The sequence below is a fragment of the Rosa rugosa genome, chromosome 5 (genome assembly GCF_958449725.1).
Source record: "Rosa rugosa chromosome 5, drRosRugo1.1, whole genome shotgun sequence".
Lineage (NCBI taxonomy): Eukaryota > Viridiplantae > Streptophyta > Magnoliopsida > Rosales > Rosaceae > Rosa > Rosa rugosa.
This window is the reverse complement of record NC_084824.1, coordinates 30,220,094-30,291,965: the sequence shown is the minus strand read 5'-3', so window position 1 is coordinate 30,291,965 and position 71,872 is coordinate 30,220,094. Positions and strand designations below refer to the sequence as shown.

Genomic DNA, 71,872 nt, shown 5'->3' with positions numbered 1-71,872 from the left:
CGTGAGGATCTGACCTTTGGATCATCATTAAATTAGAATCCGACCGTTGGATCATCATTAATTAAGAATCCGACTGTTGGATTTCCGTATATGTGTGGTTTATGAATGATTGCTAAGTTAAGATCGTGTTTGACTAGGTGACTGATGGATTGATTGGTGAACGATTTCGGATCATTGTTTTTGGGATATTAAGAAGACGCAGCTGGATTAGAGGTGAGTAAACCTCACGTGGTTCATATTACGAACCGAATAATTTTAATTACTTTATTTTGTCGTAATTGTGTGAAAATATTTATGGAATAAATATTTGTTTAAAATCATATGGACTTGATCGACTACGGTCCATAGGTAAGTAAAACGATTTTAATTATACAAAATGAATTTCACGTTTTTCTTGTGTGAACTATAGTTGGTATTAGTGGTCATTCCTGAGTGGGTGATTACGTATATATATATTTACGTGATTATACGTGGAATGGTGTGACATTGAAGAGGGTGGAATTGTGATGATTTAATTATTATGGATTGAGATATGTTTTACCATATTTATATGTGATGATGATGATTGATGAGTTCATGTTGATATTCATGGTTGACATTGTGGGATGTATAGACGTGGAGAATGTAGTGCTCTGAGGACAAGGGAAAAGTCCGAAGAACGCCGGTTAAATAATAACCGAGATGTAGTGCTCTGAGGACATGGGAAAAGTCCGAAGAACGCCGGTTAAATAATAACCGAGATGTAGTGCTCTGAGGACAGGGGAAAAGTCCGAAGAACGCCGGTTAAATAATAACCGAGATGTAGTGCTCTGAGGACATGGGAAAAGTCCGAAGAACGCCGGTTAAATAATAACCGAGATGTAGTGCTCTGAGGACAGGGGAAAAGTCCGAAGAACGCCGGTTAAATAATAACCGAGATGTATACCGTTTACTTGAACCTTGGCCGAGGTGACAGGTAACGACGTAGTTAGAGCTCTAACGTGTTGTTGGGATGAACCAAAGTGGAGATTTAGGGGGTTGAGTGATTGTAGGACCAAAGTGGTGATAATGTGGGTAGAGGTGTGTGGAAATGTGTTCCTTGTAGATTTCTATGAGTTCTTGATGCTTCTTGCATATGTGGTAATTGTTGGTTGTTTCTTTGAGTTAAAAAGAAGTGAAATTTAATAAAATCAACCCTCCTTTCTTGTTTACTCATACGAGCTTTAAAGATTGCTTTAAAGCTTACCGGGTTTTGTGTTGTTGCCAATTCCCGGTGCACTATTAAATTCAAATGGTGTAGCGGGAAATCCTACAGGACAGGAGAACCAGGAAGGTGATCGAACTGCGTAGAGTAGCTGCTTTGTGATACTCTGATTTTCTGTAGCGAAGTATGTTATGCTCATTTAGGGCTTTACAATTTTACTTTGTAAGAGTGAATTGTAATAATGAACTCGAGGTTTTCGAGATTTTATATTTGAGTGGCGAGTGGTGTGTTTGTTTTGAAAAAAAAAAAATTCAGAACGTTTATTCTATTAAATTGTATAATTCATGCTTCGGATTTGAATTTGTTATTCAAAACCCGGGGCGTGACATGTAATATCTCTGTCTAGTTGTAAATGCATGCTTGCCCATAATGCTTCAGTTCATTTATATTCTGTTGAGATGAACTGCACACTTTCACAACATGGTAACATTTTGTGGTTCCAATTAGTCATAATAGTTCATTTTTTGTTCAATTTATATTCATTGGTTTCCTCGTTGATCGTTACCTGGCTTCTGGTTGCTGTACTATTTTGAGATCTCATGCTAGTTCTAGTAACATCACTTGGAAACTAGAGTAAAATAAAAAGATCTTTATTTGCTTAACTGTGGCCTTGAAATTTCCAACTTTTGTGTTTTCACTTTCTTACTCATGAGCATTTATTGAGGATCTCAGACTTTACTATTGCTTGTGATCTTTATCTTTTTCTGGATGGCTTAAAATGTTCAATCTGCCAAACTCTCTCTATTTTTACAGGAAACTAGATTTATTTCTTTCTACGTTTATTGTATGTTTCAGGCTGTGGTTGTAAGCATTGATCCTCGCAGAGTGTATGTTAAAAATCAAAATGATGTAAAGTTCAAGACTTTAAGAGTAACAAATCCAGGTAAGGAGACAATTTCAATTTTTGTTGCTTGGATTGGCCATTGTTCTTTTTATGCATGTAAAACCTTCTTTCTGGCTTCTGTCTTTCATGGAAAGTTTCAAATTTTGTGTGTATTATTAATTTCAGGTCCAAATGGTGAAGAATATGCTTGGTATCAGTGTACAGTAAGTATTCTTCGCTTTCTTTACCAGTGCTTACAGTTCAAAGTAAAACATCATATATATTGTTTATTTTCTGGACCTAAAACAAAAAAAAGAATACATCTGTATAGAATCACATATATTTGAATTTTGGAGCATGCTCATGACATGGATTTGCTTTTTGCAACTTGTGTGGCTCATGCCCATAAGGAAAACATGCATTCTCCATGTCTAGGGAGTTTGCTTGGCATTAAATATTTCAGGTCTAAAGACATGATTTAATGTAACTAGTTGAATCACCAGAACATGTCCACGTGGATACAGAGTTTCGATTCCTTAGAAGGAAGAAATGAGCTTAGAGAAACTTATGTCATCCACATACACGCACGACACATTCGCATCACGCCCTGCTTCTCTTATTTCTCAAATTTAACCTATATTATGTGAGCAGTTATTTCTGTGCTTTCAACGTATGCATTAAATAATAATTTGTTGAATGAGCCGATCAGCTTCTGCTTCTTCTTCTTCTTCTTTTATTTTATTTGTTTATTTATTTAATGCAACTGAACTTGAGATGTTTGCTTTGACATGTTTCCATTTCAAGGTTTTTCTTATGGTATACTAACATCTTGATGTTTGTTCTTAAGGTTAGCGGTGGGCGGGAAGGCAGACCAATTGGAGTGTATGAGCTTGAAAAAGCAGTTGAGGAGCTAGGAGCTGGAGAAATTCTGCTAAACTGCATTGATTGCGATGGTAAAGTCACTTTTTGCACTCCTTATGCTTGCTTATGCAAAGCATTTATATGAGAAGTGCAAAGAGAAAGTGGTCATTACATTTAATGAATGGCATGTTATTTCAATGGTCATTACATTTTGAAGTAGAACGTTGTACAGTTGCAGGTGAACTAAACTGCATATAGTTATTTCAATGGTCTATTTTGGGCTAGCCTTGATGTAGGTTGGGGTGTTTTTGCCTATTTTTGGAACTATTAACAATTCTGCTGTTGTATAGAATTTAATGCAATGCCTCATATTCAATTAATTCAGAATGTCATGTTGTCGAATGTGGATTACAAGCATTTTAGCAGCTATAATTAATTTCTTGGATACCATCTCATATAAAGGATATGATGTATATACACCTGTTTCAAATCAGTGTTAAACTACAAAAATGATGTCAATAAAGAGATAATACATCAGTTTCGAAACTAAAATCGATGTCTCGTTTTTCATGGATACGACGTATTGAGTGAGAAGCGATGTTTAAAAAACTAATCGACGTCGATGTAAACTACAGGAAACGATGTCTGGAATCAATGTGAACATCGATTTACAATTTGGGAAACGATGTCTGGAATCAATGTGGACATCGATTTACAATTTGGAAAACGATGTTTGGAATCAATGCGGACATCGATTTACAATTTGGAAAACGATGTCTGGAATCAATGTGGACATCGATTTACAATTTGGGAAACGATGTCTAATATTAATATGGACATCGCTGTTAACCTAAAACTTGATGTAATATAGTAAGATGGACATCGCTCCATAAAAGGAAAAGATGTTTATTATAATAATGCACATCGTTTATTATATACTAAGGAATGTAGATTGAATCTTAAATAGTAGGATATATGGAAAATATGCATGAACCTCACAAACGGCAGGCAAAATGAAAAGAAGCCGATGTCTGATACCATATAAAACATCGTTTCTAATATGACTAACGATGTTAAAATGAATACTTATGCTATTGGATCTATACTTCATTAAGCATTAAATGCCAAAATATGAAGGTTTAACAATATCTAAACACACTAATATGTTATCATAATAACTGTTTTACATCGGTTCCATAAGCTTATTCGATGTCTATTATTGAACTGGGCATCGGTTTTTGACCGATGTCTTTTTGTTCATGATCTTTAACATCACCCACTAAGACATCGGAACGTTTTTTTTTTAACATCGGTTTTTGGCCGATGTAAAAGGAAAAAATCCTAGTAGTGGTGGATGGGACCGCTGAAGATTATGATCAATAGTGGGAGGAAGTCTCTGTTAACTGCTGGAGGCAAAGAGATGACGAACTCTTCACGGCCATCTTCGAAGAACTGAGATATCCTTATGATGCTGATACTGAAGAACTTGCTCGCTTCCATGAAAATGAAGAAAGACCTCCACCACCTGAACCGGCTTCGCGACTCGCGCGAGCCCCACGCTTGGTTCAGGCTGGAATTGTAATTCGCGAGCATCCTCCAGAGGTAATTTTTTAGCATATTCGTTATTTCCTTGATCATTTTCACCTTCAAACTCTTAACTTAAAGTTCATAGCAGGGGCGCGCACCGCCTTCAAGCAATCGCGCCGCGGGTGTTCCTCCGGCCACTGGCCCGGCCGCTAAACAGAAAGCAAAGCTGAGCAAGCCTGAAGTAGAGGACTCTTCCTCTGATGATGATGATCCTCAAACCGTAAGGATTCTCTTCTTAGCACGTATATTTTGGCAGCCTTCTCAAATTCAAATTTGGCTTTGTTTGATAGATTGCTGCTGCTTTAGCACGCAAACATAGTCGCGCTGAATTCCGGACCGGTCCTTGGGCAACAGATGAACCAGTCGCTGATCGACTGGTAATATTCCTCTTTAAAGTGAGCATTGACACTTTGGTTTGCCATGTATGATAACGTTTCTCTGCTTCAGGTTCGTCGTAGGTTTTCGAGGCAAGTTGGGGAAAGCTCATCTACTGCCGGCGAGGGTGCATCTGGCACGCCCGCCCAAGAAACCAATGGTGACTCTCCCTCCGCAATCAATGCTGCAAGCAACATGCAGTTGGTTGTAGTTACGGCGCAAGTCATAGATGACAGCTCGCCTGCGTTTGAAGAAAGGCTGCCGCTTCTCCCTACTCCCTGCGAGCAACCAATTCTCCTTCTGGAATCAGCAATGCCCGACTCGGTCCAACTTCTGGTGAGACTGCCCCAATACCAACAGCCGATTCCCGCGAGCTACCAGCTGAAGAGGTACTTCTCTTAACAAAAAGTTTTATCTTTACCCTTGACTTGGTCATTCTGAAGATGTTTCTTTCTAGCGTCCAAATGTAGAAGCGGTAGTCAGAGAAATAGCGAATGAGGTTCCTGCTGAACATGTTCCCAATGTGGTTGGTGAAGAACCTGCTCCTCATGCCCCCCAAGTCATCGAAGTCGAAGAAATAGGAGCACTTCCTGAACCAGTGCTAGAAGCAATACCTGTCGCGGAGCCTCTTGAGGCCCCTATCGCTGAGCAACCTACTCCGTCCACCTTAGAACGGTTAGCTCGCGTACTTGAAGTGACCCCACCTGGGGTCGTAGATGATGCCAGAGAAGGTCTTCGTCGCCTCTTGGGCCCTGATATTCTAACCCCTGGCGCGCCCACGAGAGTTTTGGAGTATCTGAGAGTGCTTCTCAGCGAGGGCGCTGTCTCTAAAGATCAATTTCAAGAGGTTGACCAGCTGCTGCAGCAACTCCCGCAAGGGCTCAATGAGAGGGCGGTCGCGAGTGCTCAAGCCAGGCAGACCGAAACACACTACCAGACCCTTACTCGTCAAACGGACACTGCGCGTGATTTCTTGGGTGACCAAGCTGACCTCATCAGGAATCTGACGCTCAAGAGGAACCATCTGAGGTCCCAGATTCAGGCCCTTCAGGCCCGGTTGACTGATGTCACTGTTAGGCTCACCCATGCGGAACCTCAATTAGAACAACCCCTTGTGCTGCTTTCGAGATGCTGTCCCAAGAACTGGCCCAAGCTTGAGTAGCTGCCCAACAAGCCGCACAAGCCGCCGCGGATGCTAGTTTTCGCCTGGACGAGCTTTTTCTTCGCTTGACCCATGCAGGCCGAAGACTTTTAGGCCTCTAGTATTTCAATATCAGGCCCATATTTGTACGAACAATATAATTATTAATAATTTGAATATTTAGCCCACATTGCTTGGCCCAAATGTATGTTCAAATTTTTCAGGCAATTTGGCATTTAACTTGCCTTTATTGCTTTTGAAACTGTTTTGAAAAGATAATCTCGAAACAAAGCGGTTACGTCCTTGAAAACTGCCCCGCTTCCCACGCGTTTTCAATTATCTTCATTTCTGAGATCTTTGCATTCAATTCCAACGATACTCATATTGATGGTGTTGAACATACTCCAACTGCCTATCGCGCAGTTAAGGCCACTGAAGCTGGTCCTACAAATATCTGTACTTTGGAGAATAAACACTCAAGCAAATATGGCTTCCCCAGTAATAGCCTCACAAACCCTACTTCTCATCCTTTTGTTTTTGAAATCTTCTCCTCACGATCTTAGCCTCAACCCCAAATCCTTAGGTTTTATGGCTTAATCTCAATGCCTGGGTAGGTCTTATGGCCTAATCTCAGGTCCATCCGCATGTCTTTGGTCTCTGGAAATCCGGATGGGATTCCCCGGCTTCCATTAGGCTGAAGAACACGCGGCGCTCCTAATGCGGCGGAACCAGATTCTGAGGGATCCCTCTCCTCAGATTTCTTGCGTGGAGCAGGCAGAAGAAGGGCGGAAGGCCACTCGAGGCCGATTGTTCTTCTTCCGCAGCCTACCTCCGGGGACAGACTGTCAGACTTCTGTCATTCCCCTGGAGGTAGATGTGGTTGTGAGTCGCTTTCTCTCGGAAGACCCCCTCCATCCCTGACGGTAAGCCACTAGAAGGTTTGGGATGGATTATTTCCTTCCCTCTGCCTCCAGTACAAATGAGAGCAGCTGCGACTCACATGAGAGGAGGGATGTGGGTGAAGAGAGGAAGAGTACCCATGACCACAGCTCAGCCACCCCCTTTGTCACCACAAGATCACAAGATCCAGAAATTTTCAGCAGATCTGCAACTCTTATGATTATTAAGCCACTTTTGGCCTTGAAAGCCGCAAATGTAATTATCTCGATTTGTAATGCTTCTGGCCGCAAAGCCACTTTATGAATGAAAGAGTTTCTGAGTATTGTTTCATTTCAAAAAAAACTGTTATAAAATAAGGCCTCATGCTTAGGCCATTACATATAATTCTCAACACATGTTGTCAAGGAATTTGAAATAAATGTATAGAGTGTTGCCCCCCTAGTGTTCGTAGGCAAAGCAAATCCATGAAACAATGGCCACAGGAAAGGCCTGAATATGAAGGGATGATGGGAGCCGAGGAAGACTATGGTTGCCCCCCAGTCTGGGAAGAAGGAGGATCTGGAGGGTCCTCATATTCCCAAACGCTAGGGTAATATTTTTTCAGGAAACGCCCATTGATGGGATTGCGATGGATGTCGCCGTCCAAATCTTTGAGGTGGAAAGCCTCGCGCTCTAGAATGCGGTGAACAATGAAGGGTCCTTCCCATCGTTGAGTCCACTTACCGCGACCGGTCAATTTCTCGCCAAAGGGCAGCACTGCTTTCCAAACAAGGTCACCTTCCTTGTAACTTCGGCCACGCGTCCTCTTATCATAGGCTTGGGCGATACGCTGTTTTTCCATCACTAAATTATCTAAAGCCGCTAAGCGCTGCTCGCTCAAGTCTTCGTGCTCTTGCCACATCGCTTGGACATAATCTTCGCCGATCAAGTGATGCTGGTCCTGGACGTGCAAGGATTGAACGTTGAGTTCTAAGGGTAAAACGACGTCATGACCAAACATTAGTGCATAGGGTGTTGTAGCAGTAGGGTTCCTCTTGGAGGTGCGATACGCCCAAAGAGTCTCATACAACGTATTATGCCACAAGCGAGGGTTTTCAGCAAGCATCTTCTTTATAATGGTGATAATAATCTTGTTACTGGCCTCTGCTTGACCGTTGGACTGAGCATAATATGGTGTACAGTGGACAAACTGGATGCCCAAGTCGGTGACAAGCTTCTCTACCTCACCGCCCATGAACGCTGCCCCCCTGTTTGAGACAAGCACTTCAGGGATACCAAACCTGCAGATGATGTTCTGAAAAATAAATTGTCGAATAGTGGCACCGGAATCCTCTTTCAAAGGCTCATCTTCGACCCATTTGGTGAAGAAATCAGTGGCGACAATGATGAACTTGTGTTGGAGAGAAGAATGAGGGTGAATCATCCCAATCAAGTCCAATGCCCAGCCTCGTGCAGGCCAAGGCTTGATAATAGGCTGCATGGGGGTGTTGGGAACGTGTTGCACTGGACCATGTGCCTGGCACTCTTGGCATCCTTTCGCGAACGTGATACAGTCCTTCAAAATGCTGGCCCAATAATACCCATGTCTGCGGATAAGCCAACGCATCTTAGGGCCCGCTTGATGGGCGCCACACACTCCTGCATGTGTTTCTCGCATTAATCACTTTGCTTCGCGGCCATAGACACATCGGAAGTCTATGCCGTCTTCCCCTCGTCGTCGCAACTCGCCACCCCTGAGGAAATAGTTTAAGGCAAGAAAACGTATCTTCCTGTCTGTTGTAAGATCTGGTTGCTTGAGGTAGTCGATCAACAGAATTCACCAATCGACGTCAATAGGCTCCAGGACAGCGACAACCGGATCGTCCGGCGGGTCGAGCCGCGCAAGCCACGAAGGCAACATGCGGCGTTCGACCTTCAGAATGCGCTCGCGAACCCCATATTTCAATGTGATGCCTGTAGCTAATTGAGCAAGCTCATTGGCCGCAAAATTGCGCTCGTGAGGTATGTATTCCAAATCCGCATCGTCAAACTGATCCAGAAGCTCAATGGCGCGATTCAAATATGGAATGAGCAAACAGCTTGCACACCTGTACTTCTCTTGGAGCTGATTTATCACGAGTAGAGAGTCGCCGCGTACCTGAACGTCCCTCACTCCCAATTCCAATAATACTTCTAATCCAGTGATAAGGGCTTCGTACTCGGCTTGGTTATTTGTGCACTTAAACTTCAATTGGAAAGAATAAGAGAAACGATCACCTGCTGGATTTTCCAGTACAATCCCTGCCCCTGCTAACGTTTCGGTTCTGGAACCATCAAAAAATATTACCCAGGGTTGCAAGGAGATTGTAGCTTGATGCCATATGGCGTACTCTGGAATGCGCGCCAAATCTGGTCGAATTGCGGTAGCGGTAGCTATCTCTAATTCCTTCACTGGGGGAATTTCCAACATAGGGTGATGGGCCAGAAAGTCTGCAATAGCATGTCCCTTCACTGCCTTCTGTGGAACGTATTGTAGCGAGAATTCGGATAGAGCCAGTACCCACTTGCCAATAAGTCCTCTCAGAATAGGTCGCAACAACATGTACTTGACCATGTCAGTTTGAGCGATGATGCATGTAGTAAAGGATAACATGTAATGTCGCAACTTGCACGCGGAGAAGTACAACGTGAGACACAGCTTTTCCATAGGAGTGTACCTTGTCTCGCAATCCGTAAGTGTCCGACTAAGGTAGAAGATGGCATGCTCGACACCTCCTTCATCATCTTGGGCAAGCAGGCTACCAATGGAAGCCTCAGCTGCTGAAATATATAACTTCAATGGAAATCCAGCTCGAGGGGGAACAAGCACTGGTGAACTCGCTAAATAGGCCTTGATTTTGTCGAAAGCCTCTTGATGTTGAGAGTCCCAGACAAACTCTTTCTGTCCTTGCAACTTCAGCAGTGGAGTAAAGGGCTGGATCTTACCTACAGAGTTAGAAATAAAACGTCGCATGAAGTTGATTTTACCCAGCAAGCGTTGTAGCTCCTTCTTCGTTCGCGGAGGGGAAGCGTTGATGACTGCGTTCGCTTTATCTTCAGGGACCTCAATTCCCATTTGATGGACAATGAATCCCAGGAAATCTCCTGCTTGAACTCCAAACACGCATTTGGCAGGATTCATCTTTAGTTTATGTTGTCGCATGCGCTCGAAGACTTTCCTGAGATCTGTGATGTGGTCCCCTTTCTTCTTGGACTTTACCACTACATCATCGATGTAAACCTCTAAAATCTTTCCCAGGATATCGTGGAAGATCAGGTTCATGGCTCTCTGATAAGTGGCCCCAGCATTCTTCAGCCCAAAAGGCATAACCACATACTCGAAAACGCCCGCGAACCCAGGGCACCTGAACGCGGTTTTATGTCTGTCCTCCTCGGCGACTGGAATTTGGTGATACCCCGCGGTGCCATCCATAAAGGACAATAATTCATGTCCTGCTACAGCGTCTACCAACATATCCGCCACCGGCATGGGGTAAACATCTTTAGGTGTCGCGAGATTGAGGTCTTTGTAATCCACGCAGACCCTCATCTTGCCGTTCTTCTTGCGAACATGCACTATATTGGAGAGCCACTGATTGTATTTGGCCACCCTGATAATGCCTGATTTATGCATTTTCTCGACTTCCTCCTTGACGAGGACTTGGGTTTTTGAATTCATTCTTCGCGGCTCTTGCTTCACAGGCCTCTTGTCAGGGAGTGTTGGCAGCTGATGGCAAACCAAGTTCGGTGACAGGCCGGGCATATCTTCATATTTCTCTGCAAAGCAGTCTTTGAACTCCAGTAATAGCTCAATAAGCCTCTGCTTTTCGCTAGGCTCTAAGTAAGCGTTGATAGCCACTTCCATAGGCTCATCTGTTGTTCCAAGATTAACCTTCTCGGTAGGGTCTCTGACCTTAGGAGGTGTATCATCCAGCGCTGCCGGAGCTAGCTGAATTTCGACCTCGTCTTCGTGGTCCTGATCAGAGAGTTCTTCATTGACGGTTTCTAAGGTCGCGATTCGATCATAGGCCTCTCTTTCCACTAAGTATGACGATAGCCGTTCATACAACGAGTGGAGGGCCTCTATCCCTTCCTCCGGAAGGTCGTAATCCATTAATCGTTCAAGGGTTTGGGCACAGCGTGGCCAGGCTTCTCCAGGCCTTCTTTTGCGAGCGTGAGCCCCCACTGTGCCAAATCAGAGGCCGTCACCCCAGTGGGGCGGCCCTTGTTATCGATGCCACTCACCTGCAATGGAGTAATAGGCTCCAAGTAATACCTGGCATCTACATAATTCGCAGAAACTGGGAATGGACGAGGGTCCGCTTTGATCATCTCAACCTTGTATGTTTCCCTGTTCCACATAACGAGTTCCTGATGGAGAGTTGACGGAACACAATAGCTCCGGTGGATCCAATCTCTACCCAGAATAGCGCTATAGGCTGCATAACAATCTGTCACAAAGAAAGCATAAACTCCCTCTGCAGGGCCAACCTTGATGCGCAAGAAAAGTAACCCCAAAGTCTTTGTTACAGTCCCCGCGAAGTTCTTAAGTGTAAGGGACGTAGACTGGATTTTCTCTTTCTTGATCCCGAGTAAGTGCATGGTCCTGGTAGGGATGACGTTCACGGCGGCTCCGGTATCGACCATGATCTTACTAACCTTGGTACCGCCAACTTCTGCTGTGATGTATAAAGGTCGCATGTGTTGGACCATAGCGGGTGTTGGCCTGGTGAAACTCATGAAGAATTCTCTGCTGTTGGCATCCTCTGTTTCAAGAAAGACTGCCTCTTCCACAGGTGTTGTGACTGCTGATGTAATCTGCAGGGGCTGTGCATTACTTTCCTCAGCTTCGACACAATCCTGCGTGGCGACTGGTAGTGCATACCTCGCGGGCAGTACGTAGACCATGTTACAGGACGTATCAGTCATAACTGTCTCATCCATGTCCTCATCCAGGTTCAACTTGGGTTCATTGACAGGGGTGTCAGTGTTGAATTGCTTAGCTAGCCGGTCCACCAATGATTCTTCAGTGAGACCTTTTACCTCAAATTTCTCATGTTCCTGTATTCTGGTAGCCCGCGTAGGAGAGCTTGATTTTGGTTCCCTGGCTACGTTCGCCTCAAAAGGGACGACTACTACACTCTGAACCTGTTTAGGTTTCCACTGTAAAGTATCGGTAGTCCTGTCCTTGCCCCCCAGTCTCTCAAAAATTGAGGATTTGGCCTCTGGGTCTTCACGAAACAACTTGCGTCTGACATGTGGTCGCCTAGTTAGCGAACTCCCCTTTCGAGCTGGCGGGGGTCTCCTTTCGTCGGTGATCCTGCAGAAAACACTGGGCTTAGATGCCCCTGTTGCTGAACTCGCTTGCTTCTGGAAGCTGCGGGGAGTCATTAATGGTTTAGCAGCTAGTGCCTCCATCTCTTTCTGATACTGCTCAGGTGATTTGACCAACTGCGAAGGTTTGATCAGGCCCTGGTCTAGAACCTCTAGCGCGCGCTTGGCTTCGCCAAACTTGCGCTGCAGTTTCCTCTTCCTGGACGGACTTATTTCTACTGCCTTCCCTTCTCCCTTGTGTACCACTTACCTTCCTTGATGGTGGCGGTTGAAGCAGGTGGAATATAAGGCTTAGTCAGAATGTCTTTGTGCTTGATCGTAGCCTTCTCTTCTTGTTTCCGATCAACCGCGGCCGCTCTCAGCTTCTGGAACAGATTGGAATCTTTTGGAGATGGCGGTGACTCCACTTTCTCCTTTTTTCTTGGGCTGGCAGGTTGATAGTTTCGCGATGGCGAAGCCCACTTGATGGGCGGGAGAGAGCAAAAACGAAATGTCTGCTCAACCTCTTCGTGTGACACTTCGATGCCACATTCTTCTTTGCATCGCGAGCATAGGACCACGGATGAAGCTTGGCCTGCTGGTTCAATCTTCTTCTTTGTAGGGGATTTATCTTTGTCAGATTGGTCTCCTTTCCCCTTTGTATTCAAATCCAGGGTTGGTTTCCTGTGGTGCTGCTTGGCCCAGTTCACGTCGACCATGTTGATCCCAGTGTCGGGAAAAGGGTTCAGGTCAACCAGCGCTGCGGCTGTTACTGGAGCTTCTACCTGCAAACTGCCATTATTAAGCCATACCTCAATCTGGTCTTTGAGTTTCACACAGTCAGCTGTATTATGATTCCACAGGTTGTGAAATTTGCAGTATTTCTTCCCTTTCAGCTGATCTGGTCGCGGAAAAGGTCCAAAGTCGGTCTTCACCATCTTCGCGGCTATCATCTCATCTAGAATCTCATGTGCTTTATTGGCATCGTATGTATATGTCGCGAATTCAGGTTTAGTGAAGGTCATTGATTTGAGCATGACAGGTTCCTTGGAGATTTTCAATTGTTTCAAGGCTGGATTCTTCCTCCCTGCCAGCTCATAAGCAGCGATGTCATTATCCTCTTCTTCATCTTCTTCCTGCACCAGCTCTTCTTCGTGATGATGGTAATAGGGGTCATAAGTAGCTGGCTAGTAGTGCAGGGCAGCAACTGTGCGATGCTTTCCTGGCACATATGTCCCTTTGGACGCATTCTTTCTTGCATCAGTTTCTCTAAGAAGATGTTCAAAGCTGCCCACTTCTATGATAAGCTCTCCCATTGACTGGATCATGCTGCCATGTTGCTTCTTTCGCTGGCGAGGCTCCAGTCCCTTGATTGCCAACTTGATCAACTCTTTCTCAGGCAGGATCACGTTCAGTTTGGCCTTCTGAATCTGGAAGCGTTGAAGGTATGCGACGGCGGACTCAGTAGGTTGCTGGGCCATCTGAGTGAGAGAAGCCAAATCCACCTCAGGCTTAATGGCTCCAAAAGTTTCTCGAAAGAGCTTTTCGATTGCGAGCCAATCACTGTTCCTGGTCGGAGTTTGGAAAACCACCTAAAGGCAGCTCCCGAAAGAGAAGTGCCAAAGATCCTGCACTTGAGGATGTCATTATTCTGGTACTGGCCGCATTGCACCTTGAACCTGGACAAGTGAGTTATTGCATTCTCAGTGTCTTCCCCTGAAAAAGTAGAAAATATGATATTTTTATAACCTCTAGGGAAAGGCGCGAGCATTATATGAGGCGGGACAGGTCCCTCATAGACCCCATCCATCTGGGCCCTAGGGTTAGCCAGTCTGATCATCTCCTCTACCTCATCTCGTCTCACATATTCTTTACCAGGAGGAGGAGGAGGAGGTGTCTCCACCGTATGGCGAACAGCCTGCACAGGTATTGCTTGGTTTACAGCCGCTGCCCCTTCTCCTATCTGTACAACGCGGGTTGTAGCTGGTTGTTGAAGAGTCACTGTTGGCATAGGCATCTCTTTTGCCAGAGCTGTTATCTTGACTGGGTTACCAGCCTGGTCGATCTCGTAATAGCTTCCTGGCAGCTCTTGATATACGTTCTCCGCCCCATCGCTGTCGTATTAAATGAACACGGCGGAGTTGGATGAAGTTTCAACACCTTTCGATGCCTGCTGCTTCTGTCTGGCGGTCTGTCCACCTGACAGCGTGGCCTTTTCCTTGCTGCTTCCAATAACCAGGGCTTGTTCTTTACCTCTCAATTGCGTGGCAGCAACGGTTGCGGAAGGCATAGCGGTATTGCTGCTAACCTTCTCTCGCTGATTTGGCGGCACATACTTGCCTGAATCAGATGGTTGGCCAAGGGAACCAAGGATAGCGTTAGGATCTCCTAATGTCTTATTCAACACTTCTCTGCCTTGGTTCAACTCAGCTCTTTGCATGGCCACCTCGGTTGCGAGAGTCGCTCCATCTTTGCGAAGACCTGCCATGTCTGACGCTGTCTGCTTGGTATGGTTCGCAAGAGCCTCAATGATTCCTTTCTGCTGCTGACTCTGGGCATCTGCGATGCTTGTAGCATGAGCCCTTAATGCACTCTCAGTTTGTGACATTAGGTGCTTAGTTTCCTCAGCTTGTCGGGAAATACGCTGGTTGATTTCGCGTATGATCTTATCTGTTTTCGCGTTTTCCCTTTCCAGATCAGCAGCCATCTTCTTGCGATGATTTTCAATATTTTCCAGGATGATCGCGCACGCTACCTCGGTGGTCGCTCCCTCTGGAATAGGCTTCGCAACGAAAGCCTCTCTTTCTTCACTCTCCACTGTATTGGAGACAGCGGTAGTGACAGGCTCACTGGCCTGATTGGTATTGACAGTTTGACCCTCAGTAGCGGTCGGGTGATTCTCTCCCTGTTCAGTTGACATATCGGAGAATTGGGGATGAAGAGAAAATCTTTGAGTCACTTGTTCTTCAGAAAGACCACGACAATCCGCGCGAGGATGCGGTTTGTAACTGGAGATCTTATGCTTGGAGCAGTTAGCGTAGCCTTTTTGGTAAGGGTTTTCGCTTGACTTCCCAATGGCTAACGTTCACGAAGAGACTCTTAGTTGGTCCCACTGGGCGTGCCAAAATGTTTGGCGCAAAAACCAGTTGGCTTGCAAACTGTCTCTTTTGAGCGTGTACGCAGGCGTGCCAGCATCGTGGGGTGCGGTCGTCGGGGTAGTCCCTTGACCTGACTTATTCTTCAAGCGTTTGTGGACGAGGAGAGCACCAACCTCGCCACAAGGTTCTTCTCTAGCCTTCCGGGAAAGGACTTTCTGCCTTACGGATAAGGACTTTGGGTGTGATCTCTTTGCGTCACCGAATCGATACTTAGTATTGTAGACTAAGCAGAGCAATCACTGGGAAGTTTGGAGAAAGCACGGGTTGCGCTAAAGCGTGACTTTAGCTTCGCTAGGTTGTGAGGGCGTTACCCTTGCTTCGCTGGTAGTAACGGTGGCGGTTACGCTCGCAGTCGGCTCCTGGGGAGACTGGGACTGGAAGTACAGTCGCCGGGTTGATCTGGTAATGCTGACAGTCGGCTCTTGGAGAGACTAGGACTGGCGGGCTGTCACCGGGTTTCAACAAGGTTGAAGGTTTGCTCCGGGGAGGCTTTGTAATCGCTGGGATTGATTGATTTTTTCGAGAGTTTATTCGTCCTTGAAACCTGGTATATATACCTAGGGTTTCGACTGTTCCTTGTCATAGATTGAAGTTTCCTATTCAATCCCCGCTACCCGACTCCAATAAGGTTTCGTTTTCCTCATGGATCACGGAATGGGTGAAGCTGTAACCCAAACCCGAGTAGGCTTATTTTTGGGCCGCAGGTATTGGCCCGCTGTGCTAAATCCACTAAAGGATCTTGCCAAAATTACTTTTGGGCTCAAACAGGTTCAATTAGTAACAAGAAAATACCTTAAGCATGGTCACTTTTTGACTACTCAAAAGAAAGCTTTGCATTCTTTGGCATGGAAAGTCATTTTAGATGCTAGAGACTTACTCTCTCAAGGTCTTAGATGGACTGTTGGTGATGGCCAGTCCATTCTTTTTTGGTCCTTTAATTGGGTTTTGCCTTTTCCTTTATTTTTACTTATTCCAGAACATCAGAGAAATCAATTAGATTGGTCTCTTAAAGTTTCTCATTTTATTCATAATATGTCCCGGGATAAAGAAGCTTTACTTACTATTCTTCCTGTTGATATCGTTGATAAGATCATAGCTAGTCCTTTGCCTTTGTATCCTACTCAGGATGAGTTTGTTTGGGGCCCTTCTGGTTCAGATACTTTCACTGTTAAAAGTGCTTCTTGGCTTCAATCTCAACAGGTTCATGCTCACTCTAAAGCTTCCTTGCTAAATGAAATGTGGAAGTTAAATTTACATCCCAAAGTTATGATATTTGCTTGGATTTTGATTAGAAATCGTTTACGAACAAGAGATAAGCTTTCTACTTACAATCATAATATTTCTCCCCTTTGTCCTTTTTGTACTAATTCTCCAGAAACTGTTGACCATCTTTTTATGCAGTGTCCTTTCTCTCATCAGGTTTGGACTTTGACTCATTTTTCTAATCCTCTTCAATGGAATGACTCTTTTATTTCTTGGTTAGATCATATTCATAATGTAGGTTCATCTACTGATTCTCTTGCTTAAGTGCTTCTTATTTCTTGGTCCATTTGGCATTTCAGGAATCGGTTAATCTTTCAGCGATTAGTTCCTTCCCCTAATAAAACCTTGTTTGGGGGTGTTATGATGGGAACTAATTACTGTCAGGCTAACCCTAAGAATAGTCAACCTAAGTTGTCGAAGTATTTTCAGGTGAAATGGCAACCTCCTAATTCAGAGCAAGTGAAATTAAATTTTGATGGTTTCGTTAGGAATGGTTCAGCTACTATTGGTTTTGTTATTTGGAATTCAGATGGAAATCCTTTGGTTGTAGCTAACAAAAGATTAGGTCATTCTAGTGTTCTCATTGCAGAGGCAATTGCTCTCAGAGATGGTTTACATACTGTCTTACTTCATCATTATCCTAATATCTCTGTTGAGGGGGATTCGAAGCTAGCTACTGATCGATTGCATTCAAGGCAAAACTACTGTACCTTGGAGAATTAAAGTTCTGGTTCAAGATATTAAGCATCTAACTCAGCAGTTTAATTCCATTTTCTTCCGGCATATTACTGAGAAGCCAACTTTGTTGCTGATCATTTAGCTTCCTTAGCTCATCAATTTCAAAATCCATCTGTGTGGTTCTTTTGCCTTCCCCTTTCTGTGACCCCTGCGTTCCATTTGGATCAGCTGGGAGGGGGAGTGAGTTGTGGTTTTGTGTTTTAGTTTTTTGTTGTTGTGTTTTTGTATCATCAAAAAGAAAAAAAAGGAAAAAAAACCCAATCTGTTAAGAGAGGAATAAGAATGTCAAGCTACCTTCCAACCCTGTTGTCCAGGGATTTTGTTGAAGGCTGGTTTAAAATTTACAAGTACAATGAGAAAATTAATTATCTCTCAAAACTGAAGGCTAATTCAAAATTTACAAGTACAAGAGATTTTTGTTTTTTTTTGGGAGAATTTCACAAATGGTCACTTAACTATGACTCATTCGACACTTTGGTCATTTAATTTTCAAATATATCACTTTGGTCACTCAACTATTACTCTGTCAATCACTTTAGTCACTGAATGGACATTTTGCCTCACATTAATCACTTCTCCCAATCATTCCAATTCAGATTTCTCAATTTTTCACAATTGGTTTGACAAAAATATCCTTGATATTGTGGCAAATAAATATATATATATATATATATATATTTAATGAAAAACAATTAACAAAGTGACTAAAGTGATTGACAGAGTAATAGTTGAGTGACTAAAGTGACATATTTGAAAATTGAGTAATCAAAGTGTCGAATGAGTCATAGTTGAGTGACCATTTGTGATATTCTTCATTTTTTTTAAGTCAATGAATATTAAACTTAATTAAACAGTTAATAATAAACTCATAAGGTTTGTGGTCTTCAATAAAGACTAATGAGCATGCTGTGCAAAGCAGACCGTCATTGATAGTTTCAGAGAAACCATTCAGCCTTTTTTTTTTTTTTTGAAAATAAGGGCCAATACAGCTGCCCTCAAGTCTTAATTAATGAAACTGTAGAATATGGTATAACTGTCTAGGTGACTACTTGATTGATAGAGGCAGAAGCTAGCTTTTTATCTAACTGCAATGGGCGCATTATTGTACTTAGCATAATGCCTAAACCCCATATTGCAATTAGCATTGAGAGTACATCCCGAATGATAACAAGAGTCTCCTCTGAACCTTTGTATTCTAATATGCACCAACTAGCAGAGACTACTTCACTGCTACTCCATTCGCTTTACAGTAAAAGTGACAAAACAGAAAGATAAAATTCACACAAAGCAATTGTACAATCAATATAGCTTTCCTATTATGCTGACTGTCGGTAAATATATGCCGACACTTAGATTCATTCTACCACTAGGAGGTTGCGACTATTTGATGAAGCAATCTACTCACCGCCTTACTAGGGTAGACAAGGCACGCTTAGTGCTACAACATGGACAACTTTCTCCTACCAATAGATTGGACTTGGTTAAAATATAAAACAGAAATAAAGAAAAACATTAAAATAACGACAACCCTAGAGAATGGGCCCAAGCGCAATCTCACCCAAGACAGACAAGTTCTCCTGACAAGCTAGCTGGATGACCCATGACATAGGCTACTTTTGGGCCACCGTTGTTGCCGCACAACCACCACCGTCGAGAAGAGACTCCACCACTACTGCTCGACCAAACACCACCTTGTAAAGACCAGATCTGGATCCACCAACAAGCGAGGCATCGAATGACGGACCTCTAGCCAATAACCCACTCAAATCTGAGCAAAACTCGCTCTGATCTGGCTCAGCCCAGCCACCATGTCATACTAATCCCACCTGACGATAACGATCTGACACAACGGCAGCTACCAAAACCACCTATCCACACCAGCAGTGCTTGTTCTTGCCAACCACCTCAGATCAGAGAGCTCTAGATCGAAACGATTGGAGAAGGTCGATCTCTGACCACTTATTAGCCCAATTGAGAAGACACCAAGCCACTATAGCCTGTCCGATGACAGAGTCAGTTAAACGCGCCGTTAGACAGAATGGAACTTGTATGAGAAAGCCTTAAGCATTGGAGGTCGTTGGGTTTAGTGAATCCAATTGAGTTTTCTTTTATAATCTGAAGAAAAAAAAGGGAAAATTTTGAGAAGGGTACATCAACTTAAGGCCACTATGCATTTCAATACATCAAGTTCCAAAATATAAACTTTAGTACATGAGGTTTCAAAATCGACGCAGTATACATACACGACGTCAATGACGCCGTTAGTCTCGTGCCAGCTGTCGTATTTCAATGGGTAAAACGGTCTCTTCACATTTTTTACTCTGAGCACCCAATTATCTCTCTTCTCTTATTCTGGGCACCCATATATATATATATATATATCTCTCTCTCTCTCTCTCTCTCTCTCTCTCAGAATAGAGGGCACAGCTAGATGGCTCGTTAACGCACCCATCTTCTTCAGACCCAATTTCTCCGCCACACCACCACGCAAACTAACCCACCTCCGTCGCCCAAAATCTCATCTTTGAAGGTGCGCCCACATAGAGAGAAAACAGAGAGAAACCAGTTCCCCTCCCCCTCCACTCTCTCCCAGATCTTGATCCATCCGGATCTAGATCAAAGGCTTAAGGGTTGGGGGTGGCCTCCTCGTTCAGGCTTTGTCCAGTTTCCTTGTTTCTTTACTTTTTGGAGAGTGGGTCTTCCCGGAATAAGCTCAATCAGAGTGGAGATTTTGTGGTGTTGGGTTCGATGTCCAATTTGTTTGCGAGAGATAGGGTGGAGGTGGCGGTTTTTTGGCCAGTGGGCAGGGATGGTGTTGCTGCGGCGTCTTCTTGGGGCGGATTCGAGTTCGGCGGCGCGAGCAGTGGTTGGTGGTTGGATCCATCCGGATCTCGTCGCAAATCCGGTGGGGATTGGGTGGATCCTGGTGTTGGATAGAGCAGCAAGCGGCGACGGGAGTTCCAGATCTGGCGGCAGCGGCGTCTGTGTGACCGAGGGCGGGGTTCGACAACGACGGCGGCGCAGTGACTTTGAGGGTGAGATGGTGGTGGCGGGGTTTTCTGTGCAAACAGAGTCTTGGGCAGGTGGCCTATCTCCGGCCTGGGCCTTCTGAAGATGGCGGAGAGATATGGCGCCGACCTTCTGCAGGTGGCCTATCTCCGGCCTGGTAAGCTTCCGGTCGTGGCCATGGAGGAAGAGAAAGGGGATGGGTTTGGAAGGTGGAAGAGATATGGTGGTCGTGGACATGGAGGAGAGAAAGAGGATGGGTCTGTGTACATAGAGAGAGGAGAGAGGAGAGTGAGTCAGAGAGCGTGTGAGAGTGGGATTGAGAGTGAGAGTGAGAGGAAACTGAAAGTACTAAAGTGCCCTTAAACAAATGAATAATGACATAAGGGTTAACACCGTTATTGACGTCGTGTACATATATTGGCTCGGGTTTGCAATTTGATGTACTAAAATTTATATTTTAGAACTTCATGTACAGAAATTAATAGTGGGCCAAACTTCAAGTACTATTTCTGAAATTTTCCCGAAAAAAAAAACTATTGAGTTTTAACAAACCAAGAAATTGTGTTATTGAGTTTTAAAGTACAATTACATTTTGTTTTCCAAAGAAAAGTTCATTGTGTAGGTTTAGAATGCATAACCTTTCATGCTCTACAACCGGTATCGGTGGATTTTAAGCACCTAAACTCGAGTTTGAGATGTGAACGATAAAAGTAATAAAATTAAAACAACATTAAATACAGTTTTAGAAATCATCAAACATAAAACATTTGAAATAAGAAAAATCTATTACAAAGAGAAATAACCTTGTAATCTATCTAGCTTTAATAATCTGTAGACCTTTTTGAGTGTCACAATTGAACATGTTGTCTCATTTAGTCCTTTCGAAAGTTGTCACATTTGAACAAAAGTCTATAGGGGTGACCTTATGCTCAGTAGGGCCAAACCTTTTAAAGTCTTTTTTATGTACATGTGACAATCAATTATCATCAATTCTTAAAAAAAAAAAATTATAGAATCGATGAATGTCAAATGTGATCCACTTAATTACCCCTTAATCAATATATCAGAACAAGAGAATTTACACGTCCCGTATCGTGTATTTTACCAACCGGCAGGGGTGGCTCTAGATGTTTCGAATATATGATCTCATACGCATAACAATTCAATCCACTTCCCTTCTTTGCTAGCCATTTGTTTAACCTCGATTACCAAAATCGAACAGCTCTATTAGCCCACATGAAATTTATCCCATACGAGTTAAGCTCAACTACACAAACGAACTCATTTCCCTTCATTCATCTGGATGTTGTTGTGAAATTTTAATTAAAACTCTCAAGCGCGCAAATCGTCGTTGGTATATATAGTGTACAAGTAAGAGGTCGTTCCAACTGAGGATTGATAATCAATTTAAATCATAACTCAATTCATCCAAACACAAAATCACAGAAACACAATGAACAATCAAGAGAAAGAAGATATTGTTTTTTAGATTTTGGAATAAAGAAATAATGTGAAAATTAAGGAAAGAAAGAAACAAAATATTTAAGTTGAAAAACAAAGATGATGGAACCTAGGGTTTTGGAATCAACCACTAACAATCCTATTTATGTTTCGATCGATGCAATTAACCGATTCTTTTTTGTTTTTCTAGATGATAATTCCCGTATCTAAGTCCAGGTACGACACTTAGACCATAGTTTTGCTTAAGTGTATGATTCTCTCCAAGTACGGCAGATGTCATATATCCTAGCATGCAGTTTATCCAGGTATGGCATAAATTTAACATACAGGACTCATTACATTCTAGAAAACAAGGGAATCATGCAAACTATTACTTCAGGTACGACAATAATGTAATTTAAAACTCTCAATCACAAGAAGCTAATTTGAATTATATTGCAGGTACGCCTCAAATTTATCTTCTAATTACTAGATGCAAAGCCCTAAGGTGATCAATCAAAGAACTTAAACATAAAACATCAATTCAAATAGTGACTGAGAATTCATCATAAAGAAACTATAAATCCATCAATATAACATCAAAGTACATAAACAATCATGCTAGGGCATCATCCTAACCCTAGAAAAAGGTTTAGCAAAAGATAACTAAATAAAACATAGGAAAAACATAAAAAGAATGGAAAGGGAAAAGAAGGGGAAGATGGATGAGTCGTCTCTGCTCCTTAGGTATATTCAATGTGCTCACGAGACCTCTTTTCGTGTGAAAGATTTCTACACATCTTTGGCTTTAAGTTTCCTTGTAAGACTTAAGTTCAAGTTCTTTTCTTCATTTGGAATGGGAAAACCTTGAAGTATCTCTTGTAGAAGTAGGAATACATGTGCTCTTTGCATCCTTCTTTGAATCTTTGTCCTTGAAGCACTAGGATTGATGATCTTGGGCATCTAAACTTGAATTCTCCATGAATGTTAGTGAACTCCTGAGCAGATTTTCTGTTCTGACATAACTTGCTCTAGAAATATAGAAATCGAGATCTGTAAAATTCTACAGAAAGTAGACAACCGTAGGTTTTTAACTATAAAAGGATCATTGTCTGATTCAGTCTGGTAGTTTCTCAGTAATTCGAAGAAGTTGGATGTTCTGCACAGACGGATTCTCGGACTTGGGATTGCACATCGCCTTTCAATCCTAGTTAGCTCATTTTAGCTTCTTTTCTTCTTTCTACGAAACAAACCTATAAAAACACTAAAAGATGTAAATGAATCATAAATAAGGAGAACTAAACATAAAAACTAAGATTAAGAGGCATAGAAATATAGGATAATATGAGCACATCAGATATCAATATTTCATATATTCTTCCAAACTTATTTCACAGTCTCTATATATATAATCTTGACTTCTTAAGTCAGCAACAAATCGTAACTGCCAAACCAAACACTAGACGCGAGTACTAATGATTGAGCATATCATCATATACTCTCAAGTCTAAACTCTCACTAACCTTCTAAAAGCATATATAGCTGGTTCATTTATATATAGTAACCCCTAAACCAATTCAGAGCCAAAAGGGAAATCAAAGAATTTGAGAGATGGATTTTAATGAGAAGCACATATTGATGCTACAATTCGAGGCTCAAGGCCATCTGATCCCATTCCTAGCCCTCGCTAAGAAAATCCAGCACAGAACATTCACCATTGTCGTCACTGCCACCCAACTCAACACACAATACCTTTTTTTGCTCAACTCAACAGCAACATCCACTTGGCCGAGCTTCTATTCAATAGTGAAGACTATGGCCTACCGCCCAACACAGAGGACATACCTCTCAATGTAATCGGAACCATCAAATTCCCTTACAATCTTGGTTAGTGTTCTCGTTTCGACGACATTAGTGACATAAAAATGAAATAGAAAGAAAAAATTTAAAATAAATAAAGAAATAATAAATGTTGACTTAATTAAATTATATTTATAAATTTAACATTTAAGAGTTTAGAAAAGCTATCCATGAACTCTCGTGGACCTTGGTCTGAATACTGACTGAGTGGGTGTGTTACTAACACACTAACATAACCGACGTGGTTTGCTACTTCACTTCCAATCGAAAAAAGAAAAGCTATCCATGAATGTTAAATCCTTCAGGCGTAACATTACTAGAAAAAATGACTATAGTAACAAAATTACCTATTTTCATCATTATTTGAGGTCGATCCATGTGATCAACCGTAAATCCTAAATATTCATTACGTTGGTATATACATACCTCATAGGCACAAGTATCGGAAGCACAAGACTCGTATCGCCAACACAAGCGAGGTAAGCTCCCAGCCGAGGGTCTCGATACCCTTCAAGGCGATATCGGGAACCCCGAGCGTCCCACACCGAAAGAAACGGAACCAAGCTCCCACAAATCTGCTACATTAAGGTCATCTCCAACAATCCAAAGAGGTAACTGTTTACTATCACTTACCGTTATCCTTATCTTATAACGATACTGACTTAGGCATCGGAGCGTTGAAGTCCGGCACACCCAGTCTTCCCTCTGACCTTCGCCCATTTTGCAGATAAGCGAGATCGACAACGATAGTAGCAGACCGATCCCCCGCGAGACAGCTGAAACACATTAAATTAAAACACTCGTAAGGAGACTAATTTTTTGCATTCACAAAACTTGTGGGAGTGGTTTGCTCAGTCACTCGCTCACACTCATCTATTTAACCTCTATTTATCCATGTAAGATAATTTATGGCAATTTCATTTCTCTTATGAAAATATTAAATAACATAAAATTTTCTATGAATATATTTGTTTTATCCAAAAAAATCCATCACCACCATTGAAATTAGGGGCCGTGACCACTTACCTGATTTTCGGCTAAAAATTGCCCACTTACTCCACTAAGAGTTTTTTAACCTCATTTACCCAATCTAACATTCATTGACAGTTTTGCCCCTAGTTTAATTAATAAATTACATCTCTCTCTCAGACTCCCTCTCTCTCAGACTCTCTTTTCGATCTATTTTCTCTCTCCTCCCCCCCTCATCGATCTCTCCCTCCCTCCCTCCCACCTCTGGCCGGCGATATGTTGACCACAAACTCTCTCTCTCTCTCTCTCTCTCTCTCTCTCTCTCTCTCTCTCTCTTTCTCTCGTAGCTCAGACGGCACTGGACGGCTGCAGAAGCTGCCGCCGTGGGAGAAGAAGATGGACACCGTCACCATGCTCGTGGCGGCGCACCGCTACGTTTGATTCCTCCAGCCTCAGGTGGCCGTCGTCCGTGCCATGCCCATCGTCGCCTCTGGCTCCGTGCCCGTCTCGAAACAGCGGCGAGACGAGAGAACACGCCTTCGAGATCGGCGCAACCTCCACTTCGCCAGTCTCCGATTTCACGGCTGCCTCCAGCTCCTTGAATGCCTCTACAATTTTCCTCAGCGGCTTCTCATTTGCCATTGCAAACTTTCTCTCTGTAGAAATTTTCTCTCTCTCTTCTTCTTCTTCTTCTTCTTCTTCTTCTGTGAAATTCTCTCAAAGTTTTTTTTTTTTTTTTTTTTGGTAAATTTGGCAGAAGGCTTATAAGGAAAGAAGAAAGAAGAATGAAAAAAAAGGTTTTATTGAGTAGTTATACATGTCTATTGCGGGGAAATAATATGATTATTGGGAGGCAATAATATGAGTATTGGGGGGCAATAATATGCATATAAATTGATCAATTGTGCCTGTAGTGTATTCATTTTGGTTTTGGGAGTTTATACAATTCATTGGACGGTAATAATATGATTTTGGGAGGCAATAATATGGGTATTGGGGAGCAATAATATGCATATAAATTGATCAATTGTGTCTGTAGTGTATTCATTTTAGTTTTGGGAGTTTATACAATTCACTGGACGACAATAATATGATTTTGGGAGGCAATAATATGATTATTGGGGGGGGGGACAATAATATGATTACTGGGGGGCAATAATATGGGGGGAAGTCTAAGGTGTGTTGATGTTTGTCATACATCAACTTTTTAATAAATATATATTAAATTAAATTAGTTGGTGAAACCTGTTGCACAGGTCAACAGGTTATCCACTTATAATTTGACATGTGTACTAAAAAAAATAAAAAATTATCATACTAAGTATTCATTTATTGTTTTATATGTAAATCGTTCAAAAACTTGTAATGAAGATCGTAAATGTAGTAATTACTTTGATTACAACTATAATTATCACTAAATACGTCCAATGTGGTTGTTTGTTGTAAAATGTCTCATCGATGATATAATTTACAAAAAAAAGGACTCTAGTTACAAAAAGAACAACTGGATTACAAGAATAAGGACTTGAAAAGTTTTAGGTCTAACATGATTATTTACCATATAAACGAAACATTTGTTGTAGCAGTGGTAAAATGATCGTTTTTTTTTGTAAAAGAATTACATTTCAAGTAATTATCATAAAAACAACCATAATTACAACGTTATACCTCAATTGTTGTAATTTATAGTAAAATGCATAGTCAAACGAGTAATTATCTCATGGATGATGAGATTTACACAAGAAAAGCATTAAATTACAAAATATAGAACTTTAATACACAATTAAGGATTCGCGCCTCATTTACATCATATACATAAAGTTTTACCACTTTGACAACAATTCGTTGTCACATTAGTAAAATGGGTCTCAGACTTGTAATATAAAAAATTACCACAAATAAGAGCTTGATTACTACTTCTACAACAATTCGTTGTCTCATCGGTCAAATGGTTCTCAAACTTGTAATATTAAAGAATTACCATAAATACAACCTTAGTTACTACTTTGGACCTCAATTGTCGTAAAATCAGGAAAAACATCGTTAAATAAGTAAATAACTCATAAAGGACAGTAGTTACAAGATAGACAACCTTATTACACCATAAAGGACTCACTGCAAATTTACTTAAATATATAAAGTTTTACTATTATAGCAACACACTCGTTGTTTTATTAGTAAAGTGGTTCTGAAAACTTGTAATAATGAAGTATTAACACTTATTATAACTAAATTACCACTTTTTACCACAATTCGTTGTTTTATTGGTAAAACGGTTCTCAAACTTGTTATAGTGAAATATTAACACTAATTACAACTTGACTACCACTTTTTACAATAAGTCGGGTTGGAATATCGAACATGGTTAATCAAGTTTTTTTTTTTTTTTCTTCGAACTGAGGATTGGGGTTCTCGATCTATTTGCCTTTCTCTTCCGGCGTCCTTCTTCCTTCTTTCTTCTTGGTCCATAGTTGAAATTCTAGCTTGTCAGATCCATGGCTGCCTGAACATCGCTCCGCTGCAATTCTCTCCATCCTTAGTTTCTCTTGTCTTTGAATTTACATAAATCTAATCGAAGAAGCCCCAAAACCCCCAAATCAGAATTCCCAAACCCTAAAATTTTCAATCTCTCTTAGTCATCCTCGGAGCCAGAAGCCGAATAATTCGAACTCCAATTCCAGTAATGTACAATCCGTTGGGGCTTTGTTCCCTCCCTAACACATTACTTCACCAATATTCCCTTCTAGTTTTTCTCTTCACCATCACATTCTCCTCATCATAAGGATTGGTTTTGTCTCAAGGTTACTTCACTACTAGTTTTTCTTCTTTTTCTTCCAGAGGCTCGATTCATGTCAGCGATGTGGAGATGTCAAGTCTGGAGGAGGAGTAGGAGGACTGGAATTTGGGGCTTTCAATGGTGGAAGGCTCGGAGGAGGAGGGTCTTCGTTTGGGTTCGGCAACCCAACTAGCGGCTCGGATGTGAAATCTGGAGGTTGGATTTGTACCAGGTAGTTATGCTAGCTAGAAGAACTGGATTTGCACATCTTTACTCTTTTTGGTTTGGCTAGCTAGCTGTTTTGTGCAATGATATAATTTTCAGCTAGTTTTAGTTTATTAGTTTCTCATTACTTATGTCGAACTTCTCTGGTCTTCTATCACCTCAATTTGGAAGTTGCATCGCATCTCAATTTTTACATGCTACATTCTAGTACATTGCATCATTACTGTTTCACCCCATCTTTGATAAAAGTGGAAACCCTCCCATTATGTTCTGTTTAATTCACTGCGAAAAAAAAAAAGTTAACTTGTGTTCTATTTATGGTCAAGAACTCGTTGACGAGTTAAGGGTATATTTTCTCTTCTTTGACAGTGCTGGTTATGGTGAAAGTGATCCGTATCCCTCAAGCCCAGTTAAGAGTGAAGCATATGATATTCAAGAACTAGCCGACACGTTGCAAATTGGGTCCATCCATGCATGCCTGAAACAAAGAAAATATTACCCAAGTATTAACAAACCATAATCAATTGCTCATCCATCCATTACTCATCAGCTTTTCCCTTTTTGACTAATCCACTCAACAGTCCTCACTTCTTTATGTAAATAGAAGCTGCACATTTTCTAACTCACTCAGCTTGACAAATGCTGAAACCATCAGAAATATTTTTTTTTTGGATATAAAGCAATCTATTGTACCAAGAACAGTACAAAGAAACCAGAAACACACTCCAAACCTTACATAGAAGGTGGAATACGTCTGGCATCAAACAACATAACAAAAACACAAAGCCAACAGACCAAAGAAACAAACAGCAAAAGGCCCAAACAAACAAAAAGAACTTGACAAACGATGAAACCATCCCATTTTAAAACATAGAGAACAATATAAATCCAACTAGGAATTAATAGAGTAAAACAGAGGACCAAAAGACTACTAAAGCTAGTCAAAGCTTCATATATATTAGAGCATATTCTTAAAATCATATGAACTTAACGTAGAACTGTACAAAAAGTGAGAAACAAAAGACTACTAAAATAAAATAAAAACATTAAAAAAAAAAAAAGAGAGGACAAGAAAACACATACAAACAACTCTAATTGAATGAGACAATTAAATTTAGACTTGGAAATACATGTACAAATATAGAACCATCAGACCAAACACCCTCTTATTGCTTTCATCAATCATCAGTGCAAGTAAAGTGAAAATCTCAGGTTGTTGATCACCAAAGCACTAACTCAAAGACACATGTTCAAGCAAGTCTTGAGAATATTGACATTTTCATGTCAAATAAATCATACACATAATGACCAGCTAGGCCCTATACACATCTTTTCTTCTACCTCGACAGTAACATCACCCCTATAACATTTGAATATCTCTACTGCTGTAGATGTAACCTTAACACAACCGTTCATGTACAGAACAGAGAGCTGCTTGCAACCATTTCGCAATGCCTCCAAACCACGATCACATAGATTGCGACACCGATTCACATGAAGTTTTTCCAACTTTTGCAGTTTGTCCCAATAGAAGACCACCCAACTATCCTGACCTCATGACACAGTGCTAAGTTCCATTCTTCAAGTAGTGGACAACCTTCCGCAATTGCTACAATAGACTCATCGCCAACGGTTCTACACATCCGGAGGTTAAGAATCTTAAGCCTAAGGGCGAACCCTCTTCCAATTGTTCCCAAACCAGTTCCACCACTACGCCAAATCAAACCAGATAGGTTCAAATATTCAATCCCACCTCCACTGACGATTCCCGAAATGCCCTCTAGCGCAAGCTTGCAAGATTCAGCTTCTACATAAGCTAAAGTCGAGGAACAACCTTGAAAGCCAATACCAGTGGCACCCTTACAATTTGATATCCTAACTGCCTGAAGCTGGCGACACCTCTGTGAAAGATCCCTTAAACCAGAGTCAGAAATAGCATGGCAGTACAAGATTCAAAGTTGAGCAAGAATTAGACAAACTTTCTAGCCCAGAATCAGTAATTTGGCAGCGATAAAGGCTGATGACTTGTAATGAACAAACTGTCGTTCTTCCTCTTTTCCTCGTCTTCTCTTCTTTTTCAATTTAGGGTTTTTTTTTTTTTTTTTAATTTTATTGTAGATATGTAATTCAGAATTTTGAAAAAGAAAAAAAAAAAAAAAGGTTTATAAAGGCTACCTGGTAAGCAGGTCACCACTATTGAATATTTCTGACCATTAGATATATTCAACTTTTAATTAAATCTAACGGTCTAAAATATTCAAAAAACTTGATGTATGGCATACGTCAACATATGCTAGAATTTTCCATAATATGGTTACTGGGTATTATTAGGGGGTAATAAATTCAAACGCCGGAATCCGGTCGCCAGTCCGGTAGCCAGATTCCGGTCATCGGTTGCCGGAGTCGGCGCCCGGCCACTGGTCACCGGAGCACAGCAAGGTGGAGGATGACTTCTTTCTCTAAGTGAGAAAGAAGGAGAGGGCAAAAAAGTCTCAAAAATAAATAAAAAGAATAAAAAAAGAATTAATTGGGTATTAAGGAAATAATCCCTTAGAGCGTTTTGGGTAAATGAGGTTAAAAAACTGTTAGTGGAGCAAGTGGACAATTTTTAAGCTAAAATTGAGTAAATGATCATTTCCCCTAAAAATATATAAAATCAGTATAATGTAAGAATTTTAAAAATAATTAAACTAAGTAAATTGCATGCTAGCCATAAAATAAAAAAAATACTTTGCATGTGAACGACCTAAACAGTCGAACGTAGTTGCTAAGCGACTTAATTTACCAACGTGCCAACAAATGGGAATGATGATATTTCATTTTATTGCAATGAGAAAATGGTCTGTACGGTACCCCGTCTTTGCCTCCTTATAACTTTTGGTACCTCAGCTTTGAAAAATATCAATACGATACCTGAGGTTCTTGGCCCAACCGAGGATCTATACATATGGCCATTACCTCCGTTACAGAAGTTGTCAAGTGACAATTTTTGAAGGGTGTATTATCATCAATTCATATATTAATTTATTAATAATTTTTTTCTAAGCAATCTTTTCCTCTGTGTCTCTCTGTTCTTCTTTCTCCCTCTTTCTAGATCAAAGATCCACAATTTTGAGAAATAAAACCAACCCAAAACTGAAATCAATCAAAAGCACCACCACACCAATAGATCAAGCAAAAAGCTCCAAAAAATCCATCCAAGCTCTATCTCTAATTTACATTCACCAACATCGGCTTGGACGGCTAGTCGGCGCGCCTTTCCGGTCTCGTCGCGAGCTTCCGAATCGTCTCAGAGTGGCTGCTGAGGATGGAGCAAACGAGGGAGGCTTTGCGGCTCAAGGCAGAGAAGCTGCGGCTCGAGTCGGAATTATGGTCTTCAAGCTTCCTTTTTCACTCATGCCATTCCCATCCCTGCTCTGCTCTCTCTGGTCTTCAAAAGCTATCTAAAGCTCTTGGCTTTAAATGTTTCTGTCGAATTTAGCAGGATTGGTTGGACCTTTGGCTTCTGTAGCAGATTGGTCTTGGTTGATCACTTATGGAAAGTCTGTTTCTTTCGGAATTTAGCAGGATTGGTGGTGCTTAAGTTTGCAAATTTGGTTATATAATCGAGTTTGGGATCGTGTTTAGTTGTGATCTTATCTGGGTTTGGCTCAGGATGAATTTATGAACAATCAGAAAGAGAAGATTCGCATATACTGTTGGGGAAGAAGTGGAGATCACAGTGTCAATGCTTGTAGGAATTGTCCGGATTCATGGTGATATATATAGAAGCTTTTGTGTGATGATAGATGATGGTTTTCGGTCTTCTTGGACTCGAGACTAGCTGGGATTGAAGGCATGGCCTGGATGGGTTCGAGGAGGAAGAAGATGAGAAGATGGGTTTGCCGGAAAAACTTGGAGACCTTGTTATTCTTGACCCTAAAATCTTACCCTTTTGGCAGAACTTGACTTTGGGCAGCTCCGATTTCCTTTTCGGTTCATTGTACTTGACTGCTTCTTCCTCGTCGTATTCTGTCTGGTAGTGGTGGACTGGTGGTGGTGGAGGAGGAGAAAAGAGCTTGCTGGTGGTGCTAATTGGGGTAGTTGGGACATGACTGGAATTAGTGAGGATTAAGACATAAAATGACAAAAATACCCTTAAAAAATTGTCACTTGACAACTTCCGTAATGAAACTAACGGCGATATGTACCGATCCTCGATTGGGCCAAGAATCTCAGGTACCATATTGATATTTTTCAAAGCTGAGGTACCAAAAGTTATAAAGAGACAAAGGCGGGTACCGTAAGGACCATTTTCTCTATTAAAATATAAGGATCAAACGTTCAACCTACTGACAACAAAAAGCTCTGTGGTTGATTCCTGCCGTTTTGTGCTTTCCAGTTTCCACCGATTTGATTCTTGCCAAAAATTTGTTCAATTCATTCCTCCATGGCTCCATATCAACGAAATCTATCTGCATCTCTCTTATATCCTTCATTTCCTCTGCTCGACGAATTTATTACTTTCTATTGTCATGCTATCAGAACAGATTAAACTACAACCCACACTTCCGGCCCCACTCTGCAGTAAGGTAGCGCCGGCGTATTCCAGCCGCATCCAGCAGACAAAGAATTGATCAATGCAATGTCTACCGTACAACTTGACTTATTAGACCATACATATGAGAAAAGCAATAAATATGCTGTGAAATTTATTCAAACTAAATTGCCCATATATATGTATAGCTTGCAATAGCTAAAAGGTAAAAGAAGAAAAACTTGATTGCCAACTAAATAAAGTTGCATCAATTATTTGATTTTTTAAAGTTGCATCAATTATTTGATTTAAAGGTAAAAGAAGAAATACTTGATTGCCAACTAAATAAAGATGCATCAATTATTTGATTTGCAATATCAACAATTCCCTTGCCAAAAAAAAATTTCAACAATTCCATGTTATCAAACTACTCCTGACGACCTGACTTTTTCTTTGCCATCCGGCCACTTCTGGCCTTGCCACCGGCCCAGACTTGGCGCTGCTACCTTGCCGTCCTCCCTATCAGTCTGGTTTCTGTCGATTCTCACTGGAAACGACAGATCGAAGCTTGAGATCAAGGTGGCTGCCTTGATTGGAAATTCCAATTCCGGCGGGGCTGGGCTTGAAACATATCACATTTTGAAGCTGTCCTCCTCTAGATCACAACCATATCAACCTTGAAGCTCGATTCAAAGTGTGGTGGCCTTCCACGAGTTGAAGATCAACGGTTGACATTTTTCGAGCTTGATCTAGGCCGAATTGGCCTTAGCTCCAGGTAAGAAAGTTGTTCCTCTCATTATTATTTTCATTTTGACCGGTTGGATTGACTTGGTTTGGAGGTTGATCTGGAGGCACATGGGGCTCACGTGTAGCCGCCTGTGGCAGCGCGTCCTTCTATGGTTGGGGAAGGTTCTTTCACCCATATCATCTACTTATCGATACGAGCGTTTTGATATTTGGTTTGTAGCATTTGGAGATCGTATGTGCATGCATGTTAGAGTTTTCATCGATTTCGATTCGCTCGGTTTTCGATCCGTGAGGATCCGACCATTGTATCGACTTGTCGTTTTGACATATTGATCCTAGGAGTGTTCCAGAGACTTAGGATGGTCTCGGATGAAGTTCTGCCTCGATTGGTGTTACTTTCAGGGTTTTAGTTCAAACGGGGATTCGAACTTTAATCGCTTTGTGTTTCGTGTACTGAGATGAGACCGTATGTGATTAGGTACTTGACAAAGTTGTCTTAAATGGATATTCTGTGATTTTGTTATCTTGGTTATGTAAGAAGACGCAGCGGGATTCAGAGGTGAGTAATCTCACAATGTTCATTTATGAACAGAGTTACCTTATCGTTTTGGGAGTATTTATTTAACTCCAAACTATAGTTGGTATTAGTGGCATTCCTGAGTGAATGACTATATATATATATATATATATACACACACAGCCCCCTTCCAATGAGGGCTACCTATTTTTGGCCAACTTGAGGGATAGGCTCCCAGCCCTTGGATCAGGTTTAATGAGCTTGGACGGCTCAGACCGTAAACAGTGATAAACAATGATTTAACCCTTATCTAACCCCAATTCCTGAACTCGGGCGCGAAAATGGATCCTCAATTCTTTCGATTTGGCGCTTAGAGAAGATCGGGAAGCGGAGTGAGAGAACGATCAAACAGTCCGCTCAAGAGAGAGATAGAGAGCGTCGAAGAAACAAAGGCTTATGGTATCCTGATGTTTACTTTCTAAGACAAATCCGGTATGGCTCTTCTTCTGCTATGGTATTTCTTTTCAATTATGTACAAGGACCTCTGTTCTGATGCTTGTTTGATGCTCAATTTTATGAGTTTATCCACATTTGTTATTTCGGTGTTCTAATTTTTGTCATCAATTCACTCTTTATCTTTGATTGTCTATTTGAAAAGAATTAAACTTTTTGAGTTTATATGGGAATTTGATTTGATTAATATGGAGGACCTGAAACTCTTTGGCTTTTGTATGTTTTAATCGCTGAAGTTCTGTGCTATGAGCTTATGCTCGAAACAAGTTCTAAAAGATCACAGACTTGAAAATACAAATGTTAAATCAGGCCCTTTTGTTTCTCAGTCAAGGATACGTTTGGTGATGTTTTATAAAGATTTTGTCCTTGTATTTTTCTTATAATTTGCAGATGGTATGGTTTGTGTGTTTCTTCCTGCTTGAACACTATAGTTATTAGTTAGCATGAATTTCTTGATGTTCTGTTCATCTGCGATTTTGTCTTTATATACTGAATAATCACTGGTCCTGATTTTGTAGAGTTAATATGTCCTTATATCAGATATGAAGCTCAAGAGGTCTACCTTTTGCTTCTTAAAGTTATTTATCAAATAGGACCTTCATTTAAGCTGATCCCACGCCTGACTCACCTCTTGTTTGATAACCAGTAATGAAGATCCATGAAGTTATGGACGAGAAAGAATCAACTAGGACATATTTATAATTGTTATATGTGCCTTTATTTCTCTTTTAAAACAAACTGTAATGGTGATGTCTTTCACTCTTTCTCCATGTAGCTTTGCAGCTCATTGAAAATGATGTGGTTGCTGCATTGAAAATGATGTGGTTGCTGCAATTGGCCCACAATATTTTCAAGTCTGTGATCTTTTAACATTTGTATTTACCTTTTTAGTCCTGCTGCATGTGTTTAGTTTCATGACTTTGCATTCATCAATTTGAAAACGGCTTTGCATTCATTAGAAAATGGCTTTGCATTCATTCATTTAAAATTGGCTTTGCATTCATTAGTTTAACGAAAACTTTTAGTTTTGCTATATGTGTTGTGGCATTCTGTAATTGATAGAAGAGCTGAAGATATGACAGATAATAAGATGGTTGTACCTGCAGAAATGGAGACTAATGGGATTATTGTACCTGCGGAAATGGAAACTGAACCTATTCAAGCTATCCCTCCGTCAGAAGAAAATGTCTCTACTTCAGCTTTCTATCCTCAAGTAAGGAATGAGCTTAAACCCTTCAAGGGTCAGCAATTTAAAACATGGGAAGAGGCACATGTTTTTTTATACCAAATATGCATATGCAGCTGGGTTTATTGTACGAATTGGTTCCAGTAAAAGGAGTAGAGCAACTAATGAGTTTATAATGAAAGAGTTTTTTTGCAATAGACAAGGAAATAGTCCGATTGAATTGACTGGTGATGAGAAAAGGATTCGTGGTGTAGTAAGGGAGGACTGTAAGGCGAGAATGATAGTTGTGAGAGACAAGTCTGGTGGATTTGTAGTCAATATATTTGATGAAGCTCACACTCATCCTATGACAAGTCCAAAAAGACTCCACTTGCTGAAGTCCAATCGTCGACTTACTAAAGCTCAGAGATCATTATGGGAACAACTATCCATGGTAAACATACCCACACACCAGCAATTTGACATTCTTGGAGTGCAAGCAGGAGGATTTCAGTACATTGGTTGTACACAACAAGATTTGTACAATCTTAAAAGGGATAAGCGTAAAGAGACAAAAGGGCATGATGGAGAAATGTTGCATGACTACTTTCTGCTAGAGCAAGAAAAAAATTCCGGGTTCTTTGTCACAATAAAGGCAGATGTTGAAAATAGGATTACTCATTGTTTTTGGGATGATGCAATTTCGAGACAGTCGTATAAGTTTTATGGTGATGTGATTATCTTTGACACAACATACCAAACCAATCGGTATAGTTTGATTTTTGCACCATTGATGGGGATAAATAACCATGGTCAGACAATTGTGTTTGGAGCTGCATTCTTAAGTGATGAGACTACAGCTTCGTTTGTGTGGTTGTTGAAAGAATTTTTGAATGCTATGCCAGGGGGTCCTCCTAAAATGATCCTTACTGATCAAGATCCATCCATGGAAAAAGCTATTTCTGAAGTCCTCCCAGACACATTTCACAGATATTGTAGCTGGCATATCTTGAGAAAGTTTTCTGAGAAGCTTGATGCAATCAAATTCAGAGATCACTATGATGAATTCAGAAATTGCATTTACTCATCTGAGAATGCAGAGGAGTTTGACTTCAAATGGAAATCAGTTCTTGCAAAAAGTGGATTAAGTGGACATAAGTGGCTGCAATCAATTTATGAATTTCGGTTTAGATGGGTGCCGGCTTATATGAACCACATTTTCTCAGCTGGCATGTCAAGTAGTCAACGAGCAGAAAGTGCGCATTCCTTTTTTAAGGATTATGTTTCTCATAAAAATTCTCTAGTGGACTTCATGGTTCAGTTTAGTCGGGGTCTTTTACACAAACGGCATGAGGAGTTGATTTCAGATCACATTGACATCAATGAGAAGCCAAGATTTAATTGCCCCATTAAGATGGAAAAGCAAATGGCTGCTATTTAATTATACACGGAAGTACTATTACATATTTCAAGATCAGTTGTGGGAGAGCTACAGTTACAATCTTGAGGTCACAAAGGAGGATGAAACTAATTGTATACTTAAGGTTATGCGTCAGGATCATGAGGATGGAAGAGCCCGAGTCATTATGTATGACAAATCAAAAGATTTTGCCTCATGTAGCTGCAAATTGTTTGAGAGTGCAGGAGTCCCATGTAGACATGTTCTAGCATACTTACACAAGTTACATCAAGTTCATAAATTGCCAGATCAATACATTTTGAAGAGATGGACAAAATCTGCAAGATCTGAGGTGGTGATGGACAAGATTGACATGGAGATAACTGTTAGGAAGTCCTTACTTGAAAAACGTGGTATACTGTTCCAGCAATATTCACATGTAATTGATAGCGTTGTCTTAAGTGAAGAAGCAAGTCAATTTTTTCGTGAAACAATGGATTCTTTGATTGAGAAGATTAGGCCACTACTTGCCAATAATAGCAATGAAGGTGTGGAGCCTTGTGCAAAAACAAGTTCAACTCATCAGATTGATTTGAGAGAACTAGATGAAGTTAAGACAAAAGGAAGGGCTAAAAGAATTAAGAGAGGAAAAGAGAAGGAAAATGGAAAACGCAACAGTTCCGGTAGACATTGTCATGGATGTGGCAAAGATGGGTAGACCCATGACAAACGCAATTGTCCACTGCTCAATCAGTAAGAATACATATTTTACATATTTCATGTTTTGTTGTTAATGTTTGGTGACTGTTGTCACTAAATATATACCTTCCTTTGCCCTTTTAGATCTGCTGATGTTGATACAAATGAAAATTTTAGTGAAGATGACATTGATACTGATAATTCATCACATGTAATATTAATACCTCTCTATACCTCTCTATACAGTCTGAAATTTTTTTCTGAAAGAATTAATACCTTCCTTTTTTCCATGTACATGGTGTGGTCAGGATGATTAGCTGCTGCTGTGCTTGATGAAGAAGTGTTTTCTTTTCAGTAGTAATTTTGGAGAGACAGAGGAGACATGTTGTGCTTGATTAGCTGCTGCTAACGTTTGCTTTTTGGTTCTCAGCATCAATGTTGAAGCTAGGTCTGGAATAGTAGAGTAACACCTGTTTTTGGTTCTACCATGTCCATCTTAATTATCGACTTAATCTGTTAAAATAGTGGTATATAATCAATATAGCCATGTAATTTGTAAATTAAATTCTGATTATACGCCATTAATTGCCTGGGAATTCATTGTTGATGCACTATCACTGATTTTGCTTTTTCAATTTTTATATACATTCAAGTTTATAGACTTTCTTTCAGATGAGGAATGGAGGTGCTTAATTTGATCTCCAAGCAGCTTTAGACCATTTAGTATATTTTCTTTATTAAATCCCACTCTTTTGTTTGTTTGAAGTAATTTATGTCTATTTTTAGGTTGATCATGAGTAAATGGTGCCAAGTTATCTGCAGGCTTTTTTCAAAGATGACCAATTTTTGAGACACCAACTTTAATTGGAGATGTACCTACATGTACGTTGCAAAGCATAATTAGCTATAATCACACCCTCATCGTACCGCCAGAGGTACCAACTATCGTCAAAGGAGTAACCCACAGATAGGCAGCCAGGCGGGCCACGGCCTGAGCACAAGCGTTCCCCAAGATCACCGCTGACGCGCCGCCACGCACTCTGCCAAGACAGCATCAGAAGCTACTGAAACTGGGAACTGAAGCACATCAGTCCCACATCGAAAACAAGGAGAAGATCAGACCTCTCCTCACCTATAAAAGGTCCTCTCTTCTCCCTTCATTAAATTACGCATTAACTCTCATTTATTACTATGCTGCCTATATATATCAACTGACTTAGGCATCGGAGAAGTAAAGACCGCCTAGCGCGGTCTCCCTCTGACGCCCTGCCTTTCATTTGGCAGCTAGCAGGAATCACCAAGTATACAGAGTAGCGGTCCGCCCGCCGGACCCGCGTTAAACGAAGGCTTGGCTACCGCCAGACTTTGAGCATTAACATTGGCGCCGTCTGTGGGAATCCTTGAACAAGAGGTCATCCCATCACAACTACCATGACTAGCGGTAGCGGGGGAAACGCCCATGAGCAGGCAGACCAGTCCGCCATCCCCCAACCATCCAATCCAGCGGTAGGTGTTAACCGCGCACTATTCAACACCCCAACTAACCCTGGCGGTGAGACGGATCCAGGCAGCAGCCGCCCACCAGGCCAGGACCTCGCCGCCATGTACGAGTTGGCACTGGCAGACCTTCACAAGGCAAACAAAGAACGTGAAGAGGAGCGCAGAGAGAAGACCGAGGCCCAAAAGCAGGTGGCTGCGCTGATGTCACGTTTTGATGACCTGAAAAGGACGTTAGAAAGAACCGCCAACCCGGTACAAAGCAAGCATTCGCATAGTACAAGGCGTAGTCATCCCAACGCTGGTGCATTGGGACCGGAACCAGTTGTACAGATGCAGGTCCCGCTGGACCCCCCTGAACTACTGGGGATGGGACCACCGCCCATTCCCGAACTCATGTTGGAGCAGGAAGCAGAGTCGGTACCACGCACCAACCGCTCGGAAATTAGGGCAAGAACTGAGGGTGGTCCGCCTGCGCCAAGGCATAGGCAGACCCAGCAGAGTACATGTGCCGGACCCGCTGGCGACGCAACAGCCCAAATTCTGGAGAGGATGCAGCAGTTGGAACAAAGGCTGGTCCGGGCGGAGTCGGGCGCCGCGCCATCAACTCAAAGTCCACTTTTCACGTCCAGACCAGGGCCCTTCACCGCTGCAATCCTACAGGCTATCAGGCCTGCGTACGCAAAAACTCCGAAAATGTCGCATTACAGCGGTACAACCGACCCCTTCGTCCATATGGACACCTTCAAGAAGGTCACCAACAACAAGGGATTTGACGACCCCACTCTGTGCCACTTGTTTAGCGAAACACTGGACGGGGAGGCAATGAATTGGTTCTTCGAATGTCCGCCAGGATCCATCGACTCATTCAACGCACTGTCACATACCTTCCTCTCCCGGTTCATCTTACTGTCCGCCGGACATCATAACACGAGTCAGCTGTTCAGCGTCAAACAGGGAGAGAATGAGTCACTCAAGGCATTCGTCACAAGGTGGCGAGCGGCGGCATCTCAGTGCCGCGATCTGGACAAATCGATGGCATCGGCGGCCTTCAAGCAAGGACTCCTCAAAGGGCCGTTCCTCTATCACCTCAACTACAATCATCCAAATGCGGCATATGACCATATCATGAGTGAGGCGGTCATTCACGCCCAGGCGGAATTCATTACATATGGAGAAGTCCCACCGCCACCGGTAACGCCAGCAAAGGCCACACAGCCTACCTCCAGTCATGAAACCGTTAATAAGGCACCCGCCGCATCACCAACTGACAAGAAGAGGGAATGGCCACAGGGTCACTACCAGAACAAGCGGCAGAAGGATCAATACCACAAGGGAAACCGCCCAACCCAGGAAGATAACCGCAACAGGCAAACGAAGTCTTCTCAACGGTATGCAGTGTTCACGGTCCTCACAACCTCGTACGAGGAAATATACAATCAGTGCAAGGATCAGATCCCGCCACCTCCTCCAGCAAAATACCCAAAGACGGGCAAACCCAAAAACACCGGCAGATGGTGCAAATACCACGAGGACAGCGGCCACAATACCAACAGCTGCAACGCACTCAAGACGGCAATTGAGACCTTGTACCGTGAAGGCAAGATGGAACAGTTCAAGGTGCGCCAACCGCCACCAGTGATCGCCAACGTAGAGACGTTGGGCCGCATCAACACAATCGACGGCGGTGCTCCAATCACGGGCTTGTCTCACAGAGCCAGGAAGCGTTACGCACGCGTTAATCACCCAAAGGAAGTCTGCAATATCCGTTACGAGAGATCCGCCAAGGTCCTAAAGGTTGGTTGGGAACCTATCACATTCTCTGAGGAGGAAGAGCGCGGGGTGCACCTACCCCATGATGACCCCTTCTTGGTCGACGCCATTCTTGGTAGGTTCTCAGTGGGGAGAATATTGGTAGATAGCGGGTCCGCTGTCAACGTCATATTCAGCGGTTGCTACAGCCATCTCAAGCGGAATAACAAGTTGCTCCAGGATCATGAGCCACTGCTCAGCTTCTCTGGTGACGTCACACAGCCGCTTGGTTCTGACTACATGCGGTTGACTATTGGCACTAGTCCGTGTGTGGCGGAGGTACATACAGAATTTATAATCGTTGATTGTCTCAGCTCATATAATGCCATCCTCGGACGACCGGCGCTCAACAAGCTTAAGTGCATTATCGCCGGGTACATGCTTCTCCTGAAGTTCCCCACACCTAACGGCACTGGCAGTGCGAGGGGAAGCCAGCAGTTGGCACGCGAGTGTTATTCAACGACTATGGCACGGTCAACACACCGCCATGATGTCCTAACGGTAGGAAACCAGGCACCGCCACCAAATATCTTCGAGGACCCTAGGGATGAGGAGAAGAAGTATGTAAGGAAGGAGCCGGTCAACCCGGACACATCCTTGAAGGTTGTCTGTATCTCGGACGAGCACCCTGAGCGGACGGTCCGTATAGGCGCCCAACTAGATCCAGAAGTAGAGGCAGAACTCATTCAATTCCTACGTCATAACGCCTCCGTCTTTGCATGGTCCTACGCGGACATGCCAGGTATCTCCCCTGAGATTATCACTCATAAACTGACCATCAAACGCTCTTTTTATCCCATCAAGCAGAAGCGGAGGGCCTTCGATGAAGAAAAATACCAGGCAATCGGAGAAGAGGTCGCCAAACTCCAGGACATTGGATTCATCCGCCAAGTCATCTATCCCCAGTGGATCTCAAATTTGGTGATGGTCAAAAAGCCCAGCGGCAAGTGGCGGATGTGTGTTGACTTCAAAAACCTCAACAAGGCATGCCCAAAGGATAGTTTCCCGCTACCCCGTATCGATCAGCTGGTCGATTCCACCGCCGGACATGAGCTCCTCAGCATGATGGACGCTTTCTCCGGATACAATCAGATCAAAATGCACCCCAGCGACCAGGAATGCACAACCTTCACCACCGACAAAGGCCTCTACTGCTACAATGTCATGCCTTTCGGTCTGAAGAACGCCGGTGCCACTTACCAGCGGTTGATGAACGCCATGTTCGCGGAGCATCTGGGAAAAATCATCGAGGTCTACGTAGACGACATGCTAGTTAAGAGCATAAAGGCCGGCGGACATGTGGCAAACCTCAGGATCATAGTAACCATTCTCTTGGCCTATGGTATGCGCCTCAACCCGGAAAAATGTTTCTTTGCGGTCACCGCTAGCAAATTCCTGGGATACATTGTCAGCGAGCGGGGCATCGAGGCTAACCCAGACAAGGTCCAGGCCATCCTTGACTTGGCGGACCCAGAGTACAAGGTGCACGTCCAATGCCTCCAGGGCAAGTTAACCGCCCTTTCTCGATTCATCTCTCGACTCACTTACAAGTGTGCCCCATTCTTCAAACTCCTCAAAACAACGCACAAGAAGGTCATCGACTGGAATCCGGAATGTCAGGCGGCGTTCCAGGGCCTGAAGGAATATCTGGCGGCAGTCCCTCTCCTCTCTGTCCCTGTCCAAGGAGAAACCCTATTCATATATCTAGCGGTATCTGCATCAGCGGTAAGTTGCGCAATTGTCCGAAGGGAAGGCCAAGATGAGCTCCCGGTTTTCTACGCCGGCAGAGGCATGAACGGAGCGGAGACAAGGTATCCTCCCTTGGAACAACTGGCCCTTGCACTTATCGTTGCCGCCAGGCGCCTCCGCCAGTACTTCCAGGCCCACACGATCCATGTGTTAACAAATCAACCGCTGAGACAAGTAATGCAGAACCCTGAACACTCGGGGCGCCTCAGCAAGTGGGCCATCGAGCTCAGCGAGTTCGACATAGAATACAAACCAAGAACCGCCATAAAGGGCCAGGCAGTGGCGGACTTCATCGCTGAACTCATCGAACGTCAACCTGAACCCGGTGTAGAGATGGTACCTGGAGCGGAAGTGGTAACCGTCGGGGAGGCAGGTCCCCTCCAGTCGGATTGGAACCTACATGTGGACGGATCCGCCAGCGCCAAGGCCAGCGGCGCCGGAGTCATCCTAACAGGACCCGGGGGACTGAACGCGGAGTACGCGTTGAAATTCAACTTCAAAGCTTCAAACAATGTGGCGGAGTACGAGGCACTGATCGCCGGTCTACTTCTCGCCATTGACTCGGGGGCTGACAGCGTCAACATATTCAGCGACTCTCAATTAGTCGTTAACCAGGTCAACGACAGCTTCCAGGCAAAGGACCAGCAGCTGGCGGCATACTTGGGATATGTCAAAACGTTGCTCAAAAAGTTCAACTTTCACACCATCACACAAATTCCCAGGGAAAAGAACGCCAAGGCTGATTCCCTGGCAAGACTGGCAACCGCCCAGCCACATCAAAGTCCAGCGGACACAAAGGTGGAATGCCTTGACAAGCCAAGCATCACGAAAACCCTAGCGGAGATCTTCAACATTGAAATCAACCCCAGCTGGATGGACGAGATCACTGCATACAAGCGCAGCGGCACACTACCAGAGGATAAGGTCAAGGCACGCCAAATTCAGCGGAGAGCAACCCGCTACAATATCTAGAATGGCAAGCTTTACCGACAGGGGTTCACTCACCCCAACCTCCGCTGTTTAACCCCGGAGGAAGGAAAGGTCGTGTTGGCAGGAATCCACGGCGGGGAGTGCGGAAACCACTCGGGCGCCAGATCCCTGGCCAATCGTACAATGCGACAGGGCTACTTTTGGCCTACGCTTGGTGAGGACGCCCGGCAGGTGTCAAGATCTTGCCACAAATGCCAGCAGTTAGCCGATCTCCCGCATGCGCCAGCTGAACCACTTTCAGTCATCATCGGTCCATGGGTCCACTCTACATGGGGCCTCGACTTAATGGGAAAATTCCCAACCGCCAAGGGACAGTTCAAGTACATCATTGTCGCTATTGACTACAACAGCAAGTGGATAGAGGCAGAGCCACTGACGGCCATCACTACCGCCAAAGTCATTCACTTCCTCTGGAAAAACATTTACTGCCGCTATGGTGTCCCACACACAATCATTACAGACAACGGCACACAGTTCAACAATGAGGAGCTCATTTCGTTCACCGCCAATCTGGGCACCAGGATGAGCTTTGCCTCTGTCGCCCACCCCCAAACCAACGGCCAGGTCGAAGCGGCAAACAAGATAATCAAGAAGCTGCTAAAAAAGAAACTCGACACTGCCAAGGGCCTGTGGGCGGAAAAGCTTCCAGAAGTACTATGGGCCATCAGAACGACTCCATCCTCCGCCACTGGTGAAACCCCCTTTTGTATGACGTTCGGAACTGAGGCCGTTCTGCCTGTCGAGGTAGCTCAACCCACCGCTCGGGTCGAATGCTACCACCCAGAGACCAACGGCGATGGCATCAACCTGGACTTGGACCTCCTAGAGGAAAAACGACACAAGGCCCATTTGCAAAACCTGCAAAACAAACAACGAGTTTCGCGTTTCTACAACGCCAGAGTCAAGGCCCGCAACCTCCAACTGGGGGACTGGGTAATGAAGGAAGTCATTCCAGCACCAACAAAACTCCGCCCAACTTGGGAAGGTCCATATAAAATAGTAGAAGTCGTTAGCCCAGGCACCTTCTACTTAATGGACAAGGATGGAGTCACTACGACCCACCCTTGGAATACCGAACACCTTCGGTATTACTACAAATAGTCATGTCGCTACCCAGGAGCATCTTGACTTAGCTAAATTTTTGTTCAATATTTAGCTAAGGGAAGCTACCCAACGGGTACATCCCCACTTTTGTTAACACTGACCAGTCAGTTATCAATGAAACGAGGAATTATTCAAACCATTGTTACCAAGTCTAGCACTGAGGGCAGCTGGCAACGCCGGCAATCGTCAGCGGACCTCGTTCGCTACGTTGTGCACTTGGACCAATCTTAATTCCTTTAATTTTTCATTGATTGCAAAAGAACATCCTAAGTCAAAACTCTAGCGGTATAGACATGTCATCACACAACGTCAAAAATTCCATATTTCATATATTCAGGGCTGGGACTCCCCACCCAAAAATTGTTCATTACATTCAAAAAAAAAACAACACAACAAAAGTACATATATTTTCAGCCTCAGCGGCTACACAGTCAAAACAGGGCACGTCCGGCATGTCAGGGGTTGGCCTCGGCGTCGCCTACTTCGGCCTGCGACGGCTGTTCACAGCTTGTTTGGTCAGTCCCTCGAGCGGTAGGACTTGGCGTCTCAATGATCCCATCCGCCGGAGTCTGATACCCACTGCCTGAGCTGCCACCTCCTGCTGGGGGACTGGGTACTGGCGGGGGTGTCTTCGTCGGCGCTGCATTTTTTGCTTGCGGCGCCTTGGGCAGGGACGCCTTGGCCCAATCAATGGCACCCTTCGCTCGCAACATCTCGACATTCGCCAGGGCGCCGGCCTTCACCGCTTCGTTCTGCACGTTTTTGTATTCCGCCGACTGCTTGAAATTCTCCACAGCGGCGGCGGCGGCTCGGCTTCCATCATCCCTCAGCCGGGTCAACTCACCCTCCAGTCTCTTCACTTCCCCTTGCCTGGCGGCAGACTCCCGCTGCAGGATGTCAATTTTCTTCTCCTTGGCGGTCACACGCTCTTGCAGCAAGGCCTTGTCTTGCTCCAGCTGGGAGACTTGATCATTTCGTTCTATGTCCCGCTGGATGGCGACGTCTAGCTTGCCTCGAGCGTCCGCCGCGTCACAGTCTGCCTTCATCAAGCGTCGCTCCACATCTGCCAGCCTGTCCTTGGCTTCCCCCAGCTCCCTCTCAAGCCTCTTAACCTCCTCCCGGAGCTGACCCTCAATTCGAGGTTGCTTGGGCGCCGCCAAGAACATTTCGTTCAGCCCCACCGCCAGATGCCCAAAGGCTGAGCTAAAGGGCGACTGCTCGATCGCCGTTGGCCGCGTCATCCCTGCCAGACCGCCGAACCCCAACCGCTCGCACAAATGGTAGAGAAACTCCCGCTCGCTGTCGGTCATGAACTCGGTGAAGGCAGCGAACGAGTCCAGATCGCTCACGGGCATTTCTCTCTCGGCCGTCACAGGAGCCTTCGACGGGCCTTGTCGGCTCTTCTTTTGCCTGTGGACCTCGAGGGTCTCGTCATCATCCTCCTCCCCGGCCGAATCACACTGGCGCCGCCTCCGCAGGATCGACCGGGTATCTCCAGGGGGCGCGGCCCTGGTCCCCTTCGGCGGTTGTCTCCCCACCGCGGTAGCGGCAGCCCCCACTGGCGCCACGACCTTTTCTCTCTGTGGCCCACGTCGAGCGGCAGCCACTCTTTCCTTCTGCGGCCCGGAAGAGGATCCCTTTTTCCCCCCGCCCGCTTGTCCATCCGCCTGCACGCTGGGCAGACCGTCGGCCCCTAGGTGCGAGTGGTGCGGCATGGGCAGCGTCACCGCAACCTCGGATGCGCTCACCTCCAGCGTCTCCGGATTCACAACTGTCATCTGGGCCGCCTCGCCTGAAGCATACATTGTCTCCAGGAAGTTGTCTATCTCCGCACGGTCCATGGCTTTGTCAAAGGCGTCACGGCTCGCTTTGTTGCCTGGCGGAGTCTCTGAGAACATGCAAACACTTGTCATCTTTAACCAAGTTATCAAGAGATACAATGTGGCGGAGGCCTCTTACCAATGGCGCGCGTTAGCTGCTGATCGACCAACAGCTCCCAGCCGGTGAGGAGACGGAAGTCCAGCAAATTGCGGTTCTTCCAACAACCTTTGATACGCGCAACCCGGCACTCTTCCTCCCGCGTCAGATTGTAGCGCAGGCCCGCTGTAAAACAACAGAGTGTCAGTCAAACGATTGCAACATGTATACCATAAACCGCCAGCTATGTTCAGCGGAGATCGACGGACAACCTCGGATTGGCTGAAACTCCGACTTAATCCTAAATGTCGGCTCCCCCTGGTTGGACTCCGCTTGATACTCCCACCCCGTCGTGGCCACGCAAAACGTCCCCCGCCAGTAGGACATCGAATCCCTCAAATTCTCTATCAGCTTGGGCGCTCCCTGCCGGCGGCTCAAATTTACTTGCCCCCTACACCCTTTGCGATTAATGTACACCAGTTCGTAGAAGTGCAAAACCTCCGCCACCGTCGGCCCCTCGCACCCGGATAGCCGCCACAAGGAGTTCATCGCCAGCATCAACCGCCACATGTTGGGACAGATCTGCCCAAAAGCGACGCCGAACTCACACACCAGGATCTGAAGGTTGGGCACTAGCGGCAACGTCACTCCTTGGCGGAATATTGCCTCGTGAACGGCGGCAAACCACGCTGGAAGAATTGAGGCCTTTTCGTCCGCAGTCGGTTGGCGCAGCTTCACCACCCCCGGCAGCCGGTATGTCCGTTTCATCCGGTTGACCACGGCGGCAGTCATCCGCCCTCCCGCCTCGTCGACGGGGGTCCCATCCGGGAGCACCCACGCCGACTCTGTTTCCTCCCCCGTCACGTTTCCCCCGTCAGCAGAACCACTGGCGGCACTATTACTTGCTAGCCGCTCCTCACTCCTCCCGCGCAGCAGCTTCCTCACCCGCCCTAGAACTCTCCGGACGCAACGTACGGCCCATGACAACTTCCCAGGGTATGGTTTGCAGCGGCTCGATGTCTAACGGCTCTGGCAGTGAGGTTCCTGCACGGGCAGACGGACGCAACGAGTCAATAAAAACCCTATCCGCCGCACTGATTGACACGTCAGACCCGGAGTCCTCACTGCTCGAGATCTCTACGACGTTGGCCATCCCAAAAACCCTAAAACCCAAATCAGTTAGCCCACAGAAGGATCTAACCTATCCCTATATCAGCCATAGCAAAGCACCAGGAACAGCTACCCAGAAAATACCAAAACATGAACAAACCCCCCCCCCCCTCAACCCAGATTCAACCATCTGGCAAAACCCGAACTATCAACTCTCTATCAAAGCATCGTAACCTACCTCAAATCTCATCTTACACCCCCGACGAGCATCAAGAAACCCAGTTCACACACCAATCCCAGACACAAATACCAAACCCACAATTCGACAACAACACAAAACCGAAGAGAAGGATAACCAGAACACTAACCTGTCGTTAACTCGCCGACGTACTGATGCTCGCTATGCCCCGACGACGGAAATTTTCGTCTCTTCGACCACGAGAACTCCACCAACTCACGGCACTCTCTCTGCAAATCTCGGCTGGGCAGAGCTTGAAGACGACAAACAGTTCGAATGGATTTTCTGATCTCCCTTCTCAATACGTTTCCCCCCTTTTATGTCAACATCAGCGACTTTTGGGCCGTCCGCTAGAAAACGACATCACACCCCAGCCGTCCACGTGTCCCCTGTCCACACTAACCCTCCGGGTTAACCGAGGCGTCGCCTCGGTTACGAAATCCATCATTACTCGCATTAATGACGAGAAGACGGCCGGACTGAGGAGACGCGTCTCCACACGCTAACCCTCTAGTTACTTGCCCCGTGTCAAGGCGTATCACGAAAGCAATCCAGGGTACACCCCTCTCCAAGTGAGTCTCCGCTGAGCGAAACCCCGCCAGCGGAACTTCTCACTTGTCCTCTCCAAGTGAGTCTCCGCTGAGCGAAACCCCGCCAGCGAAACTTCTCACTTATCCTCTCCTAGTGACGTTCTCCGCCGGGCGGAACCCCGCCAGCAGAACTTTTCATTAGCTGTTATTTACGAAGTCTCCTAAAAGCGACACTTCTCCCTTGTCATCATACAAACGGGGCACCTTCCGCTACGCACCTCTAGCGGAAACCTCTTTTATCTGACAAATCGCGTACTTTATTCAGCGCGGTACCGCTCAATAAATTAACGCTAAGCACGTCCACTGGACGCTGTTTACTGCTATAAACCAGCGGGGGGACTCCCGCCAGCGGCGGATCCCGAGGCCACGCCTCATTCTGACAAATGACCGCCACGCGGCATTACAGTCAGATTGTCCCTACGGGACACGGGGACTAGTCAACAGTCTACGACGACCCTGATCAGGTACGTTGGCCCCCGTCACTCGGGTCCTAAAGATTGGGTTCGCTACCCAACACCCTCTGCTCCGTGCAGCTCCCCCTCACCAAACAAATTTCGCGACCATCCGGAGGTCCATCTTAGCCGGGGAGTGGGGGACTCCCTGGGGGGCCTAGCAGGGGCCCACCCGAAAGGGTATAAAGCGTTTGCTCAGTAATATCCATGGTTGACAACGCACTGACGCTAATTATGCTTCTGCAAAAGTCTAGCGGAAGAAAACGCTTCACACCGCCGATCAACTCCCCAACCAAGATTGCCCTCCTTGACTGGGAACTTGGGGGACTTGTACCTACATGTACGTTGCAAAGCATAATTAGCTATAATCACACCCTCATCGTACCGCCAGAGGTACCAACTATCGTCAAAGGAGTAACCCACAGATAGGCAGCCAGGCGGGCCACGGCCTGAGCACAAGCGTTCCCCAAGATCACCGCTGACGCGCCGCCACGCACTCTGCCAAGACGGCATCAGAAGCTACTGAAACTGGGAACTGAAGCACATCAGTCCCACATCGAAAACAAGGAGAAGATCAGACCTCTCCTCACCTATAAAAGGTCCTCTCTTCTCCCTTCATTAAATTACGCATTAACTCTCATTTATTACTATGCTGCCTATATATATCAACTGACTTAGGCATCGGAGAAGTAAAGACCGCCCAGCGCGGTCTCCCTCTGACGCCCTGCCTTTCATTTGGCAGCTAGCAGGAATCACCAAGTATACAGAGTAGCGGTCTGCCCGCCGGACCCGCGTTAAACGAAGGCTTGGCTACCGCCAGACTTTGAGCATTAACAGGAGATTTGCCATTTCCTTTTTATGATCTGTGTATGCAGAGGTCATGTTGATATTACTTTTTTTTTGGTCAATGGTCATGTTGATATTACACGAAGCTTATGTTGTGTGTAGACAGAGAATAAATTAAAGCTCCTTATGGTATGGTCCTAATGACGAAGTGAATGAAGTATTTGATATGGACAAGGCAGATCATAATATTGGCTTATAGACATGATCAATTCCATACGATGGGATACCATGATGGTCTACTGTTCCAGCAATTTCAGTTTCTTTCAGTTACGTTTATGAGTCATTGAGTTTTATCAATCCCAGATGAAGTTATATATCCCTACATCTGTTTGATTTTACTGACAGTGCAAATGCAGGTTCCTTCTCAGTTCTCACTGATGCAAAGTCACAAGTCTAGCATTGATGTTGATTGTATATATATTCTTGTAGATGCCAATTGACTAGTTGTAGGTTACAATTTGTTGTAGTCTTGTAGATGCTTTTAAGGCAGTTTTTTCTTTAGCCAAAATGAGACAATTGTAACAGCTGTGCTGTTGTAGCTGCAGATCAATGATCAAAGTTGTTTTCTTAAATATCAGTGTTTTTTTTTTATTCATATTCTTGCATGCTAATTTTTGTAGAGACAGACAATGTGAATTGTAATTCTTGTGCTTATTTCAATTCCATTTGCTATTGATATGTACTGATATGGTAGTATAATAGCAGCAAATGGAATTCCACTAATTGAAATGGAATCAAAGTTGCTTCAAAAGCTTCTTCAAATTTAGAAAACTACACAAAATTCCACATAATTTGGTTAAGAAGAGTTCTACATAATGTAAGACAACAAGGATGTGTTCGCATCCAAAACTAGACAGACATAACATATAGAGATTCAATACAATCATCTTTCCTTAAGGAAGAAACATAAATGATGTCTGCTCCACAATAAGACCCATCTAGCTTTCAGCTTCTTTAACATCATCCTCTGGGTTTGATACATCTGATTCTTTGTGATCCTTCCCTTCAACCTCAGTATCATCAACCTTGGAATTTCTTGTCACGTCCTGTAGCTGCTCAAAATTAGGCAACAAATACTAGTGAGCAAATCAATACAACGAATAGGCAACATATGAGAACCTACCCCACTTCAGTGTTGAGTGATTGCTTGAGTTCGAGAAGTCTTTAATTCCAGAGGCACTGACATCTCATTAGTTTCTTTCTCATGGGGACTGCTAACATCCCATTAGCTGCCAAAGACAATCAAATCCAAACAAAACATATATGATTACACAGTTTGTCAAAACAAAGTTTGCTTATTCATGTATGAGAGTAAGGATATTCAGTAGATACTAAAATTTAAAAATGTATAGAAATTCATTAATTCACAAACCATATCAAAACAACCATATAATTGGCAAAGAAAGAATCAGAAAACAATTCTGAACCCATTTCAATTCTTCATTCATCTAGAACTCATGAATTCCTATCCCCCAAAAGCAAACCAACAGTCAGTAATTCAACAAACTCAATTTAAGAAATCCAGAAATTAACAAACAATAGAACAAACAGATTTCATGAATCAAACGCATCAAGCTTTCCATAATTAAAATCTAGGGCTAAATACTGTTTAGTACCCTGTGGTTTTGGTCGAATATCAATTCAGTCCCTCGACTTTCAATTTCATCAAAAACACCCCCGCACTATCATATTCTCGTCCAATAGGTCCCTCCGACTCAATTCCGTCAATTTCAGACGTTAAGTGCTGACATGGCATTTCCAACTCATCAAAAGTGGGGCCCACACGGAAGTGAAATTTCCAAACTGACACTGGGCAACAGAATATGGAAAAATCAAAAATTAATTCCAACTTTGAGATTGAAGAGACTCGAACCCCTCCCAAAACATATATAGAAGAATGGCCCAACCACCAGACCACTTGCATGGTTTTGATATATTGCAAACAAAAATAATATATATATCTGAATCAATTACCTCCTCCATTTATTATTCTGATTAATTCTCTCTCTCGCTCGTGTTTTCCATGTTTAATTCCAATTCTCTTCCTTCCTTGTTCAACATTCATATTTAATTCACTTTTCCCCATGTTAGAGAAGACGATGACAGCAACCTCAGCATCGCAGAGAATAGCCAATTCCTAAGCTTTCTTGAGTAATCCAGCACGTTCTCAATCTTCCCCCCACCCATTTTTTTTCTTCATAAGCCCCAAAAAACCCAGAAAGCCAAAACCAATTAATAACCCCCCCCCCCCCCCCCCCCCCCCAAAAAAAAGCCTAAAGGCCAGAGCTTTAGACTACCCAATTCATAAGAAATGAAAAATCTTTCTGGGTTTTGTCTCTGCCTCCCTCTCCCTCTCTCTAAAATCAAGAAAAGGAGTGGTCTTTCTGGGTCTCTCTCTATCTCTCTTGTTGGGAAAGAGGTGGGCTGCCAAAATTAGATTGGGGGAGAAGATAAAGGGACAAATAGTGTGTCTGTGTGTTTGTGAGAAAATTGGAATTAAACATGGAAAACACGCGAGAGAGAGAGAGAATTAATCAGAATAATAAATGGAGGAGGTATATTCACGAATTGATTCAGATATATATATTATTTTTGTTTGTAATATACCAAAACCGTGCAAGTGGTCTGGTGGTTAGACCATTCTTCTACATATGCTTTGGGGGAGGGGTTCGAGTCTCCTCACTCTCAAAGTTGGAATTAATTTTTGATTTTTCCATATTCTGTTGCCTAGGGTCAGTTTGGGAATTTCACTTCCGTGTGGGCCCCACTTTTGATGAGTTGGAAATGCCATGTCAGCACTTAACGTCTGAAATTGACGGAATTGAGTCGGAGGGACCTATTGGACGAGAATATGATAGTGCGGGGGTGTTTTTGATGAAATTGAAAGTCGAGGGACTGAATTGATGTTCAACCAAAACCACAAGGTACTAAACAGTATTTAGCCCTAAAATCTAAGGAACAAACTAATGCTGAAACAGATCCACTAGCCAAATAATTTCCAAAACAAAAAACAAGCTAAGAAGAATACAAGTATCTGCTACAATAACAGAGATCCGCCCAGAAAGTTTCAGCCAATTCAAAATCAAGGTCAAAATATTAAATCAAACTCAAGAAATCATATACTCACTACAAAGAGAAAACCCACTTGAAGAAATAGATGGTGCTTGAGATGAGAATTGGTCGGGTGAATTCTCTGAGCGTTGTTGATACTCTCCAGAACGAATCGGGGAGATAGGGAATTCGGGGTTGGAGGCTTAGAAAAGGGTGAAAACCCTTTACTTAATCTGAGCCATTCAAGCTCATTAAACCTGATCCAAGGGCTGGGAGCCTATCCCTCAAGTTGGCCAAAAATAGGTATCCCTCATTGGAAGGGGGCTATATATATATATATACACACACACACACACACACACATCTTTGTGGATTGATGGGTGATTTAAACAGTATGTATGATGAGTTTCATTCTATTGTTTTGAGACATGACTTTTTGGAAGACAATGTCTTAGGAATTGGGAATTTCTATTGTTTGTAAAGTATCAAGACTTTGTGTGAGTTGCTTCCTTAGGGCAACTCCAACCAAGGGGTGCCAAACTCAAATTTTGCCAAATATAGGACTTTTCTTCTCCAACCCACCAAAAACCCATGATCTGGTCTTATAAATATAAGACTTGGGGCCATTTGAAGTCTCAAATTTGAGACTTTTCCAAGACCAGGACTGATCACTGTACATGGGGCCAGCCCACTTGCTGTCTCAGCCCAAAGGATGAAGAAACGCGTCAGGGAGGGAAACTGAAGGAGACGCGCGCGCCAGGGAGGGAAACTGAAGGAGACGTGCGCGCCAGACGCTGGAGAGAGAAGAAGGCCTGCTTTTCAGTCTGCAGACGTGGGGCTTGCCTGTTGTTCTGTCCCCTGGTGACCGTTGGAACCCCCAACGGTCAGGAAATCCAACGTTCATGATTGATCAGGTTTAAAAATGGACGGTCGGATGTTGCCTTTTTTTTTTTTTTTTACTGAACGGATGTATTTCGATTTGATGGCTCAGATCTGATGGCTCAAAATTATACTCATATTATATTTTAGTCTAGAATAGTAAAAATAGCACCCCCATGGTTGGAGATGAGAATTGAGTCCTATATGAATAGTGCAACAAGGGGGTGCTAAAATGAGAATAGCACCCCCAAATGGTGCCCATGGTTGGAGTTGCCCTTATGTGAATGGGTAATTTTTTTATTTTTAGTGTGAGTTGCTTTAACGAGATTTTAATGTTTTGAATCTGACGACCGGGGGTCTGAGGATTGGAGGTCACCGGTGGTGACATCTCATTTGAGAATTGCTTTAACATTTTGGGTCCAGTGCGACTTGCTTAATGTTTTGATCTGATGACTGGGGGTCTGGGGATTGGGGGTTATGGATTGTGATGTCTCCTTTGAGAGTTGAGTAACATTTTGGTGCTGAGTGACTGCTTTTAAATGTTTTGGTTTGAAGGTCGGGTGACCTGAGGATCCGGGGTCGCTGGGAGTGACCTCAGGCAAATATATCGGGACACCACGCCTTTGGCACGGTGAGTGGTTACGATCAGCTAGAGATCTAGTCTGTTGCCATTGTATCTCATAGGGGGTAGCTGGGAGTTACTTGAGACTCAAGAGTACGTATTTTAAAAGGGAGTTTCAGGGTATTCTTTCTTTTATTGTCCAGGGTGGACTTGTTTTCCATACTTAATTGTTGGGGCAACAATTTATATATAATTTTGTCACGGGGTGACTTGTGTATTGTCCTTTTAGGAAAAAGTGTTGAGTTTTGGAAGGATTCATTGCGTGTGTTGCTTGCGTGAGTTTCTTCTTTAAGTTTTATTGACCAGGGTGGTTATGATAATCATATTTTAATTGTTGGGTCAACATTTATATGATTTTGTCACGGGGTGACTTGTGTTGTTTCTTTATACAGGGTTTTTAAGGAATCATGGTATGTGTTCCTTTTTTTGAGTTGAAAGGGTTTCCTTATTTCGTGTGAGTTGTTTGGGTTTCTGTATTTGAGTTTACTCATACAAGCTTTCATAAGCTTACCAGATTTATTGTGTGACAACCCGGTGCACTTTTCGATGGTGTAGGAGTTAATCCTACAGGTCAGGGTAATCGTGATTGAAGCAGATATCTGATAGTTGCAGCTTTATAGTAGGAAGCCAATTTTGTGACCTTACCGTTGTTAAGACTTCCGCTATGTAGTAAGCTCTAAGGAGCATTTACTTATTATTTTGTTGTGGCAATTTAATTCGTAAACTTGTGTAATACATAACTCTGTGGAGCAAGTCTGTATTGACATAATGGGTTCAGGGCATCAGTATGTACTTGGTTTAAAAGGAAAAAAGTTTTTCAAGTATTTTGTATACCATCACGCAAGTATAATTCTTGGATTATATTGATTTTTATTTATGTTTAAAAATAGGGGCGTAGCACACTCATTCTTTAGTTACCTACACACATATGAAGCCTACAAAAAATTAGCCATGCAAATTGAAAAACGTTTAACCATTTGATTAACACAATGTTCATTTTAATTTTATCTAACGGATTACATTTGTTTACACAATTTTGAATGACCAAATGATTATGGATTTGGTTGATTTTTTGTAGACATCATTCTTGAATAGGAATCTATAGGATCAATGGTTGAGATCATTAAATTAGATCATATACTTATGTAAATAACAAAAATCCTTAAATTCTTAAAGTAAGGAGGTCCTCTCTAAAACAGGCCTCCATTTATATATGTGTATATGGTCCCTTATGATACACTTATTATTCTCATCAATTAGTCCCAAAAACTAAGAGAATACTGAAAGTGGAATCACGAGAAGACTAAGATGGATGATTCAACTGCATCTTGTCAACTCCAAAAAGAAAGTCTCGATTATTGACTTGGCTAACACTAAACAGAAGTTTGATGAAAGCACCAATGAATTCATTTCCAGATGGAGGAGCTTAAACCTCCAATACTAAAAAAAATTGACAGAGCTTTCGGCAGTACAAATGTGCTCAAACAATCTCTTACCAGAGATAGCAACTTTTGTTAGCACCACAAAACCTCAAACATTTGAAGCACTGGTCTCAAAAGCTAGTAATATTGAAAGACAAGTCGGCCGTAAAAAGTTTATGACACAAAAGTCATGCTTTAAAGACCATAGAGTTGACAACACAGATGAGTCGCTGGCAACCTTTGTCAAAATTGACACCAAGTCAAACACATGCAAAGGAAAAGAAGGGTCTTGTAAGTATATTGGACTATCCCTACTCAACACATGACTTTCCCAAAGCCACAAAGAAATTAGAAAATGCAAAGCACTAGGAGAGTATCTCTATCTCCTACATGTTCGGAGTCTTAAAGAGAATGGAAGAAATCAGCAAGATTGGATCATCAAGAGAAAATCAAGGAGAATCACTATCACTGATCTTGAATTAATGGTAGGATTCACTTCATATCATTTTGCATAAATCAAATTGATTTGTCTATTGAATAAATGGATCTTATATGCTTATCCTCTTCAAAAGGTTTTCGGCATGCATATCAAGTAGAGATCAGATTTACACAAAGATAGGAAGAATTGAATTCAGTTTTAAACCTTACTTACATATCTTATTCTGTGGTGCAAAAAGATTTTTTGTTTGAGGGGGAGTCTTCATCTCTTATAAAAGGTTTTTGAACTGAAGTTAATAGGTAGAGTTTTTTATGCAAAAACTTGTTCTCTCTTGAACTACCTTTTTGTTCAAATCAGTTTCTGAAAACTCTCACTATTTGTTTCATGTATTCTCTTGCATAATCTGTCATGCTCATAAATCATTCTCAAGATCAGTGATACGTTTGAGTGCAAGGAAGGATTGAAGATAGATTGCCTAAAATGTTGTACGTGTTGATCTAGTTAGGAGTTAGAACAATTATAAATCAAGTTAGCATTTGTTGCTAAGTGAAAGTGTTTGTTATGAACAACACTACTTGTATATTATAAACTCAATTGATTCATATTGGATTAATCTTTCGTGTTGGCTACGTTAAAAGCCATGCAGTGAAGTTTCCTCAGTGGAGAGGTTTACACTGCGTCAGCAAATTTTCTGTGTCCTTCTTGATATAGTGATTTCATTGTTAAGCAGTTCTATTGATTATAGTACAATATTGTTCTATTTGGTACTTTCAGGTCTAGAAATCTCACTCTTAAAGAAAGAAAAGAAGTCAAGTACTCTTTCGATGATGCCGACGTCGAACAAATTTTCAGTGAGCTCATCAATGCACAAGCTATTGAGCTTCCTGAACCAAAACGATGAAGTGAAGTCAACAAGATTAACCACCCCAGATTTTGCCAGTACCATCGAATTGTATGTCATTCAACAAAGGATTGTTTCGTTTTGAAGGACACAATCCAAAAGATGGTCAAAACAAGGAAACTAAGGTGCAGACATCGTCGCCAAAGTGAAATCCAAATTTGCCTTCGAACAAACTAGTTTCCCAAAGGTGCTTAAAAAAAAAAAAATTAATTCTTGGGAACTACGTACAACTTGATCCCTTAAATGGGTACGTAGGCAGTCTAGTCTCAAATTCTAGATCCAGCCACGAAATCTTCAAAATCATATTCTCTTCACCAACAGGTTGCGATCTAATTGTGCCAATCCTTGCACCATTGAAGAACTCCTTGTACGAGTATTAACTACAAATCACAGGAGGATGAGTTGCAATCAAATATAAATGCAACTTTGTCAGAATGCACATCATTTCAAAAAGAAGTTGTCAGTATGCGCAAAGTCATTCCACGCACGACGCTTGAGGAGGCAACTATGGAGATAAAAAATTTCACAAACCCAAAATGCAAAAATGGGTCTAATGCATCATTGCGAGAGTCCAGTAGCTCTCATAAGTATTGGCTTTGCTTAATTATCTCCAAAAAAATAATAAATTATTTTGTAACACAAACCTTTAAATTGTTTTGTTATAGCCAAAGAGGATAAAGCCCTAGTTGTGTTCGAGCACTACAAAATGCAGCAAATAGCATGGGATGGGCTTCCAAGCTCCAAACAAAAAGATGAGGAGGAGAAAAAATCATCGAATGGTTTTTAATCTCTCGTAAAAGTTGGGATTTGCAGCTGTTGAAGTAAACCTTTGGAATGAGGTGATAAAGAGAGCTATTGAAATTTGAACAAAAGGCTGTGATATGATCATTAGCCTCTCGAAAGCCTATAAAAAGGCTCTCTAAGAGCAAGTCCACTGGTTTGCTCTTGACTGGTCATAGTCATGAAAAAGCTGATGTGGTGACTTTCTTTGCAAAATCCTCCCTTCCACAGGTGGAAGCTTGACCGGGCAAAACCCACCCCTTCTTGACTACAGCCAAGAAAATAGTCAAGTGCATGACTATTTTCCTACCCAGTCAAGTTTGCTGCCAACTCGGCCCGAGCTCCCCATATGGCTGACGTCAGCCACTGACGGCCAGAGAGAGACGCGAAGGACGACCGCCGACTTGTGCTTCTCCAGCGTCGCCACCAACACGTGGCACTTCTCGTCTTGCAGTCTCGCCCACACCCAGCTCCGACGGTCCGCCGACCTGTGTAGACGGTCCCGTCCTTCGCCACCACCACCGCGCTCACGGCGTCCTCGTGCGCCTTGACGGACTCCACGCAGCGGAGGTTGGAGTCCCGCCAAATCTTCAAGGTCTGGAACTTAAAAGCACCGACTGTTGGGAGGTGAAGCAGAGGTGAGAGACGGAGAGGTTTGGGGCGTCGAGTTGGGAGATGAGCTTCTGAAGGGAGGGGACAGATGACAGCGTCTGGAGGGAGAGGTTGGGCTGGAGGCTGGTGCTGCAGGTGTCGCTAGTACTGGAGCAGCTGCTGGGGTTTTTAATGAACAGTTAAAAAATAAAATAATGAACAGTGAATCTAAACAGTAAAACCCACTGGTGAACAGCAAGAGTAGTGAACAGTATATATGAACATTGAAAAGTGAACAGTGTTGATCGGGTAAGAAAAAAAACTGGTGCAAACCTATGTCCAGTGGCAGTGAATAGTAACTTGACTGGTCGAATTCTTGACTTCTCGACTTTGCCTTTTCTTGACTACGGGTGAACTTGCTCTAAGGTCGCCCTGGGGGGGGGGGTGGGGTAAGAAAAAGCTACAGTGCAGAAAGAGAGAACACGCAATAAAGCAACAAAGAGGAAAAGGAGGTACAAACTACGCAGTGAAGCTACGTTTCGTTACAAGAGAAATGTTGGAATTAATGCTTTCCTACTACATCTAGGAAACTGCTGCAGTGAGTTAACAGCAGAATACTTAGTTGCAGGGAACAGCTGCAGTTAAAGATATTTTTCCTTTCCACTTGCTGCACTGTTTATTCCACTCAAATTAAGCTAGATATTTTTTACTTGTTTAATCTAGTTTAATATGCTCAACTCTAGATATTTTGTAGGTTAACTTTTGTACCCTATATAAGGGAAATGTTAGCTGATGTAAAAGTAGTGAATCAGATCAAAAGGTCAAGCACACAAGTTTTCTGAGTTTTTGTTCATCTGTTCATGCTTCAAAGTTCAAACTGCTACTGCAGTTTTTCAATCAAACATCAAAGTTGTGTTATTGATTGTGGTTTGTTCATTAACAAATTAAAGCTCAAACTCTAACAAGAAAGAGCCAAAGAGGAAGAAAATCTGCAGGTATAAGGCTACATTATGGTTAATTTTTCTTAGACAATTTCCCAGATGATGTCAAATACAGGAAAAACAAGTCTGCCTTCCCTGTGATACAACCTTCTCCAATTAATCCTCATGTCTTGTGGCCCTCCAAAACTCTAATAGGCCGTTCACGAACGACCGTAATTATTAGGGTTCTCCTAAGCTCATTGAAATGATGTTCTTGCTGCTGCCAAATGCTCTGAGGCCTGAAGCATTGAAAAATTTGGTTGTTCATGAACAGCCGAGCTTCAATGCTAAATTCCCCCAAAAGATGACGTTGTTATCGCTTAACGGAGGTTGTTCACGAACAGCCAAAGTTATGGATGGTCATGACCATCACACAAATATTCCTTGAAGCCAATGTCGAAGCTAGGGCTCTAAGAATATCTGGTGCTTGAAGTCGTGAACCATAACGAAGCAATCGCAAAAACCATTGGCTGGTTGAGAATGCAGCTAGATCTCATATTCACAGTGAGCTGAAGACGGTAAGGTGGAAATGTGAGCAAAGTGAGAAAATGGAATCAAATCAATGCAAAAGCCTAATAGAGCTCACAGACATCTCGTCTGGTGAGCAAATCTGCTTCCCTCCCCCCCCCCCCCCCCCTCTCTCTCTCTCTCTCTCAGTTGTTCAAACCCAAAACCCTACTCTCAGTCATATCTTAATGGGCAGAAGAGGCAAATCACTCGGCGCCGGAGGTGGTGATTCAGCTCGTTAACCTCAATTGGAGCTCCGATGCAGTCGACCAGCTTCTGGGCTGCATTCCCTTCCCCAAGGCCATGGTTTCATCGAAACCTTCCAAGCCCTACGACTTCGACCACGACCTCCAAGCCATCAACCACCACCTCAAGTCCACCATGGTACACTCGTCTTCATTGTCACTTGCTTTCCTTACTCTACTTCCAGAAATTATCTTCAAATTAATTTATTTTTGATTCAAGTCAATTGTGTATGTTAGGCTGCTTAAGTAGAATTACTGCGGTGTTTGGTTGATGAGAAGAGCAAAATTTCCTTTTGTTCTTTTGTTTTTTGTTTTTCCGAAATTTCACGAGCTAGATAGCGTAAGATGATAATTTATATGCATATGAGGTCAAGTTTGTAATCTGTAGTTGTTCTGAGATGGTTTCATAAATGAGGGCTGTAATGTTTATGTATAGAAGATTAAGGTCGAGTTTTTGGATTTCGTCCTGGAAAACAGAGAATGTAATCTGTGTACAATTAGAGTCAATGACATGGTATAGTGCTTTAATCATTGGGAAGCAATCAGAGTTAACTGTTTTCTGTGCTTTATTCATGCTTCACTGAGTGGTCTTATTGATCATGCGAAGAACATTTTAGGTGGTACTTCGGAACTTCACTAGTCTGATATGTCACAAGCATTAAAATGCCTAAATGGAGTGTTTCCTGCAAATACTGTGGAAATTCACTAAGAGAAGACCAGCCTTGGGTCTTAAACGGGCTCGTTTTTCTTTAAAAACTAATTCCAGGAAAAAGCTTGTGGTTGATACCTCAATTTTCTTAGAAAGTACTTGTACTCTTGTTCAGATAGACATAGAGATTTGTTAAATTCATATTGCAATCAACCTGATATTAGTTTTTGACCGACATTCGATTCTAAAAAATACAAAGATCCCGATGAATACTTCACTGTATGAAAGAAATGAGAGTAGGTGCACTTTTGCTGTATTCCTCAATCTACAGTGCACCCCTAGTGTTACTGTAAATTGTTAATCGCATTTCATCACTTAACAATGAAATGATTGAGAATGCTATATCCACTCGAGAGACATTTGAAACAAGTATTCTTAGTCCATTGAAGCATAGTTCACAAACAAAATTCCATTGAAGTACATGAAGGCTAGTATCTTTTACTCAGATGAGTTGCAATCACCTTCATGTTTAGTGCTTTGGTTGATTTGCTGAAATGCCAAGTATCCGTATATGCTGTGGTTGATTACATTATAGGTGGTAAAATTAGTAGCATAGATGCTGTATGTAGCAACTAAGATCATAAGATCAAAGACACGTCCAGGTAATTGATTTTGTGCAATGCATATTTTCATCATCTTTCATTTTTTAGATAAAAGAATGAATTGATTATTGCTGTTGGAAAAAGGACCCATATTTTCCTATGGTATATCTACTATTTTCGTTTAGGGGAATTTGATTCTATACCCAAATTGACACACCTCTTTTAGAATAAACCCAACCATAAGAGTGTTTTAATATACACCCAAATCAATTAATTTTTTTTATGCAAAATAAAAAAAAACCTATTAAATAGAATAAATAATAAAACTCAATGTTGTTAAGAATTACTAAAGCTGCCACTATCAAATTTCACATTCACCTATTAAATATGATTGATAATAAAATCCAAATTTGTTGCCGATGGAAGTCGATCATGAAACGGCTGCCCATAGACGTCGCCCAAAATTACTCAACCCTTGATTTCAGCAATTGAAAATTCTCCTCTGGGTTGGAGGTTACGTAATCTCCATATTGAAGAGTCTAATCTGTACATTCAAAGCCGGTGTCAATATCTCTACAAGCTTGTGATATAAATGGATTGCACAATCAGAGGTTGGTGGGTTGCCTGTGTTCGACAGCATATCCGATTGGTACGGTTGATGAGTATTGTGGTTGCTACCTATTCAAAAGGTGTGTGTGCTCCTGACGAAGAGGTATTTGTTTTGTGATGGTTCTAGGTTTTTGCTATTGAGTAGGTATGATAGACTATACAAGTTCTTGATTGCAGGTTTTTGTTTCATCTTCTTGTTTCTCAATAGATACTACAAGTTAATTTTGATGGCTAAAGAGTACACCCACCTGGAATTTAGGTGCGACCTTCTCAAGTTTGGACGTGTTATGACCGACGAGTTAAGGGCAGATATTACTGAAGTGAAGCTTGATCTGATAGAGTCCACACCGTTCAGGGATTTGTTTAGAGCTTTTTATGAGCGGCAAATAATAGACTCTGCTTGTAGGTAGTCTAATAGTGACATTGTTTCTCTTTTAAAATGCTTTGACAAGGAAAAAAACTCGTTTCAGTTTGGGGAAATTACTGGTACCATATCTGTAGGTGACATTCCAGAACTGTTTGGTTTGAATATTGAAGGTCGTGAGATCAACCTTAACCAGAAGAAGAGAAAAGGGGATTCTGACTTCATTAAAAGACGATTCCCTGGAGTGAAAAGGTTGTCCAAGGTGATCCTGGAGCAACTAATCAAAGATGTATCACTATGCCAAAAAGGCCTTCAGACGACAGAACAGTTCTGTCGTCTGAATGAACCAAAATATGTCGTCTAGTACGGTGTCGTGTCTTGGGAGTATCAGACGATAGAACACTTCTGTCGTCTGATTTTTCAGACGACAGAACTTGGGGGTATTAGACGACAGAACACTTCTGTCGTCTGATTTTTCAGACGACATAAACAAATAAAAATCTTGTGTCGTCTGATGAGTTTTGCATTTCAGGACCATTGCGATATGTATCTTTAAACGTAATCACACAACAGTTTTGTGTTGTATGAGAAACAAAACAACTACATTCTGATATAAATTCTATTGTGTGAAGCATATTTGCAAGACATATTTCTGTCGTCTGAGGTTATTAACATGACAAATATTTGTGGTCTGAATATCAAAGGGACTGTTGTTTTTCCATTCAGACTACAATTTTCTGTTGTACGAACGCCAAAAAGACAATACACTTCTAATTGATTTTTGTGTTGTTTGTGTGCAGTTGCAACCACACATTTTGGTGTGCTTTTGTTGTAGCTTGCAATTTGAGATAACACATATTAGTTGTCCCCGTTACAATTGGTATGCATACATTCTGGAAACTAAAATTGCCCATTCATGAAAGTACAAAACCATAAAATCTACATCCAAAATCATTCATTACAATTTCCATTAATCCACCATTGTCTCATATACACAAACCTAATCATGAATATCAATTCAAAATGACCCATATCTACTAATCTGGACATGCAGACAAGTCCAAATGCTTAAAGAAGGAAGAATTTCTACTAGACACAAGTTAATAAAAGAACTAGCTAGCCATACTGCTGTACCAGTTTCACAATCTGATCATGAATGGAATCACCCGAATCATAGAAGTGGTCATCGAAGACGGAAGGTATTCCGGGGTGCGTGAGTATATATGCATAACCCTGCAGATAATATGCACATAGAATGAAGTTATATCCTTGTTTTGCTGGATCAGATATCATGCAACCAAGGACAAAGCAGTTTAGTAGAATAATAAACAAAATAGCAAAACATCAAGCCACATTACTCAAGTGTCCTTACCAAAGAAAAGAAAAGAAAAGAAAAAAGCTTACCAAAGCATGATTAAATTTGTCTTTGCTATTGTGGGCATCCATGAAAATGATAGCCAGTAAATAAGGATCCATTTTCTTACAGCAAGCCAGCACAAAGAGCAAAATGATGTCTTGCAGCCCTTTGAAGCAAATCAGAGAATAGATTAGAGAACATATTAGCTTGAAAGAAAACAACAAAAACCTTCAAACGACGAGCCCAATTAGAGCAAGAACATAGCAAGAAACAAGATGATACCTCATGACTAACAAACTAACTAGAAGCAAAATTTTGACATCGATTATATTTCAAACAAACATCTTTCATGGCTTTACGTGTTCCCTTATAAGAAAAGAATAAAATAAAAAATTTAAAAGCTTTCAAACACCATAGTAAGAATGCTAAAATAAAGCAACAAGTGCATATTGACCGAGAGTTGACTCTACTAGATCTGCTTTATTCCCAGCTAGTGCCATGACCATATTTGGATTGCCTTGTCATAAGAGAATGATCCAAGTAGATAGAATTAGCTATATTGAAAGACGCAAACTCGCATAGAAAGTTAGTATACAGAGTACAGCACCTAAACAAAACTGAAATTAAAGTTATAGCCTAAAATTGTTTAAAGCAGCCAAGGACTGAGTGAGTTTAGACAGCAAGAAACTGGAATTTTACCTTAGGTCACGTACCTCCGCCACTATGATCGAGCTGACAGAACCTCTCGTACAGAGAAACTATCTCCTGCTGCGAAACTACATAGGTCACGCACAGATCACACATCAATGACCTAATTAGTTTACCTTTGAAATCAAAGGCTTCTTGTTTATCTGAATACTCTGAGCTATAGAATCAATGAAAGTTTTCAAATGGCCAAAGACTATAACTTTACCACAAAAACCAACCGAAAATCAAACTCAAATCAGCAAACAACTTACCTCAAACCAGGCCAATTGATCACTACGATCAGAAACTCCAACACAAACAAAACCCCTGAAAGATTAAAACCCCTGAAAGTTCAAAACCATCGGAAACGGAAAACAAAATCAATTAACCCATGCACACACATGCAGCACAAATATTTTATGAACTACTAAAAACAGAACAGCTGATACGAGGCTGCAAATACACCACCAATATGGAGAGAAAATAAAAAGGAAAATTACCTTTTGTAATACCATCTTGAACTCCAGGAGCTCATTGTATGATTGTCGAAGTCTTTCACTATTAGAGTTCATTTCAATTAGCTCATGTTCGTGCTCACCAAGTTGAAACTGGAATTAAGAAATACAAACATGAATGTTATCAGTTTACAAGAAATTGCTCCATGGATAAGGGTGCAATTGGTTAGTGCCATTTTAAACAATATGTTCCAGCTTAACATTACTATTACTCTTGCAAACTTAAAACTCAGAGGGAGGGAATACAGACAGAGAAAGAGGAAGAACAATGCTAGAGCAGCGATATAGAAATAGACCTCTAATTCCTCCAACTCAATATCTGGTTGTGAAACTGGACGTATAGACCCAAGCAGACCAGCTTTACTGATTTGATCCTTAAAAAAGCGCAGCTTTCTTGACATCTCTGCACATCGCTTCACCTATGGAAATCCTCACAAAAATAGAAACAAATAAAATAAATAATATTGCTAACTGTGAACAACTTTGCCACCAACTATAGAATTATGATGATAAAACAATCATCAGTAACTTTTCAATGAAGTTGGTTTCAACTTCCAGATGTCATCAGAATTACGAATTTTATAAGTACATAAACAGTTTTCAATTAGTGTAGATTGCAGGTGGAGAAAACATACTATACAATCATGCCCTAGTTTAAAATCCATAAATTGTTATCTTTGTTAAACAAGCACAATGGGAGCATACACAATCAAGTTTTAAATGTTGGACAACAGAGTAATCAATCGCTTACTTATTCTTCTAGATCGCTACTTAAACTTCATGTCATGCAAGTAAAAAAATTGGTAGACTTGTTACACTCAATACCAAGGAAATTGCAAAAACCGGGCATTTAACATACAAGTATATACAAACATTCTGAAAACTGAAAATGTGAAACTATTTAAGCAAGATGCTGCTGTCCAAAACATTGACATTGCAACTGTAGTCAAAGAGATCGAGTGGATACCTGATTAACAAAGGTTAGCTGGAAAGGGCTTTTATCAGCATTTAACTGCAAAAGAAAAGGGAAAAGAGAAAAAGAACATGACCATGAGTATATCAGTGCACATCAAAGAGACTGTATTTCAAATTCCTATGAAGAAACTATTAACCAGATACCAGAAAAAAAAAAAAAAGAATTTCAGTGTTTTCTTAGCATGTTTCAAATGCAAAAAATACATGAGTTGTGGCCCTAGAAAAGGGGACAAAACTTTGTTGTTATATACCTTGTGCAGCTAGATAGCTTCCACATTTGCACTATACTCCAAGACAAACACTGGTAAAAGTAGAATATTTACAAATCACAAAAATGAAGCGACTTTTTTTATTTTGGCCAAATGATTTTAGGGACAGTTTATATTGCCTTGATATCCACCATTGAGCTAATAATATTGAGAACTTGTTCCCTTCAATTACTCATTTATAACAAAAGAAAATGTAAAATTTGAAGTCATGAAGTAGTTAGGTCCAACAGCAAGTCCAGTACATACTCAGTTTAATGCAAACTACCAGCAAAATTTTCTATATACTAGTTATAAATATTAGAATAATAAAGTTTTAAGATAGTGATTAATATCTATGTACATCAGCACCGTTCTTGTATCATTTTGAAAACTATATCATGAATGACTAATTAATCATACTCGTACACAAAATTTAATTTCTAAATAGATATGATAGTGTATATAACCCCACTTAAGTGTTCAATAAATTAAATCCGGGAACATTAAAATTGCAAAACAATCCGCAATAAATATCGATGTGCAGAATACCCATCTACTGGATGTCATAGATATGGGTGACTTGTCAAGTAAAGTGGTGCTCAAAACTCCTTCAAAAACTGATGTATGCGAATCCCAGACTCCAAAGGAGGTGATCCGTGTTCACAGAATCAAAAGGCCAAGTTTCCATCACGGCAGCACTTTGCAAACATAAGTATGGTTTTGTAATAACTACTTGAGGTTGGCAAACCTAATCTAAAACAAGCATAAAAAGAACACATTCAAGTCAAAATCAAAATTCAAACTAATAGAACTCAACCATTACCTTAAACTACCAATTATGCAAAGATTCTATACGAATATCTCTCTATCTCTGCAGCGAATTGCAAATTGTTAATCAAATCATATAAACTTGAAAAAAAAAAAAAAGGTTCTTTTCTCCTACCTCAGAGAGTCGATTTGCGCTCTCCGATTTTCTCATTCCTCCATTATCTGTGCACAGAAAATTATGAGCGATAATAGAAGGTAAAATTCAATTCCAAAGTTAACAGAGAAGTTGAAGAAAATATAAATAACGGACCGATAGGTGGGATCTGGCTGAGATCGGGTCCCGAAGAAGTTTTGCTCAATCTTTCTGCAGCTCGCTTTTGACGAATTTCTTCCAAATGCAAAATTGAACCAAATGCAAATAAGGAAGAGAGGATATTCCGAATCCATATATCAAAAGTTTAATAACGAATAGAGAATCAAAAACGTTGACGGCGAAGAGGTCGGTACCGTTCGGCGGCCTAGAGATGCGTGCCGAGAATCCATGGCAGAGCGAAGGCGAGGCTAAGGATCCTCCTTACAGCCTCTGCACGGCGTTTCCGGCTTTCTGTTTTTCTTTTGTTTCAATTCCAGACTATAGAGAGAGTTACAAGTTTTAACGGTCAGCAAGGCCCAAATGAATAACAGCAAAGTGGTCGACACTCCTCACCACTTTGCCTTCCCTTCGCCCCACGCGTCCAGGCCTGGTCGCACCTCCTCCAGCCACGCCTCGAAGCATTGCCTTTGCGAGAGAGATTTCATCAATTTCAATCTGCAGTAAGAAAAATCATGAGAAAAATGTAAGAAACCAGACAAACCCCAAAATCAGAAGAACCCTAAATGCCCAAATTAAAAAAACCATTGTTTTTGGGAGAGCAGCCTTCTGGGGATTGGATCTGAACGGAGGGTTGAGCCGGAAGAGGAAGAGGCGGAGTTTGGGGCATGTTGGTTTTTGATTGAGAGTGATTGCGGTGGCTGTTGGGGAGGTTGCGGGGTTTGGGGAAGGAAATGAGAGAGATGGAGAGGAAGACGGGGTTTTGCTGAAGGACAGAGAGTTTTAGACAGAATTTTTAGGAATGAAAAAAACACGAAGGGTTTATGTTATGCCAAAAGAGACCTAAAACAAAAAAAGTCAAACTCACCTTATTCAGACAACACTTATATGTTGTCTGAATATCACCCTATTAATTAGTCAACTATAAGGTTTGGGCGCTTAAGAGGGAAAAGACTCAACTTGTTGGAGGGAAATCTAAAATTTCTGCTAGGTTTTTTCCCATCTTTTCAAACAACATATAAGTGTTGTCTGAATGCTTACCATTTATCCAAATTTGAGATATGAAATCACCACCTTCTACAACTACACAAATGTGTTATCTGAATGCTCACCATTTTTCCAAATTAAACCAGTATGATTTTAGTGTATATTCAGACAACAGAAAAGAAAATTATGTCGTCTGAAAAACTCAGACGACATAAAACAAAACTTATGTTGTCTGATGCGTGTCGTCTGAAGGCCTTTTTGGCATAGTGTATCTAAACTGAGGGGGCTTGAGAATGAATGTGATTTTGTTAGGTTGGTTTGTCTCTATTTTTGTGTAACACTATTTTTCTGCAATAGTGGCAATGACCTTAGCTGGTTTATAGTTCCATACATAGAGGACCTAGATTCAATGTCTCTCTATGCCTAGGCACCCGCAGTGAAGAATTACTTGGACAACTCCCTTTGTTGATAGATATATGACGTATACCACAATTAATGCTCTACCTCTATGACAACATAATGTGCAGCATGGTGAAATCTCAAAACGCTTGGCATTTTTGAAAGATAAGGGTAAATCAATTATTAAGAGCAAGATGATATGGAAACATATGAAAAGAGAAGGGCAAGTGAGTCTATTTACGTTCAATGTATCAAACAAAGACAGGGACTTGCTTACCTGGTTGGGAAGGAATAATGTTCATCATTTCCCTATTATTTCAAGCAAGGAATGTCCTAAACAAGATCCTTCCAGGTAATTATCTTGTTCCTTACTATCCGCACTCCTAATGTGTGTGTATGAGCTTATTCATTTGTTTTCTAATGTACAGTGTGGACAACGGGATTGCTGTGACGTACATTATCAAGCGATTATCGGAAGGTCTTGAATTAGAGTCTACCTTTAAAAAAGGTGCCATGACTCAGCAGAGAGCACATGTTTTGGGAAGGTTCTTAAGTGACAACAATGACGGTTAGGCTCATCTTTGTGAAAGGAGTTTGGGAGGGACAGGAATGCCATTTGGAAGGCCTTTCATCAGTTTTTATGTCTTTTCTGGAATGTTAATGATTGTGGATGCTTAAAGTGATCGTATATGTATTTTTTGCAATGTTTGAGAATTTGTATGATTAAAGTGTGTTTCTTAAAACACGATGGATCGTGTGGAAATCATTTTATTTCTGAATAATTTTTTTTTATGCACAATTAAACAGGGTTAATGGGGTGAATAGGGTTGTCTTTACGTTGGAGGCAATATTATGGGAAAGTCTGGTAGTTTGTGATTTTCCCTGGGCATAAGGGGGGAGGGTCGTGAAGTAGTTTCATATAGTATAGGTAGCAGAATGCATTTCCTGAAACCGGAGTTATAGGTGCATAAGGCATTCGTTGGACGATTTACGTACAAATTGTGAACTTTCTGGATAATAGGTACCTAAATTAGTTGCGTATATTAAAACCCACTAGATGTTAAACACCTGAATGGTAGGCAAATTTATCAATATTACCTAGGGTTTATGCTACCAAAGTTAGTCAATATATGTAGCACCTGAATAGTAGACAAAATTATGCAATTTTACCCACGGTTTATTGTACCTAAGTTATTCCCTGATTGATAGTCACAAAATGTAAACTCATAAATGATAGGTATCTAAATCACTTGCGAATGTGAAAACTCATACGATATTTGACACCTGCACGATAGGGAAAAGTACACAATTCTACCTATGGTTCATCTAGAGATACCCAAAGTAGCAAGTGAACGAACTGTGTATTGAGTGGTGACGTGTGAGAGTATTTCATAAAACTTAACTAATGGAATACAACAACACAACTAAAACACATAACTTCCATAGTAATAGCTGAAACTTCATACGAGACAAAAGACAAAAGGATATTTAATCACTACATGATAGGAATACCTCCACAAAAGGATGTTTAATCAGATTGAGAAATCTACGAAATCTAATAGGAATATCTACACAACCACATCTACTTTAAAATAGCAAATATAAAGATCAAATCTGAAAGGAAGAGATATACAATAATTAAGGCAATTAATCTTTTTAAATGAGGAATATCTCCACAAACATATCTCCTAAAATATGGCATCAGTTACATACAATAATTAAGGCAATTAATCAAGTTGACATATTTAATAATAGGATTATCTACACAAACATATATATCTACTAAAAAATGGCAAATATATAGGTCAAATCAGAAAGGAAGAGATATACAATAATTAAGGCAATTAATCGTTTTTAAATCAGGAAAAATAAATTGATGGTATTAAATTCTAATTTGTGTTTATAACTGATACCATATTCAAATTCAAAAAAAAAACACCTATATTTGAGGAATATTTTCCTTCTTCGACGAGAAGGGTAAAATAGTCAAACTAAAAAAACGAGAAAAAAACTTAATTATAGACTTAAAACCTATACGGTAGGTTTAATTATATGAATGGGTGTAGATTAAAAGAAAACATAGGATTGGGTTTCTCTTAAAAGAAGCTTCATTTTTTGGGATTTTTTCTAATTTTCTCTTTCTTTTATTAATTGCTTCTCTTTCCCAGGTGGTTACAAAAGGTAAATCGCTTATCAATTGCTAAGGTGGTTTGTGCTTGAACTACAAAAGAACATTATGCTGTATTGGCGTAACGCTGAAGTTGCAGTTAAGTATTAGTAACTATTTACCTAGAATGCAAATATTTAGAGGTGCTTCTAGTAAATCTAAACTGTGGGTTAATCGGAGCCATGAACTTTAGCAATCATGGATCGTGAGTTTTTGAGTAACTATTTACGTACCTTGAGACTTTAGCAGTAATGGATGATGTATATAAATTTCATTTAGTATACTAAATTCATGAAGCCATGAAATTTGTGCTATTGTAATCATGTCTTTGAATGAATTGACATATTGAGCTCTTTCTCACTATTATGACAACTTTTTCACGATCGTAATCTGTACATATTTGATATCTTGTGTGGAATTTGGTTTCAGGGTGTTTTCATATATAGAGAAGATAGCTACAACCTTAAGCTACCAGAATCTCTTTCCTGTAGACCCCAAATGGGATATCAAGTATTGACAAGGCTCGTCTTTGATTATATTTCAAGTTATTTAGCTCTAGATAATTATGAATTGTTTTAGATATGGAACTTTTGTTTTATTTTGACATTTTATGAATTGAAAGACTTGGGATGTTCATATGCAATTTGAGCATCAATATTAATGAAATTTCGTTTGATTACGATATGTATTCTCATTATGCTTATTATTATGATTGTTTTTCATGAAGAGCTAATGTATGTGAGTGAGATTGAAAGCAAATCAATTTGAACTTGAAACTGAAGTAAAAGAAAGAAAAATAAAACTTCTCAATATAATAAACTGATGTCATAGAAGAATAGTTACATCGGTATTATCTAAATAATCTATGTCAAATAGTAGAAAGTAAATCAATTTTTTCTGCTAATACGATGTCATAACAAGAAAACAAAGTGGTTTTTTTTTTTATATTAAGAAACCGATGTTGAGACATAATTTTTACATCGAGTGCTGATAAAAAAGCAATCAGTAGCTTCTACTTTTTTTGAGGTGAAAAGGTCATGCTTTTATAAATTTCAGCAAGCAGTACAATAACGGCTTGCCCATAGGGCCGTCAGAAGAAGCCATTACATAGAGCACACACTACACTAGCACACCTCTCACACAATCGTACTACTCAGCACACCCCTAGCACACCCACCTTTTTGAATTAAGCACAGAAACAAGAAACTAAGTAAACTCCGAAATCAATAAACTACCTACGAAGCCACTTATTTCTTGTC

At 42.0% G+C, this 71,872-nt stretch overlaps 4 protein-coding genes, 3 long non-coding RNA genes and 1 pseudogene across 7 annotated transcripts; 5 read left to right on the top strand and 3 right to left on the bottom strand.

The window, feature by feature from the left end:
- The first annotated feature begins 16,451 nt into the window (after positions 1-16,451).
- LOC133711526 (uncharacterized) lies at positions 16,452-17,405 on the top strand. The gene is made up of 2 exons (XM_062137633.1): positions 16,452-16,897; positions 16,982-17,405. Exons 1-2 carry the CDS (start codon positions 16,452-16,454, stop codon positions 17,403-17,405), a joined length of 870 nt encoding a protein of 289 aa, XP_061993617.1.
- An 11,461-nt stretch (positions 17,406-28,866) lies between these two features.
- LOC133711525 (F-box/LRR-repeat protein 12-like) lies at positions 28,867-31,924 on the bottom strand (annotated as a pseudogene).
- Positions 31,925-35,212: 3,288 nt separating this feature from the next.
- LOC133711524 (protein FAR1-RELATED SEQUENCE 5-like) lies at positions 35,213-36,598 on the top strand. Its single transcript, XM_062137632.1, has one exon. It carries the CDS (start codon positions 35,213-35,215, stop codon positions 36,596-36,598), a length of 1,386 nt encoding a protein of 461 aa, XP_061993616.1.
- Positions 36,599-36,704: 106 nt separating this feature from the next.
- On the top strand, positions 36,705-37,274 carry LOC133711523 (protein FAR1-RELATED SEQUENCE 1-like). The gene has a single exon (XM_062137631.1). The coding sequence runs from the start codon at positions 36,705-36,707 to the stop codon at positions 37,272-37,274; it is 570 nt and encodes a 189-aa protein (XP_061993615.1).
- Positions 37,275-61,553: 24,279 nt separating this feature from the next.
- Positions 61,554-62,411, top strand: LOC133707937 (uncharacterized). The gene is made up of 3 exons (XR_009845434.1): positions 61,554-61,916; positions 62,045-62,242; positions 62,338-62,411. It is a non-coding gene; the product is annotated as an uncharacterized LOC133707937 (long non-coding RNA).
- A 1,472-nt stretch (positions 62,412-63,883) lies between these two features.
- On the bottom strand, positions 63,884-66,528 carry LOC133712735 (uncharacterized). Its single transcript, XR_009847579.1, has 6 exons — positions 65,986-66,528; positions 65,727-65,771; positions 65,056-65,178; positions 64,745-64,852; positions 64,517-64,588; positions 63,884-64,333 (listed from the first exon to the last, which is right to left on the bottom strand). It is a non-coding gene; the product is annotated as an uncharacterized LOC133712735 (long non-coding RNA).
- A 466-nt stretch (positions 66,529-66,994) lies between these two features.
- LOC133712736 (uncharacterized) lies at positions 66,995-67,821 on the bottom strand. Its single transcript, XR_009847581.1, has 3 exons — positions 67,646-67,821; positions 67,258-67,558; positions 66,995-67,138 (listed from the first exon to the last, which is right to left on the bottom strand). It is a non-coding gene; the product is annotated as an uncharacterized LOC133712736 (long non-coding RNA).
- A 654-nt stretch (positions 67,822-68,475) lies between these two features.
- Positions 68,476-69,089, top strand: LOC133708510 (uncharacterized). The gene is made up of 2 exons (XM_062133976.1): positions 68,476-68,798; positions 68,875-69,089. The coding sequence occupies exons 1-2, from the start codon at positions 68,641-68,643 to the stop codon at positions 69,017-69,019; spliced, it is 303 nt and encodes a 100-aa protein (XP_061989960.1). The 5' UTR covers positions 68,476-68,640; the 3' UTR covers positions 69,020-69,089.
- The last annotated feature ends 2,783 nt before the right edge of the window (positions 69,090-71,872 follow it).

Bases quoted from the DNA above. Each gene is read 5' to 3' on its own strand.
- LOC133711524 (XM_062137632.1), top strand. From the start codon at position 35,213: ATGAGCTTAAACCCTTCAAGGGTCAGCAATTTAAAACATGGGAAGAGG.
- LOC133711526 (XM_062137633.1), top strand. From the start codon at position 16,452: ATGTCCCGGGATAAAGAAGCTTTACTTACTATTCTTCCTGTTGATATC. The intron at 16,898-16,981 runs GTTAGATCATAT...TTGGCATTTCAG, and splicing joins AATGACTCTTTTATTTCTTG to GAATCGGTTAATCTTTCAGC.
- LOC133711523 (XM_062137631.1), top strand. From the start codon at position 36,705: ATGCGTCAGGATCATGAGGATGGAAGAGCCCGAGTCATTATGTATGAC.
- LOC133708510 (XM_062133976.1), top strand. From the start codon at position 68,641: ATGATATGGAAACATATGAAAAGAGAAGGGCAAGTGAGTCTATTTACG. The intron at 68,799-68,874 runs GTAATTATCTTG...TCTAATGTACAG, and splicing joins CCTAAACAAGATCCTTCCAG to TGTGGACAACGGGATTGCTG.